Source organism: Lissotriton vulgaris, chromosome 7, assembly GCF_964263255.1.
Source record: "Lissotriton vulgaris chromosome 7, aLisVul1.2, whole genome shotgun sequence".
In the NCBI taxonomy this organism is placed as follows: domain Eukaryota; kingdom Metazoa; phylum Chordata; class Amphibia; order Caudata; family Salamandridae; genus Lissotriton; species Lissotriton vulgaris.
Window position 1 is genome coordinate 273688647 of NC_141695.1, and position 72089 is coordinate 273760735.

Here is a 72089-nt window from a genome sequence, read left to right on the forward strand (position 1 = left end):
TAGGTGAGTTCATTAGTTACCAGAAAGAATTCCCTCATCTGTTTAGCAGGTCTAACTTTGTTAAGACTATGTACAACTTTCAGATTTGCAAAAATGTCATCAAAGTCTGAGTAATAGTACTCCAGACGACCTGTCTGATAGAAGAAGCTAGCTATAACACTGCATGTTATTCCATAAGTAAGGGGAAGCATGTTATATTTGACCCCTTCTGAAACTGAAGTAGGAAGCTTAACACAAACATAACAATCCTTGACATCCATGACTCTTACATACTCTGAGAAGAGTCTTGAAAAAGAATTAGTAGAAAAATCACCAATAGATCTGTGGAACTCTGGCTTGTGCTCAATAACCCTGTTAGTTTTGCCTGCAACATCATGAGCAGCTTGTTTAGATTCAGCTTTGCTAGTCATGTTTACCTTATAATCCTCCTTGTCTGTACCAAGAGGAAAAATGACTGCTAAAATTAACCAAACTAAATGATTAAAATCACACAAATAGAAGACATTTTACAACATCTCCTGAGGATAGCACACCTTGAATTGTCAGTATTAGGCGTTCTTTTTTTTTTTACTCAAACACAAATTTAAAAATAGTAGTAGTAATACTATAAACACCTCCCCTTTTTAATTTTTTTTTTAGTAACCCTCTAACAGCTTTTCTTCGACCTTGCGTCTTACATAAAATTGTTTCCAGCTAACACAATTTCTTCGACCTTGTGTCACCTAACACAATTTCTTCAGCCTTATGCCAAAAATAAACCTCAACTTAAAGAAAATTATTTCTAATCATTGTCACTATTTTCTTCCAAATCTTCCTGACTACTACTACTTATCTCTACTACTGGTGGGATTATAATGTAGGCCCACTCAGGAGACTTGTACTTCTGATTTGGCCTCAATGGTCTTTTGCCCCTTCTGCTAATAACTTCAATTTTCCTTTCTGCTTGATCTTTTTTGTCTGATTCATTTTTCTGACGTGATATCTCATTAATCTGCTCCTTTGATTTGTTCACCAATTTGAACTTTAGATTCTCCTTCGGCCAGATATCACCTTTTCTCAAGAGTTTCTTCTTAGGCTCAGTTTCATTACATTCAGCTTTCCAAGCCCTTTATCTGAATTTTCTTATTTCAGACTCTTCATCACTCTCGTCTGAGTCAGTTTCAGAGATTTCAATTCTGTATCTAGGAACCTCTTTACTCGGCAGCTTCACTCCGTTAGGAACAACATCTCTGTAGCTGGTACTTGGTAATTCGTCCTCCTCTTCTTCTGGAATTACTTCTAACTTCCCAGTTTCAGAATTTTCGTTCCTGCTTTCAGAGCTTTTAATCTGCTTTTCAATACTCTCCTGAACTTGATTCTCTTCTGACACAGTTTCTTTTTCAGTTCTTTTTTCTAGAACATTTCCATCATTCTCTGAATCTACAATCACAATTTCTAGATCTTTTTCATTCGATGCTTGATCCGCGTCAGAATCTTCCAGATGTCGACTTTCTTGTCGATCTTCAGAATCTGGATTTTCAGGTTCTTCTTCAGAGTCTGAATCAGTTGTTTTGTCATCACTATCCTCATTAGGATTATCAGGAGGTGGTACACGAATGGTATGACTTGCATGCACCCACCTCTTCAGACCCTTACATTTAACAGCATTTGTTGTGACTAGTATCACCTATCTTGCCTTTTGCCACCTGGGTACAAAACAGTTTCTTCTCCGATGAACCTTTGTTCTGACCCAGTCTCCTGGCAACAGATCATAAGCCTGCTCCTTTTCTTTTGAAATCACATCTGTTCCCACCTGATGGAATACAGAAGTTACCACGTCAGATAACTGCTTGCACTTTCATTTATTGGTAATAATTTTCCAACTGGTATAAAAGCCTGTCTCATTACTCTTCCCATGAGTATATCATGAGGGCTAAGACCTGTTCTTTTATCTGGTGTGCTCCTCAAAGACATCAAAACAAGTGGAAGTGCATCTGTCCACTTCATCCCTGTAGCTAGGAACATTTTTCCACTTCTATTTTTAATTGTGCCATTAATTTGTTCAACCACCCCTGATCCTTCAGGTCTGTATGCACAATGTAACTTTTGTTTTATACTGAAAGCCTCACAAATTAATTTTAGCAATCTGTTTTCAAAGTGAGTGCCACAATCACTTTCAATGGTTACTGGAAATCCGTACGTAGGTATGATCTCCCTTAAAAGCAATTTTGCCACAGTAACTGAGTCATTGTAACGAGTTGGGAACACTTCCACCCTTCTTGAAAACAGACAGACAATAACAAGGACATATCTTAGCTTGTTATGGGGCGGCATGGGAATGAAATCCATTTGCAACCTGGTAAAAGGACCACCCTCCTGTCCTATGGTTCCCATGCTCACAACTGTTTTTCTGTTTGGATGAATTGCTGGCAGATCAAACATCTCTGGCAAAGTGACTCTGCAATAATCCTAAATTTTGGATTATACCAAGTTTCCCTGAACAATCGAATCATTGAATCCCTTCCTAAATGACCTGGACCATGGTACATCCGTGCCATGTCAGCAATCATGCAATTGGGCATAACTGGTCTGCCATCTTTGTAAAACCAAATTTCATCTTCCTCCCTCTGTCTGCACCCTTCTTTGAGCCATGTGTTTTTCTGCTCATCATTTGCCTCATCTTGTAAATCCTTTACTCCTTGCCATGTTTCAACTACAGATATTAGCATGAGAGAGTTCATAATATGATCATTGTCTTTTTCTCGATTAATTGAAAGATTGTTTTTCGCACAGTAACATGCAGTTTCATCTGCAAAGGTATTTCCTTTAGTTATATAATCCTCTCCCTTCTTGTGCGCTCCACATTTGACAACAGCTATTTTCTCAGGTAATTGAATGCCATTGATCAGTCTCTTGATCGATTTTGAATTTCTGATTGGTGTCAGATAACCTCTTTTAGACCAAAGCTGGCCGTAGTCATGGACTACGCCATATCCTATTTTGACTCTCAGTCACTATGGTAACCTTTTTCCCTTTTGCTCTTTCACATGCACAAATTAAACCAATTAATTCTGCCACTTGAGCTGAACGAATTCCTTCAAGAGTTGAACCTTCAACTATTTCTGAAACTGTACAAACTGAATATGCTGCTCTCAGAATGCCTTTGTCTGTTCTTAGACAGGAGTCATCAACAAAGTAAACAATGTCTGACTCTGGTAAAGGCACATCTTTAATGTCTCCTCTAGGTTTAGTACAGTATTCCAAAACATTCATGATCAACATCATCAGCTTCATTACCAATTTCAGAAACCACACCATCCGGCAAAAGTGTAGAGGGATTAAGATTAACACACCTCACAATAGATACATTATCTGATCCCAGAATAACTTTTTCATATTTGGTCAATCTGTTACTCGACAGGTGCTGTGTTTTACTTCTGGTAAGAAGTGTTTCAACTGAATGAGGTACATATATTTCTACAGGAAACCCCATTATGATTCCTTCACTTTGCTCAAGGCTGTTGCAGCCACTGCTTTTAAGCAACCTGGCAATGCTTTTGCAACAGGATCAAGAACAGCTGAAAAGTAAGCTATTGGCTTTCTCATTTTTCCATGTTTCTGAATTAGAACTGACAATGCACAACCTTCCCTTTCACTGCACTACAGCTCAAACTCCTTGTCATAATCTGGCACCCCCAAAGCTGGAGCTTCACACAGACTTCTCTTTAGCTTTTCAAAAGCCTCTAATTCTGTTTTTGTCAAAGCAATTGGGTCTTTAATGTCTGCTTTCGTCAGCCTTTGTAGTGGTTTCGCAATTACTGAAAACCCACAAATTCATTGGCGACAATAACCAACCATTCCTAAAAACATTCTGATCTGTCTCTGTGTTGTTGGAGGTTGTATTGCTCAAATCATTTTTATTCTTTCAATTGTCACTTGTCTGATTCCCTTTGCAATTCTGTGACCAAGGTATTTAACCTCTTGTTTGCAAAACTGTAGTTTCGCTGGTGACACTTTATGTTCCTCATCTGCTAATCGATTCAAAAGTGTAATGGGGTCTGTTTCACAATTTTCTCGAGTTTTTCCAGCCACAAGGAGGTCATCAATGTACTGGAACAATGTTGATTTTCCAGGCAATTCTAAATCTTCCAGAGATTTCTTTAACAACTGATTAAAGATAGATGGACTCTCAGGATACCCTTGAGGGATACGACACAAAGCTAAAATGCGATCCTGGAATCTGAATGCAAACATTTGTTGGCTTTCTGGATGCAGTGGAACTGTAAAGAAGGCATTACATAGGTCAATGACCGTATACCATTCTGCATCATGCGGAATCTGATATAGAATTACCGCTGGGTTTGGTACAACTGGAGAGCAAGGAACAACGATTTTGTTAACTTTTCTCAGGTCCTGAACTATTCTCTAAGTTCCGTTTGGCTTTTTGATTCCCATAATCGGAAAATTACATGGGCTGCTCTCAATCTCTTTTAAAACACCTTGCCTAATGAATTTTTCAATCACAGGAATGACAGCTTTCATTTTGTACTGGGGAATGTTTGGAAAATCTATCCCTTGCTTTACAGTAATTTTTACTGGGTCCACATGTTTCATTAAACCCATTTCATCACCAGTTAAATCCCAAATTTTCGGATTAATTGCCTCTTTCAATTCTTCTGGTAAATTGTTTTTTATCAAAAGCAGGAAATATTTTGTTTTCTTCTTCAACCATTAGCATTGTTAATTTATACAGACCATCTTCTTCTAAGGTCTGAAGCTCAATACCATCCGGTGAGCAATATATTTTACAATTCATTGTACACCACAAATCCTGACCTAATAGGTTAACGGGACTGCTGTTACAGACAACAAATCTGTCTTTGTCTTTGTAATTTCCAATTTCTACATTAACTGGTTTTGTCAAATCTGTCTTTATTTGTTATTTTGCTACACCAACCACCTGGATTGTCTCACCCGAGAGAGGAAGATTTTCAAGCACCGTCATGAGTAATCTTCTGAATCACTGCTCTCATTTTCTTTTAGCCAAAATTGTTGAGAGACATTCGACACATTCACTTTTTGTGATCTGTTTACCTGTTCAGCTCCGCAGAATCCCGTCTCAGGACTGAATCTCTGTGCATTCATTCAATTTGGTAGAGGTGGCTGTGGAATTTGGCTCTGCTGATTCAATTGGCTCTGCTGATTCACTAACTGTCGCTGTAGCTGTTGCTTCTGACTTATTTCATTTAACTGTTGCTGTAGCTGTTGCTGCTGATTTATCTCACTCTGGATCTGTGGATTTAATGATGAATTTTTAAAATTTCTGGGCGGATTCTTCTGGCTCTCGCTTCCAGTGTCCAATCTCACAGCAATTAAAACATGGGAGCTTTTGATTTAGCTCTTCAATATTTATATTAAACTAGCAGCCCGTTCCGACCTTGTCCGGGAGCAATCAGGCTTCCCCGACATTGTCCAGAAGCCCGGGCCCCTTCCCGGCCCATCTCCCGCCTGCCCCGACCTCCGCCTGCCCCAACATTGTCCATGGGTCCCCTTTCCTCAGCCGCCGCTCCTCCCCTGTGCTCCTCAGTTTACCGCTCCTCGCTCCTCACCGCCGCTGGTAACCTCTCCTCCCGCCTGTCCGCTGCTCGTCACCTCACCGCCGTTGGTCACCGCTCCTCCGGCCTGTCCGCTGCTCCTCACATCACCGCTCCTCCCCTGCGTCATGTCCGCCACTCCTCGTTGCGCTCCTGGACGCCCCTCCTCCCGGCGCTCCTGACGTGAGCACGCACGTCGCGGCCGGCGCTACTTCGGAGGGACTAGTTTTTTTTATGTACATTTTTTAAATAACGTTTTTTTTACATTTACATATCCTATAACCATCTGCACACCCTGACGATTACAACGGTGTATTGCGTGTGTGGATTGGCACTGTGGTTCCCGAGTTTACCCGCCTCAAAGCCTCAAAGTTCATCCTTTATTATAGTAGTATAGATTTGGGCTTATTCACAAAGTTTCCCTTGAACTTTCCTTGATTCTGCTGGACATTTTTATTTTCTAAGGTTGCTATTTGCTGTTCAGCCACCTTCACTTCTGTCCACATTGCCTTTTCTTTAAGCTTCTTTTGCTTTGCATCTATCTCATCACTGCAGTATTTTGCTTTCCTCAGGATATCATCAACTGAAAGTGATTGCCAGCCGACAATTCCATTTCTAATCATTTCTCCAATTTCAGGTCTCAAGCCATAAACAAATCTATAAATGAAGTGGCTCATGTCCTTTTCACTTATTTTTTCATAGCCACTGTATTGTTTAAATACCAGGAGTAATCTTTCATAAAAGGAATGAACTGATTCTTTTGGTTCTTGGTTTGTTCTGTCTATTTTAACCCAATCTACTTCTTTTGCAGGAATCTTGTTTTTCGGCCACACAATTACTTTGTCATAGAAATCCATGACATCGGCTGAAGGGGCACCTGTTATTTTATGTTGAGCTGGTTCTTCTCTGGGCCAACCAACAGAAATCTTACATTCTGTCCAAAGATCTGATGGGACAACAATGTGAAAGAAACCATCAAGATCAATCCTCAGAACTTTTGAAACGTTTATAAATCTGTCTACGTGACGATACCATTCTGGTTTTTATCTCAGCCGAGGGAAATCATTTGTAAAAAGCAGAATGTCCTGTCTTGTCCATGGAACATGAACATAACCTCCACCAGCTATTTCCCTCATTGGAAATTCATTTATGACTTCTCCTCTTTCTCTCTTTTCTTTCTCTCTTTTCTTTGTCCATTTAACTTTCCATTTACCTTATTCACCTAATCTTTTTAAAAACACAATTAACTCTTTTACATGGGTTATCCTACCTGTGTTATTCAGGTTCTCAATGTCTTTCTCAGAAAAATCCACTCTGTAATGTTTTTGCAATTGTTTCTGTCGACTTGAATCTATTTCTAATTCAGCAGCCACTTCTTCAAATTGATCATATTTATTTTTCGTTTTCCATTCAATACTTTTGCAAATAAACAAAAGTTCATCATCCTGATATTGCTTCAAACAGTCAGTTCCAATTGTGCCAATAATGAATTTTTCGAAATCTGCTTTTAACTTTGCAACATCAAGTTGTTTAGACTCAGGAACTTGTGGAATTAGTGGAATCTGTGTTAAATCTGTTTTATTTGTAGTCTTTTCTAAATACCCAGAATCAGAACCTGCAGCTGATGGTGTGACACCATTTGATGAACTTTGATTAAAAGTTAAATTTGGCATTGTTTTATGTCGATGGATTTCTGTAAATTCAGAATAAAAATTTTCAGCCACTTTCTGAATTTCCGCATTTAATGGATTTGTCAAAACTGAATGTCTGTTTTCACCTTGTTCAAAAACTGGTACAACAGGACCAATTGTTACTGGTACCGTTACTTCTTCCATCCCTTTTGTTAATTGCTGAATTAATTCTCCCTTCGCTCTTAAATATTCTGATATGTTTGTTATATATATTTTCAGGTACCTCTGCTCTTTTATCATTTTTTGGGAAATTATTTCTCAAATCTGGAATTTCTGGATAGTTTCTGCTTTCTTTTGGGGTATTTGATTTACTTCTTGACCTTGCTCTTTCAGGTAATCTTAAAAATCTGGGTGAATTTTCATCACCTCTCTAGGAGGTGCACTAGGACAAATTCCTGAAGAACCTCTCGGGGTAGACTGTGAACAATTTGGTTGATAAGGTGGTGGATTAGTAAGAATTTCTTCTAAAACTGCATCAACTAATTCTTCATCAAGATGACCTTTTTTCCGGGAATTCTTTTGACCTGATTTTTCAACAACTATTTCTCTAACTGGATGCAAACCATCATGCATGTCTGCTCTTCTCCAAGGACGCACTCAATCGTGATGAGTTTCCCTATTTATATCTAATTTTGGACCTCTTGATATTCCCCAGCTTTCTCGTTCAAGTTCCATCATCTCAATTTCCCATTCAACTAAAGCTTCAAATTGAGTGGGTCTGGGCTTTGGCGTGAGAGCCATCATTTTATCTCTTAAGTTTCTCAAAACTTTAACATTAAACGATCCGTCTTCCGGCCATGCTAAAACACCATCATTCTTGGTATATTGCATCCAAGTTTCAAACCAGAGAACAGTATGATAACCATATTCTCCTTCCATGTATGCTGCGGGTGTTTATGAAGTAACTTTCCACCACGCACTTCAATTTCTGAAACCATGAAGGCTTCTTTTCCTCTTTACTGTACTAATAACTCATGATTTAAAACTATTCCGTTTAATTTAGAAAAGATCGTAAGTATTTCCTTGTTGTTCCGCTACGCTAGCCAATCCGTGCGCATAACTCACCAACAAAACAATCAGGTTAAGCCACGTCACTACCTTGCTCAACCAATGAAAGTTTATCACAGCCCCCTCTGGTTCATAACTGCCACCCTCTCATTAGCCACTGCCACCATCTGGATCATCACTGTCCCCCTCTGGTTTATCACAGCACTTTCTGGTTCATCACTGCCACCCTCTGGTTAATCACTGCCACCCTCTGGATCATCAATGCCACCCTCTGGTTGATCGCTGCCATCCTCTGGTTCCTCCTTGCCACCCTTTGGTTCATCACTGCCACCCTCTGGTTTGCCACTGCCACCCTCTGGATCATCACTGTCCCCCTCTGGTTCAAGGCTGCCACCCTCTGGTTCATCATTGCAATCCTCTGGTTCATCCCGGCCACCCTCTGGTTCATCACTGCCACCCTCTGGTTTGCCACTGCCATCCTCTGGTTCATCCATGCCACCCTCTGGTTCATCCATACCACCCTCTGGTTCAAGGCTGCCACCCTCTGGTTCATCACTGCCACCCTCTGGTTTGCCACTGCCACCCTCTGGATCCTCACTGTCCCCCTCTGGTTTATCACAGCACCCTCTGGTTCACCACTACCACCCTCTTGTTCACCACTGTAGATTATGGGGGGAAAGCAAAGCACACCTTCCCATCCTCAATTGAGATGAATTAATTTGGGGCTGGTTAATGTGTCACTGAATTTGTTCTTCAAGTCTGGCACCTGCTTCCTTAGCTGTAAGACCTTAGAGTTATTTTTTTTACAGGAGCATTGTGCCATACTTGTAACTATTCTCTGACCCTGCTTTGAGGGTCAGAGCAGGGTCAGAGAATAGTTGAAAGTAGGCAACTGAACTCTGGAGGGGCCCCTCAGGTCGCACTACAGGGAATGGTTACAAATTAGTTTGAACTTTTGCACCTGCTAAGTGCTTTCAGTTTTCCAAAATGTGTTTTCTTCCATTTCGCGAGATTTGCGGGACGCGAATGAACTTGCAATCCGTAAATTTGTGCGAATTTGCTGATTTCTCTTTTTTTTGCATGTTCGGGCAGTTTTTCTTTTTTTTGGCGTGTTCGGGCGGTTTTTCGCTTATTCGCGGGCCGCTTTCCGTGCACCGACCCTGAGGTTGCACTTAAGGTCATGTACGGGCACGGCCATCTTGTTTGCGTGACGTGTTTTTCCGTCTACGGGCGCTCGTTGCAAGTTTGTGTCATATGCGGCGCGCAATTACGTATTCGTGGGCGTTTTTGCGTGCTCGCGGCGGAAATATCGGGCAAACTTACCCACGCGGTCCTCTATGGGCGCGGCCATCATGATTTTCATTCACTGCTATGGTTTTGGGCATGCTACCTTTCTATCCACCTTACATCTTTGCAATCCTATGTTTTTCTGAACTTTTTTGTTTTTTTTGCTTATTATCTCTCTCTTCAATTTCCTACATCTATATTTTGTGTTTTTTTAAAACTTTTTGTTACTTTATTACCTACTTTATTTCTTTTGCTCTCTCTTATTTTTTTTCACACCTATTCTTCTTTCCTTCTTCTTGTGCCCAGGACCATGGCTAAGCGAGGCGACAAGGGCAAGGGGAAGGGCCCAGCCCCACGTACCCGGCTCCCTTGTGGGCATTGGAGGGGGGAGGAAGTGCAGCCCAGGGAGATCTTTTCTGCGGTGGAGGTGGCCGCCTTGCTGGTTTTTGTCCAGGTCCACCTCCCTAAGACCGTGGCAGCAGGTGGGCGGATTGCTTCCGGTTACGGCCTCCGGGAGCGTCGCCAGCTGTGGGGCAAGGTGTGCCTGCGCATGTATAAGGAGTAAGGGGTCCGGCGCACCTGCCACCAAGTGACGCACCGGTGGACTGACATCTTGGACCGGGAGCATGACATGCTCGACCTGCTTGGTGTGGAGATCCCTGGGCTTGGTAAGTAGCTATTTAATAACTACTTTTTTCCTTCTGCTCTGTTACATTGCTAATCTATTTTTTTCCTGAAGAGTACGAATGCTGCTGATTAGATTACATTGCAGGTAAATGAATGTTTAAATAGCTTCTGTCATTGCAGGTGCTCGCCTGGTTATTGGCGTTGCTACTATGCTTACTTGTTTGCAACTTTTTAGTCATTTGAGAGCATTACTACATAATGCTAGAGACAGTAGACTCAAATCTAGTCCTTTTGAAGAGATAGTGGTGGATTGATACATTGAGTATACTATTTATTACTTGTTCTTTTAGATTGAGTACAAAGAAATCAAATATTTCCCAAAAAACAATCATCCATGTTGTGTTTCTTTATTTCATGATCACCAGCAACTACCAGGGGCAAGGCGAAGGTGGCAACAGAGACTCCGGTGGCAGAAGTTGGACAGGAGCAGTCCCTTCCAGGCTCTTCTGCTGGCCCCAATAAGTTGTCTTATTGTTATCTTAATACTTATACTTCCCTAACTTTTACAGCTCCTATTTATTATAAACTGGTTCCTAATAATTCTATGTTTTACAAAATAGTCTTGGATCTTCTTCTAATGTAGACTTCTTTCTACATTCTTATCCTGCCTCTACCATCACTCTCTGTGCTACTACTATTTACAATTATGAGTCGGTCTGTGTAGGTAGCTAAGCTTGCCCATTCGGCAAACGGTGTGAAACAAAACTCTGATACAGCAATAGCTCTAGGCACTGTGTGTAGTCCTCTGGGTTGCCCTTGCTGTCTATTCCAGTCTTCTTAATGTAAGTGCTTTGACAATTTGCAACAACAAAATGTAATTGTTTACACCAAGTAAAATGTAGCAGTGTCCTTTTTGATTTGAGAGGAGCACATCACATACCGCTAGTGTTTCAGGGACTATTCTGGACACAAAGAAGTATGGACAAGATGATAGGTGCAGTTTGTCTTTCCTCAGTCCGAACAGATGTTGAACCCCCAATCCCCTGACCGACTATCTAGAATGTCTGACCAATGATTTTTACGACCCAGAAGAACAGAAGAAGTTGTTCAAACCTTTCCGCTCACTCACTCGTAAACAAAAACCACACAGTGTTTGTTAGTTTTAAAGTTTGATTTTCAATTAAGAAATGAAAACACTATTTCTTTATTTTTAATAGCGTAATATTCTGATGGATGAAGATGACTTTAAAGTTGCAACAACATCCCCATGAATGAAATTAGTATGACTCAAAATTAATAATAGTTAACAGACACATGAAATTATTAGAATAACTGTGCGGGAGCTGTAGGAGAGTAGGGTCTGCTATCCTATGGTCACCCCAAATTTTTGCTTTTTGCTTCACTGGTTTCTGACTTAATGTGGCTGTGGGCCTGCTAAACAGACCCACAGCCTGCTGTTCTCTCTCTAAATTGATGCCAATGCACTTTAGGTGCATTACGAATTGGAACTGGTTCACCTTATGAGCCCCTGTATTAGTGCACCCTAGGTGCCCAGGGCATAGGTGTATCCAAGGCCTACCAGGGGCTGCAGCATGTATTATGCCACCCCTGGCCTGGCCTCCATATTTGACACAACTGGCTGATCACTCAGCTGGGGTAAGTCGGTGTAACCACCTCTTACTTAGGTACAGTATGTCTGTGCCTAACCCTAAACTGGACACATATGTTCCTATCAGCCACTCCTATGGAAGGCCTCATCAATCCTGGAGGCAGAGTGCTTGGAAATATGTGAGATGGTGCTCTAGCATGAGCTGAGCCTGTCTGCAGCTGTCGGGAACAACTCCCTAAGCTGTTCCGGGATATTGCCATACCATATACTCTTAAGTGCATTATAATCCTCGCGGTTATTTGCTATCTTTGGTTTGGCTTTATCAAAACATGTCGAGTAAGGTGTCATACGAATTGGAATACTATCCCCTCGCCAATTCTGGCGACGGGGATAGCATTCCACCCTTCTAGAGGGACACGACATGTGTGTAGCCTTAACCCCAGTTAAAGTTAAACAGAGCCTCAGCATCACAAAATGGATGCTGCCACCACAGACACGAGTCTGGCCTCCTGCTGCTGACCGAAACTTGGCAGATGGTGGCCTGGACAAAGGGTTTCCTGCCTGGGGAGGTGCGAGCACCACCCCGGACAGGATTTTGTGTATTGGGTAGGACAGGGCTGAATAGAATCAGACATGCCCGGGGCACACAAGGTGTCCCCGTGCATAGGCCAGTCCAAACCGGTTCTGGGGCCTTCCAGCCCCAGTCCTGGTGCGGAGCTGGACAAAGGAAAGGGGGTGTAACCGCCCCCCTTCCTGGTTCCTCCCAGAGGAGGGACCTAGTAGGTGATCCACCCCCCAGATTGGGAATAAGAGGGGGAGCAGTGCCATTGCACAGCAGATCATCCTGAATCAACTTTACACGAAGAAGAAGACTGGACTTCGACATTCTGCTGCACAGAAGACTGAAGAGAATCTCCCTTGTGGCCTAGGAGTGGCCACCCTGTGAACACAGGTACCAACCAGCAACTCGACGTCTGCTTTGCCGCCGCCTCCCGCCGGAGACCGAGCCCAGAGCCCGACAAGAACCAGACTCCCAGACCTCTCAGAGCCCGATCCACAGTCCCTGCAAAGAAGGGACCCGTGGAGGCACCGAGTGACGTGGGACCGGACCTCTTGGAAGACACTCGAAAAGCTGACTGCGCAGCTTCTGAGGCATCCTCGACGTTGTGCTTTGGGGATTGAGAACCCCCACCACCGAGCAGCCTTTGCACCGAAGATCAGCCCTCCAGCATCTCCACGATCTGCGTGGGGCCCTTTTGCATTGTGCCACTCGACGCGCCATCCCGGCCACTAGCCACGTGGTCAGCGGCCATCTTGGCGACGAACCCGAAGATTTACACAGCAGGTCTGGTTGCTCCAGACCTACCCAAGCTCCTGTGAAAAGGAGCACCCGCTCTGACCTTGCTGGTCCGAGTGTACAGCATCTTTCAACTTCTGCGTGGCTTGCATTTGCCAAGGCCTGTTTGCTCCGATCAGGTCGCCGACACCGCCAACAGCGAGAAGCCTACGTGGGACAGCTCGTGACCGACTCCTTGACGTCCTCGACCCCGGGTATCCACGTGGCTGCAGAAAGAAGCTACCCGACAACGCCTGTTTGCACCCGACATCGCCTGGTTCCAATCTGGTTCCACGGTAGTCACTGGCTAGTGACTTTGAACATTGTCCCCTCTGCTTTCAGGTCTTCACATCTTCAGATCCACCCTTGGATCCACCGGAACACTTCTCATCGAGCCGCCTGCAGCATCTTCAGCTCCAAGCACCATCGACCAGCGTGACGAAACCCGACACGACTTCGACCCTGTGCACCCACTTCCTGTGGGTGAGGTAACTCAGCTCCGCCGGTGCTCCTGCACTGGTACACATCCCAAGGGCCTGTGTTTTAAGTTTCAGCTCCGTAGGTCACTCGGAAGGTTCCTAACTTTCTAACTTTGTACTTTTTACGCACCATAGACTTTGTATTGGAAAGTGCGTGCACTTTGAACACTGCACCCGAGTCCCGTGGGCCTCTCCCGACTTAGTCACAACTAGTCTCGAATAGCTCCAGCGATTCCCAAGGCCCTAGGCCTCTTCACTTTCCTCCTGGTATCTCTTATACCACTTTCTTAGTATATGGTTTAGGTGGCCCCTAGGGCTCATCCATATTGTGCAACTTTTGTGTATTTTAAACTGTCTTGTGATTTAATGCTTGTGCTTCTGTGCTCATAAAGAGTTCAGGGGATTTTAATAGTTAATAAATCAATATATATATTTTCAATATATATCTGTGTGGTGTCCCTTTCATTTGGTATTCAAGGGGGTTGTGTATGGTATAACAGCTGGCTTCACATGCCTTTCAGAGTTTAGCCTAAGATTGCTTTGTCCACGTTACCACTAGGATAACTGGTCTACAAGGTTGAATTACAACCATCATCATAAGGGTTGCTTGGCATGGTACAAAGTGATCACTAGAATTAGTGAGCATTATATACCAGGCCAACTTCTCACATTGGTGAGCAGCGGATTGGGATCTGAGCTTGCTGTTGTTTTACCATTACAATCTTTGAGATTATCATTTGAAAGATCATACAGGTACCTGCTAGGTACATATAAAACAAGACTAGTATACATAAGTTCTACTGAACTTAGTTGTTGTAGAGCAAAGGGAGTAGCACACCCTAGCTACAACTACTAGATAGGTTTAGTAGGTAAACACCAGTGTAGGTAGATTGCAACACATCCACCCACACTAGAGCAATGTCTGGGACAGAGGGGTCCAGTGGACTTACTCCTGTTGAGAGTGACCCTCCAAGGGCACCATCCAAATTTGCTATTTTTCCCTTTAAGGAATTAAGACAGCTTTGTGTCTTAAGGGGTCTGAAGACAGGGCCTTCCCCTACTACAGACCACCTAAGAGAGCTCTTGGATCAGTCTGAGGCTCTAAAGACCTCTAAAGCAAACCCCACAGGAGATGCTGAAGGAGGCCATCCTTCAGAGGATGACACTGTAGACACCCCTGCCCCTATCATTCTGGTAGATGAGGAAGCCTCCACCACTGGAGCTCCTCAGGTAGATGTAGAGGAAGAAGAAGAGGAGGAGGAGGTGGAAAGCAGTGAGTCAGATGATGACAGAGATAGTCAGGTGCTGGTCAGTAGACTGAACCAGGCTAACTTAAGTCAACTTGGGAATGAATCAGGTAACAACCCATTCAGACCCCCAGGTGGACTTAACCAGGAGCCTAGGAGGAGAAGGATTCACTCAGGTGACTCTGACAACTCCTATGCTTCTAGAGGTTCTCATGGTCACTCCAGAAGGAGGATGACTAGCCCTCAGAGAAGGGAACATGAGACCAAATTGAGAGAATCTCAAATTAGAGAGGCTGAATTGAGAGTCCAGAGACAAGAGTTAGAGATTGCCCTGGCCCAAGAGAAACTTTCTAGAGCAAGACAGCCTAGAGAGAGTGGGGTAATAGAACCCACTGGTGGCAGCAATATCCACAAGGATAAAGACAGGTCTTTTGATAATAGAAACCTGAGTAAGATTGTGCCCCCCTACAAAGCTGGGGATGATATCCATAAATGGATTACTGCAATGGAGAGAGCCTGCAGAGTACAGCAGATCCCTCAGGAGCAGTGGGCAGCAATCTTGTGGCTCTCCTTTGAAGGTAGAGGCCGAGACAGACTCCTCACAGTTAGTGATGGGGATTCTAGAAACTACCTGGTCCTGAAGAGTGCTCTGATTGATGGGTTAGGCTTAACCACTGAACAGTACAGGTTAATGTTCAGAGATACCCAGAAGACACAGACTCAGGACTGGTCTGAATTTGTTGAGTGTGCCACTAAGGCTCTGGAGGGATGGTTGCTGGGAAGCAAGGTTACAGACTATGAAGGATTGTATAATTTGCTGATGAGAGAACAAATTTTAAATAATTGTCAGAACCAGCAGTTGCATCAACATTTGGTTGACTCAGATTTGACCTCTCCCCAAGAATTGGGAAAGAGGGCAGATAAATGGGTAAGAACCAGAGTTAAGCAAAAGAACCAGAACCAGAACCAGGGTGGTGACCAGAAGAAAACAGACCAGAAGGGTGGGGAGCAGAAAGCTAAAGACCAGAAGTCTTCAACAGGGCCCCAAACTGAGACAGAGGGTGGGTCCCAAACTTCCAAGAAGAAGAAGAAAGAAGGTCAGAAGAAACCCTGGTGTAAAACTTGTAAGAACACCTCTCACTGGACAAGTGAGTGTAAAAAGGGTGGAGCCCCCAGCACTGCAGCCCCTAAGGCACCTGCACCCACTAGTACAGTTAGCAGTGCTGGTCCTCAAGCCAAGGGATTAGTGGGAATCACTTTGGGAACTGAAGGAGATTCTGACTTAGTCAGAACCCTTACACAGGCTGTTCTGGTTTGTGAAGGGGACATAGATTTGACCCCTGACATAAGTCCCAGTAACTTGGGCAAATACAGACAGACACCTTTGATCAACAATAAAGTGGCTCAAGCTTACAGGGACACATGTGCCAGTGTCACTATGGTGACACCTAACTTTGTGGACCCTGGACAATACATGCCAGGCGATGATTACCTGGTGACCAATGCCAGCAATGTCACTACTACACATAGTGTGGCACTTGTTAACTTTTCCTGGGGAGGGGTAACTGGCCTAAAGAAAGTTGTGGTTAGTGCTGATCTCCCAGTAGAATGTTTGTTGGGCAATGACCTGGAGAACTCTCTATGGTCAGAAGTTGAGTACAGGACTCATGCAGAGATGTTAGGGATATCATCACATGTCCTTGCTGTGACCAGGTCACAGGCCAAAAAGTGCCTCTCTGAACCTCAGGTCTTGGATCCTGGAACAATGGACCAAGTACCTCCCAAGAAGAAGAACAGGAGGGTTAAGGCTGCGCCTTCCCAACTGCCTACAAGTGAGGATCAGGCTTCACAGGAAACTGATCTTGAGACCCCTGAAGGAACTGTCCCTGAAGAACTTGAACCTGATCAGGTTGAGTTTCTGGGGACAGGGGGACCTTCTAGGGCAGACTTGGGGCAGGCTCAGTTAACCTGTCCTTCTCTTGAACCCCTCAGACAGCAGGCTGCTGCTGAGGCTGCTGGGAATGCTCAAGGTGCCCATAAAGTATATTGGGATGATGGACTCTTTTATTCAGAGGCTAGAGACCCCAAGCCTGGTGCTACCAGGAGGTTGGTTATACCTCTGCAATTTAGGGGCTTCCTACTCACCTTGGCCCATGATATTCCTTTAGCAGGACACCTAGGCCAGAACAAGACTTGGGACAGGCTTGTCCCTCACTTTCACTGGCCTCACATGTCTGAAGACACCAAGGAGTTTTGTCGCTCCTGTGAAACCTGCCAAGCCAGTGGTAAAGCAGGTGGAACAACAAAGGCCCCCCTGATACCACTACCTGTGGTGGGGGTTCCCTTTGAAAGAGTGGGGATTGATATTGTTGGTCCAATGGATCCCCCTACAGCATCTGGGCACAGATTCATACTGGTGGTAGTGGATCATGCCACCAGGTACCCAGCGGCAATTCCCCTTAGGACCACAACAGCTCCTGTTGTGGCCAGGGCCTTACTTGGAGTTTTCTCCAGAGTGGGGTTTCCTAAGGAGGTAATATCAGATAGAGGTGCCAACTTCATGTCTGGATATTTGACAGCTATGTGGAAGGAATGTGGTGTCAACTACAAGTTCACCACTCCTTATCACCCACAATGCAATGGGCTTGTTGAGAGATTTAACAAGACCCTAAAGGGCATGATTAAAGGATTACCTGAAAAGCTCAGGCGAAGATGGGACATCCTTCTGCCCTGCCTTTTGTTCGCTTACAGAGAGGTCCCTCAAAAGGGGGTTGGCTTCAGCCCCTTTGAATTGTTGTTTGGGCACCCTGTAAGAGGACCCCTGTGTCTAGTGAAGGAAGGATGGGAGTTACCTCTCAAAAAGCCTAAACAGGACATAGTGGACTATGTACTTGGTCTCCGCTCCAGGATGGCAGAGTACATGGAGAAGGCATCAAAAAACCTTGAGGCTAGCCAAGAATTACAAAAAGCTTGGCATGACCAAAAGGCTGTCCTTGTTGAGTTTCAGCCTGGACAGAAGGTATGGGTGTTGGAGCCAGTGGCCCCAGCAGCACTCCAAGACAAATGGTCTGGACCCCATACAATTCTGGAGAAGAAGGGAGAGGTTACCTACTTGGTGGACCTAGGAACTCCCAGGAGCCCCCACAGGGTGCTCCATGTGAACAGATTGAAGGCATATGTCAGCAGGGCAGACATGGGCTTGCTCATGGCTACAGATGAGGGACAGGAGGAAGAGAGTGACCCTCTCCCAGACCTGCTCACTCAGAACCCTGAGGATGGCTCAGTTGATGGTGTGGCCTTAGGTGGCAGCCTCACTGAACATCAGCAACATGACTGCAGACAAGTTCTACAGGCATACAGGCATATGTTCTCATTGACACCCAGTCAGACTAACTGGTGTACACATGTGGTGGACACTGGTGACAGTCTTCCTGTAAAGAGCAAAATTTACAGGCAACCTGACCACGTCAGGGACTGTATAAAGACTGAGGTGCAAAAGATGCTGGAATTAGGTGTCATTGAGCCTTCAGAGAGCCCCTGGGCTAGCCCAGTGGTTCTGGTCCCCAAACCTCACACCAAAGATGGCAAGAGAGAGATGAGGTTCTGTGTGGATTACAGAGGACTCAATGCTGTCACCAGGACAGATGCACACCCTATTCCAAGGGCAGATGAGCTCATTGACAAGTTGGCTTCTGCCAAATATTTGAGCACATTTGACTTGACAGCTGGCTACTGGCAAATCAGGTTAGCTGAGGAGTCTAAAGCCAAGACAGCATTTTCTACCCCTAGTGGGCATTATCAGTTTGTGGTGATGCCCTTTGGTTTGAAAAATGCACCTGCCACCTTCCAAAGGTTGGTGAATCAAGTCCTCACTGGGTTGGATGACTTTTGTGCAGCTTATCTGGACGATATTGCTGTCTTTAGCTCCACCTGGGAGGATCACCTGGTCCACCTGAAGGAAGTGCTTGAGGCTCTGCAGAAGGCAGGCCTCACTATCAAGGCAACAAAGTGCCAGATAGGGCAGAGTAAGGTTGTATACCTGGGCCACCTTGTAGGTGGAGGCCAAGTTCAACCACTGGAGAGTAAGATCCAGACCATCAAGGACTGGTCCCCTCCAACTACCCAGACTCAGGTCAGAGCTTTCTTGGGCCTGACTGGGTACTACAGGAAGTTTGTTAAGAACTATGGGTCCATTGTGACTCCTCTTAATGATCTGACATCCAAGAAGATGCCCAAAAAGGTTCAGTGGACAGAAATCTGTCAAAAGGCATTTGATGACCTGAAGAAGGCCATGTGCTCTGCACCTATCCTGAAGAGTCCTGACTACTCAAGAGAGTTCATTGTCCAAACAGATGCTTCTGAGTTGGGAGTGGGAGCAGTGCTTTCACAGCTTAATGTAGATGGCCAGGACCAGCCCATTGCTTTCATTCGCAGAAGGCTGACCCCCAGAGAGAAACGTTGGTCAGCTATAGAGAGGGAGGCCTTTGCTGTGGTGTGGGCCCTGAAGAAGTTGAGACCATACTTATTTGGCACTCACTTCAAGATACAGACCGACCATAAGCCCCTCCTATGGCTTAATCAGATGAAGGGTGAAAACCCCAAACTACTCAGGTGGTCCATTTCCCTACAGGGGATGGACTTTACAGTGGAGCACCGCCCAGGGACTGACCATGGCAACGCAGATGGTCTCTCCAGGTACTTCCACTTAGAACATGAAGACACAACTGGTCAAGGTTAGTCTAATGTCCCTGCGTTTGGGGGGGGGGGGTTATGTAGGAGAGTAGGGTCTGCTATCCTATGGTCACCCCAAATTTTTGCTTTTTGCTTCACTGGTTTCTGACTTAATGTGGCTGTGGGCCTGCTAAACAGACCCACAGCCTGCTGTTCTCTCTCTAAATTGATGCCAATGCACTTTAGGTGCATTACGAATTGGAACTGGTTCACCTTATGAGCCCCTGTATTAGTGCACCCTAGGTGCCCAGGGCATAGGTGTATCCAAGGCCTACCAGGGGCTGCAGCATGTATTATGCCACCCCTGGCCTGGCCTCCATATTTGACACAACTGGCTGATCACTCAGCTGGGGTAAGTCGGTGTAACCACCTCTTACTTAGGTACAGTATGTCTGTGCCTAACCCTAAACTGGACACATATGTTCCTATCAGCCACTCCTATGGAAGGCCTCATCAATCCTGGGGGCAGAGTGCTTGGAAATATGTGAGATGGTGCTCTAGCATGAGCTGTGCCTGTCTGCAGCTGTCGGGAACAACTCCCTAAGCTGTTCCGGGATATTGCCATACCATATACTCTTAAGTGCATTATAATCCTCGCGGTTATTTGCTATCTTTGGTTTGGCTTTATCAAAACATGTCGAGTAAGGTGTCATACGAATTGGAATACTATCCCCTCGCCAATTCTGGCGACGGGGATAGCATTCCACCCTTCTAGAGCGACACGACATGTGTGTAGCCTTAACCCCGGTTAAAGTTAAACAGAGCCTCAGCATCACAAAATGGATGCTGCCACCACAGACACGAGTCTGGCCTCCTGCTGCTGACCGAAACTCGGCAGATGGTGGCCTGGACAAAGGGTTTCCTGCCTTGGGAGGTGCGAGCACCACCCCAGACAGGATTTTGTGTATTGGGTAGGACAGGGCTGAATAGAATCAGACATGCCCGGGGCACACAAGGTGTCCCCGTGCATAGGCCAGTCCAAACCGGTTCTGGGGCCTTCCAGCCCCAGTCCTGGCGCGGAGCTGGACAAAGGAAAGGGGGTGTAACCGCCCCCCTTCCTGGTTCCTCCCAGAGGAGGGACCTAGTAGGTGATCCACCCCCCAGATTGGGAATAAGAGGGGGAGCAGTGCCATTGCACAGCAGATCATCCTGAATCAACTTTACACGAAGAAGAAGACTGGACTTCGACATTCTGCTGCACAGAAGACTCAAGAGAATCTCCCTTGTGGCCTAGGAGTGGCCACCCTGTGAACACAGGTACCAACCAGCAACTCGACGTCTGCTTTGCCGCCGCCTCCCGCCGGAGACCGAGCCCAGAGCCCGACAAGAACCAGACTCCCAGACCTCTCAGAGCCCGATCCACAGTCCCTGCAAAGAAGGGACCCGTGGAGGCACCGAGTGACGTGGGACCGGACCTCTTGGAAGACACTCGAAAAGCTGACTGCGCAGCTTCTGAGGCATCCTCGACGTTGTGCTTTGGGGATTGAGAACCCCCACCACCGAGCAGCCTTTGCACCGAAGATCAGCCCTCCAGCATCTCCACGATCTGTGTGGGGCCCTTTTGCATTGTGCCACTCGACGCGCCATCCCGGCCACTAGCCACGTGGTCAGCGGCCATCTTGTGAAAAGGAGCACCCGCTCTGACCTTGCTGGTCCGAGTGTACAGCATCTTTCAACTTCTGCGTGGCTTGCATTTGCCAAGGCCTGTTTGCTCCGATCAGGTCGCCGACACCGCCAACAGCGAGAAGCCTACGTGGGACAGCTCGTGACCGACTCCTTGACGTCCTCGACCCCGGGTATCCACGTGGCTGCAGCAAGAAGCTACCCGACAACGCCTGTTTGCACCCGACATCGCCTGGTTCCAATCTGGTTCCACGGTAGTCACTGGCTAGTGACTTTGAACATTGTCCCCTCTGCTTTCAGGTCTTCACATCTTCAGATCCACCCTTGGATCCACCGGAACACTTCTCATCGAGCCGCCTGCAGCATCTTCAGCTCCAAGCACCATCGACCAGCGTGACGAAACCCGACACGACTTCGACCCTGTGCACCCGCTTCCTGTGGGTGAGGTAACTCAGCTCCGCCGGTGCTCCTGCACTGGTACACATCCCAAGGGCCTGTGTTTTAAGTTTCAGCTCCGTAGGTCACTCGGAAGGTTCCTAACTTTCTAACTTTGTACTTTTTACGCACCATAGACTTTGTATTGGAAAGTGCGTGCACTTTGAACACTGCACCCGAGTCCCGTGGGCCTCTCCCGACTTAGTCACAACTAGTCTCGAATAGCTCCAGCGATTCCCAAGGCCCTAGGCCTCTTCACTTTCCTCCTGGTATCTCTTATACCACTTTCTTAGTATATGGTTTAGGTGGCCCCTAGGGCTCATCCATATTGTGCAACTTTTGTGTATTTTAAACTGTCTTGTGATTTAACGCTTGTGCTTCTGTGCTCATAAAGAGTTCAGGGGATTTTAATAGTTAATAAATCAATATATATTTTCAATATATATCTGTGTGGTGTCCCTTTTATTTGGTATTCAAGGGGGTTGTGTATGGTATAACAGCTGGCTTCACATGCCTTTCAGAGTTTAGCCTAAGACTGCTTTGTCCACGTTACCACTAGGATAACTGGTCTACAAGGTTGAATTACAACCATCATCATAAGGGTTGCTTGGCATGGTACAAAGTGATCACTAGAATTAGTGAGCATTATATACCAGGCCAACTTCTCACAGGAGCCCCCACCTTCTTTAAAGTACTTAAAGTACTGCTGGTGATGACTTACTAGTAGTTGGAGAATTGTCTGGCAGAAGGGGAATGGAATCTTCTTTCTGTAATGAGAAAAATGGTGCCCTTTAAGCAAGCATTCATCAGTTGTCATAAGAACAAGTGTAGCATTTAATGGAATAAGCATATAAAAGGTTAACACCCTCCCCAAAACCGTTACTTTTTTTCAATCCCAGCAATAAAAAAAATGTGTTATGTAACATTTTCTTGGGTTACGAGACAAAATAGGGGGTTGTGTATGGCATCTGAAAATATGACATGTTTTTCCTAGACGTCGCAACATCCGACGCCGCACAGATGACAACCAGTGCTGGGGCCAGCAGTGCGGAGAGGTCCACTCAGGATGCGGCGGCGCCAACAGGAGGAGCTGGGGGGAAGACTCAGCGGCGGCGGACGGTGGTAAGTTATTATACTCCTTACTTATTGACATTTTTTGGGGTAGCCTCGCAAAAGAGTGTATGATGTACTGTACAGTAGTACACAGTACACTAGTATATGTACACTGTACTGTCAAGAACATTTACTAATTTAGAACTACTTTTTGGGCTATCACGGAGGAGACAGTCAACCTTTACTTTTAATAGCATTAGCTGCTGTACTTCTCTGGTAACCAATGGCCCCCTCTATTTCACTTCAACTCAGCTGGCACATTTTTATTGTGATTTGTGAAGCCAAGTCATATGAGATGAAGTTTAGGGATGTGAAGAACGAAAAGTTAAAGAAGGGTGAAATGAAGGACGAGCGAGTCTTAATATTTATGACTGTAAAGAATGGTTTTGTTGAATGCAATTCAACATAGGAAGACAGCTCTTTCCAAAATATAATGAAAAGGGTGTTAGTTGGTTTTTGACAAAAATAAATGTTGGTACATTTGAGACATCAAGAAGAATCATAGACGTACTTTCGAAGCCTGGATGTTATCTTCTTTATCCTCCTCGTCGATAGCAGAGGTGTCTGATGTAGTAGAGCACATGCTGAGTGGAAGAAGTATGGCCAGTGGCAGTGCCACCCCTATAGAAAAGTAAGACATTCAGATCCCCACTTGCATGTACTGCTTAAAGGACTGTGAGTCAGCATCATCATGTCCTGTGTCTGTTTTTTTTTGGGTGAAAGCAGAGTGAGCTGCCATTATGGAGGCGAGCACAAGTTCACGTACCAGTGATTTCTTTTGCAACCCAAAAGAAAAAAAGTAAAAAAAGGCCTTTTTTTAGTAGTCTCTGACTATGTATGTAGTAGTGCGTCCACCCATAGTGCTGCTAGTGGAATTCCTGAAACTCCCAGTAATGTCACTGGCTTACAGAGACAGCGGAAAGATACTTGCCAAAATGTTATACTGCAATAGCTTTGGTACCGCTGCCCGCGGGAGCCCTGATGAAGTCGCACACGTGTTGGCTGGGCGTGGTAGATAAAATCTGAATTGAAGAAAAACTTCTATCAAGACTACTTCCACATTCTTTGTCTATTGGTTGTGTTGTTTGATTACCAACAGCATTTACTCTGTAAAAGGCGACGTGTGCACAGATACCTGCTGTATCAATTTTGTTTGGATCTTGGTCCTAATTGGAGGTTTAGGTTGTTCCTCCTATCTGGGGCACCATCAAAATAGTGGTTAGAAATTATAAATAACGTCACATACGGGAGGCGCCAGTTGTGGATCAACAATCAAAAAAAACCTGGTCCGTTATCTTCATATTGTTATACTGTGTTTGCTACTTGCTGGTGTTACTGATGCTGGTGTTAATGTGTGTCAACTTTCTGTTGAATTATTTTGACTTTATGTTAAAGACTATTTGCTGCAGTATTTTTCTCCTTTTTTCATAGATGCTACTCCCAAAAAGCTCACCCATAAGGAGATGGCTGTCCAGGCCAGGGCCCGAAAGCTGGAGGCTATTTGTGTCGAGTATCGACGGTTGTGGGCTCGGGAGCATGAGGAGGAAACTACAACAACCTCCAGTACACCCTCCTCCACTGCCCCTGGGTCCACCAGCCACAAGCCTCCAGCCAAACGGAGCCGTGGCCCGACAGCCTCCCGCCGCCGCCGCACAGCAGCAAAAACAAGAGCCCCCCCCCAGAGCCTGGATGGTACACCAGCGCCGCCTTCGAAAGCGAGTGGACTACCTGGAGTGGTTGGCCGAAAAACATCAGCGCCAGCTCCGGGACCTGAAATGAAATGAAATGAAGAGATTCTTACAATGAGCGACTTAGCCCGAAGGCGTCAAGGCGCCTAACAGAAAAAATATATGAACTAATAAAGAGTATCTACGGGTACGCCTTTGCGAACAACCAAGTTTTTAATGCTTTACGAAAAGAGGGAACAGAAGCCTGTGATTTGATGTCACAAGGAAGAGTATTCCATAGCTTAGGGGCAATTAAAGAGAAAGCCCTCCCACCCCATAGACTCTTTCGAAAACGGGGGACCACCAGCAGGTCCTTAGAGGAGGAATGTAACGATCTGCTTGAAGCATAAGGCAGCAACAATTTCCTAACCCCACCCGCACCCTTCCCAGAGAGGGCACTGTGGGTTAGGCAGAGCGTCTAGCCTCAATCAGAAGCCAGTGTAAGGTTTTCCTGGCTGCCGTTGATGACCCCAATCTAGGGGCGTCAAGAATGAGTTTGGCTGCCACATTTTGAGCAGTCTGAAGACGTTGGATTAAGCTTTTATTCATACCGATGTAAAGGGCGTTACAATAATCAAGACGCGAAGCGACAAGTGCTACTACCACCTGCTTCCGCGCCTGGAGGGACAAGTAATGTTTTATTTTACGGAGAATTTTGATGATTCCCCAACAGGTGGTAACAGTTGTATTAACCTGCACGTCCCTCCGCAAAGAGCTGTGGGACGTGCAGCACCAGCTGTCCAAACGCCACCGGAGGAAGTGACTGTCCCTTGTCCCTTTTTTAAAGACTGTTGGGGGGGTGGGAATTGGGTTTTTGGGAAAGGGTACTTTTTGATTTTTGGACATTGGTTTGGTTAGGGAGGGGGGTGAGTTGGGGTATTCTATTTTTGTGACGACAACAACATCCATAATTTATATTTCTTAATAATTATATTTTTCATTCAAAAACACAGTATACGCGCTCATATTATTTTGTGTGGAGGTTGGCGGTGGTTACTGGACGTTTGGATTTTCAAACTTACCAGCATGAATGAAACATCTTGTCCTGAAATGTACCAAAATGCAAGTAACCCGTCAATTCAGTGGTCCTACTACTGTACTTTACTAGTAGTACTGTTAGTCTCTGCTCTCCTCCAAACTTAGTCCTAGCCCATTATTCTACTACCTCCCGAATATGCTTATCTTACCTGTGATTTGCGAATCACGGTTGGTGAATAAGGTTGGTTGTTGACTTGAATCCTCGACGGATGCAATATCATTGTTGTGCTGATAGCAGTAGTGGTACACACTGGCAGTATCACCATATGAAAAAAAGAGGAAATTAAACATTGAGTGGCCTGAGCCTAGCATTAGAAACAGTACAATAGATAGTACGGTACAGAACAGTGGCCTAGCCTAAGAAGTGCCAACGTAAGGTAAGCATTAATCATTTCATTGTTGTTAACATCGTGTAGGAGGAGGATGTTCTTATTAATCCACGATGGCGCACATGAACTTCTGGTTGCTTTGACCTTAACCTCCCCAGCAAGTGTGTGGAATTTATTGTTGTTGTCAGTCACACCTCAATGAAATACCACACAGCCCGGGGGAAGAGGGTTAGGGTTTGAAAATTGGATGGGAATGGTTTTTTTTGGGAAAGTTTGGTAGAGAGGAAAAAAACCACAGCATGGACAGTCAAACAACAAATGAAGAGAAACAAATCTTTGGATTAAAAGATATTGATAAATCTTGAAAGGGACATAAAGGAAGTGCACTACTGCATTCCATAAGTAGTAAATGGATGGTTAGGTTACTGAAAAGTAGTACTACTACTTACTGCAACTTACTAGTAACTACGAAGAAACACGTTGACAATACAGGGATGCAGTCATTATGCAATTTCACTTGCCTCTTTGCCCTCAGAGAGAATAAACACTTTGAACATTAAATTATTGTTAAACATAGCAAAGATGTATCTAATTGCTGGAGGGAGGGATGAATTTGAAGCAGAGATCAAACAAACGCACAGAGTCACACTCATAGAAGTAAGTTCAAGTTCACAACAATATCATTTAAAAGATAAGGAGAATTTTGGATACTGTTACTGTTTTTTGTAGTTGTCCCGTTGAATTTGTGAAGTCGATGCATCCAGCCATTCCTCTTATTCGCAGTACTCCTTCATTCCATCGGATTCTCCGTCGATCAATCTTGGTGACCAGACACACTGTCCACTGCCTGCCTGATGTGGATTTGCGGATCGCTAATTGTAAGCCTGAGTAGTACATCAATGGCACAGGGTAAAAGCCTGGCTGTAATTGATGATGGAAAAATACAACAGTAAGTGTTAAAGACACCTCAGAGAAAAAAATATGTAAGGCACGCTGTGTAGTGCAAAAATTATACTGTCACTTTCAGAGATGACAATCCCCAAAATCTAGAACACCCTACATTACCCTCCCAAAAACGTGCAGAACACTGCTGCTACTTTACAGAGGCCTAATTTCAAATCGTGTCCAAACGCACTCAGAAAGTATGCCCAAAACCCCCCTTTCCCACTATGGATTATGTTTAAACGACTTACAATCAAAATTAGACATTACAACAAGTTTTCCAAGACCCCACCCAGTCGTAAAAATCTATAACCCCCGCCAGAAACATGCAATACAATACTGCTAACCCTAACGAGCCCTAAGTTAAGAATAGTGGCAAACGCTTTCTTTAACTAGGCCAAATCCCCCCTTTCCCACCATGGATTTTCTTCAAACCACTTGCAACCAAGATTACAAATTCCCACGAGTGCTGTAAGACCCCAGAACCCAGTTGCAAAAATCTAGAACACCCCCAAACACATGGAATACTGCTGCTAGTGCTAACCCTAACGAACCCTAAGTTAAGAATAGTGGCAAACGCTTACTTTAACTAGGCCAAATCCCCCCTTTCCCACCATGGATTTTCTTCAAACCACTTGCAACCAAGATTACACATTCCCACGAGTGCTGTAAGACCCCAAAACCCAGTTTCAAAAATCTAGAACACCCCCAAACACATGGAATACTGCTGCTAGTGCTAACCCTAACAAACCCTAAGTTACAAACAATGTCAAAAGGCTTTTCAGCATGGATTTTGTCCAAACCACTTTTATCCGGTATTAGACCTTCCCAGCAATGCCCCAAGACTCGCCAACCCACCCACAAAAAAGCACAACACCCCCAAACAGCCAAAAAGCAAAAATGGAAAATATCATACAATATTTTTCGGCCTTCTTTCAATTCTGTCCAAACGCGCTGTGCAGCTAGGCCATAACTCCAGTTTTCCACCATGGATTGCCTGAAAAACAAATGTAATCAAAATTAGACTGTGCCAGCAGTGCTCCCAGACCCCAAAACCCACCCACAAACACCCGGAACCCCCCCAAAGAGCACCTCAAAGACAAGCAAGTCAGCAAAAACGCACAAAAAAATGTTGCCTCCGATTTTGTCCAAACCACTTTTATCCGGTATTAGACCTTCCCAGCAATGGCCCCAGAGCCTTCAACTCAGGAGAAAACAAGTAGAAGACCCCCAAACAGCCAAAAAGCAAAAGTACAAAAATGGGGACTTAGTCATTTTCAGGCCAATTTCCAAAATCACTCCGCACGCGCTCTGCAGCTAGGCCCTAACTCCCCTTTGCCACCATGGACTTTCTTCAAACCTCTTGCAATCAAAAGTATCCATACCCAGCAGTGCTCCCAGACCCCGAAACCCACCCACAAACACCAGGAAGCCCCCCAAACAGGCCCCCGAAAATGCTAAATTGAGCGAAATGTCAGAAAAAGCAAAAACTTTTTCCTCATGGATTTTGTCCAAACCACTTTTATCCGGTATTAGACCTTCCCAGCAATGGCCCCAGAGCCGTCAACCCAGGCGAAAACAAGTAGAAGACCCTCAAACAGCCAAAAAGCAAAAGTACAAAAATGGGGACTTAGTCATTTTCAGGCCAATTTCCAAAATCACTCTGTACGCGCTCTGCAGCTAGGCCCTAACTCCCCTTTGCCACCATGGATTTTCTTCAAACCTCTTTCAATCAAAAGTATCCATACCCAGTAGTGCTCCCAGACCCCGAAACCCACCCACAAACACCAGGCAATCCCCCAAACAGGCCCCCAAAAACATGATAGTGAGCAAAAAGGCAAAAACGTTTTCAAGTCTGATTTTGTCCAAACCACTTTTATCCGGTATTAGACCTTCCCAGCAATGCCCCAAGACCCGCCAACTCACCCGCAAAAAAGCACAACACCCCCAAACAGGCAAAAAGCAAAAATGGAAAATCTCATACTTACAATACTTTTCGGCCTTTTGTCCAAATGCGCTATGCAGCTAGGTCATGACTCCACTTTTCCACCATGGATGTCCTAGAAAACAATTGCAATCAACATTAGACTGTGCCAGCAGTGCTCCCAGACCCCGAAACCCATCCACAAACACCAGGAAGCCCCCCAAACAGGCCCACAAAAACATGATAGTGAGCAAAAAGGCAAAAACTTTTTCAAGTCTGTTTTCACCAAACCACTTTTATCCGGTATTAGACCTTCCCAGCAATGGCCCCAGAGCCGTCAACTCACCGGCAAACAAGTAGAACACCCCCACAAGTGCAGAGTCTTTCTTCATTGGGCGTAACCCAGCCCTCTGCTTTGAGGGAAATAGGAGTCTGGAGGAGGAGGATAGAGGAGCATGTTCTTGTGAACTTGTGAACCTGAGGAATGCAGACTGCGGCACCTTCAAATCAATAAGCAAATAAGTGAAGACAGTTCTGCTGATGGGCTTGTTTTTGTGATTAGGTGATTAAAGTTTTTATTTATATTGACTTTGCAAAACAAAGAAAGACATACACACAGGAATAAAAGTGAATAAGGACGAAAAAGAAAGTTATTGATTCATTGGCTCATTTTCAGGGCTCGGTGTCAGGGAAGAAGAGTTCGTCCTCATACTCTGCAAATTCAGGCAGGAGTAGGTCACCTAACAGAGAAGAAATTCCCTCATCTAAGTTGGTGTCCTCCTCGTCTTCTTCTGGCGTGTATTCTCATACTTTGTAATCTGGTGGTATGAGGTGCTGATTCATCTTGACCATTGTTAACCTCTCCACAGTTTTGGGCGAGAGGCGGGTCCTTTTGCAAGTTACAATGCCACCAGCAGCACTGAAAACACATTCAGAAGACACGCTTGCGAGTGGGCAAGACAAGTAATTTATAGCCAGGTCGGTGATCTCTGGCCACAATTCTCTTTTCCCATGCCAATACGCCAATGGGTCATCATGAACATAGACCTCTGTTGAGTCATTCAGATAGTCCTGCACCATCGACTCAAGGTTCTCCACTGTTCCTCCACTTTGCTTACTTTTTGCTGGGACCTTTTGAGAAGCAACCCCAAGCCGAGTTAGCCAATCCTCTTCTTCACACAATGTTACTGTTGTGTCTGGTGCAGATGATCCAGTTGCTGGTGTCTTTAATGGCTGAGAGGTCACTTCTGCCACAGCCACAGGTGCAGAAGTGGATTCTTTTGACTCCGGATGGCCTGCTGATGCTGATGTACTGCCTTTTCCTTCAATTTCCTGCCGGTCTCTTTCAAACCTCATGCCTGACACAGCTAGCCAACGTTTGTACTTTAAAACTTTAGTGTCACCAAAAGGAAAGAATGCTCTGCCTGCCAGAGCCTTTTTGTAGCATGGATCCAGAATAGTAGCACAAATGTAATGCTGTTCTGAGTGGATCTTTTGAAGAAGTTCATCGCAAAGTAGGTGCTGTAATAATTTCTCTGCCAAATCAAAAGCTTCTCGCTTTTCTTCATCTTTTTGAAACATAGAAGACACCGCCTTCAGTTGGTGCTCTAGCATGCGCAACAATGGGATAGCTTTTCCCACATTACAGTCCTCCCTGCTGACTGCACGCGTGAAGACCTCAAAAGGACGAAGCACGTCTGTCAGCCTTTTACCTAGCTCCCATTGCTCCGCATCTAGCCTCAGGTCCTTCATAGCTGTACCCAGTGTAAAGAAATACTGATCGACTACGATAAACTGCTCATACAGACGCTCAAGCATGTAGAAGGTCGAGTTCCAACGTGTTGCCACCTCCTGGATGAGTGCTTTCACTGGCAGTCGACGTTCATGTAGCAGGGCCCTCAGAAGCTTTCTGGCCTTAAAAGAATGGCTGAAATGTGTGCACATTGTTCGGCAGGTGGTCAGTAACTCGCACACTGGACTTTCTTCACTCAAGAATTTTTTAACAACCAGGTTTATACAGTGCGCCAAACACTCTGAAATATTTACCCATATCCATGGCCTTAACTACATTGGCGCCATTATCCGTGGAAACATAACCAATCTTGCGTTTTTTTTGGGACAGCCATTGAAAGACCTTTGTGTTAAACTCCTGCAAAATGTTTTCTCCTGTATTACTTGTCTCCATGCCAAACACGGCTAGTGTTGCATGTTTCAGAGCAGCTTTAAAAACGTTGTCCGGGTCAACACCTGCCCTTAGCTTTGCTGTAACTCCTGAAAAACAGACCCAGTGTGCCGTGATGCACATGTAATCAGTGCCTGCACCACTGGTCCACATGTCTGTTGTCAGATGTATAGTGTGAACAGCACTCTACTGCAAAGCTGCCCAAATCACCTCTAGCACATCTGCATGTAGTGCTGGAACCGCAACTCTGGCAAAATAGAACCGGTTAGGAACCTTCCATTTAGGGCTGAGCGTTGCCACTAATTCAAGAAAACCAACCACTTCCACAAAAGAAAAAGGGAGAAGGTCCAGAGCTATCATTTTAGCCAGCTTAGTGTTATACAGACGCGTCATTGGGTGGTTGCATTCAAATGGCGCTTCTGAAAACAACATGCTTCTAATGGTGGGCTGGACCATGATTTTACGGGATGATGATGATGACTTCTTCGACCCAGTTACGCTTGGTGATGATGAACTTTTTCGCATTGGTGTCTCACTCTCTCCCACACTCTTAATGTGGCTCACAGGGGGAGTGCTGCTGACAGGGGTACTGGGTGTAAGTGAAGAAATGGTTGACGCTTCTTCCTCCTCGTCATCATCAACTGATACAGTTTGTTGACTTCCAATTCGGCCTTCCTTGATCTCCCTTAGGTGTGCATGCCATTGGACAGTGTGCTGTCTCTCAAGATGACCTCTCTGGCCTCCGGTACCATAGTTGGTACCAAGCTTACCACGACTAACTGCAAGCTTACAAATGCTACAAAGGCTATGTTTTCCCTTGTTGTGCAAACACTAAAGAAGTCCAAAACTGCGGACTTCAAATGTCTGTGGGGGGCGGAGGAGGCGATACTGGTCATGCTGCTAATGCCAGATGAAGTGGAGGATGTGTGTTGCCGAATTTTACTACGTTGTGCACTTGCACCACCACTAATTGAGGTCGAGGTGGATGGAGGTCCCTTCTGGCGAGAAACAAATATGGAAGCGATAGGTGGTGGTGTACTAGTTAACTCCAATGATGGTGATACCATTGCCTCCTCGTCGACAACATCACGCTCAGCAGATTTTCGGGCTAGGGTCAAAATGTCTGTTTGCTGCATGCCCGCTGAGGGTGGAGTGGCGTGTATGATGACTGCGTCGTCGTCCTGAGAGTCTTCATCAGCAGGAGTAGTATACGCCACTTCTTCAGCGTCATCATCACACCCCATAACTATGAGTCTTTCTGGGACCTTCCTTTTACGCTTAGCTACCTTTGTCAGATAATGGTGTGCCTCACTCTCAGACGGCAGTGGTGGTTCCCAAGTTAGATCCATATCAGAAGGAAGGGGGCTTGAAGAAGATGTAGACACCATCCTTGATCTTTTCCTTGCTAGGGATGTGGAAGACAATGAATGATCAGGAGGAGTGGCTTCCTCAAATGATAGCTCGGCTTGAATGTCGATTTCCTGATGTGGAGGAACAACTATTGTGGGAACTTGTGCCCCTCCATGCACCTCTGCTTGCGCATCTCCTTGCGCTGCCTCTCCTCCACATGTACTTGGGCTTGTACTTGCACATATGGTTGTTGTTGCGGCTGTGGTTTTTGAACACTCGTCAGATGAGTTACAATAACCTGTGTTTATTGAGGGACATTGCTGCTACTTTCTTGCGATGAGCCAACATCACTGGTCGATGGTGATTGAACAACTAGACTAAGTGTCTCTGCAGCACTCAAGGGCTTGGACTTAAATTGGCGTGGTGGTGGTGGCACTGAGCCCAATGGAGTGGGGGTGCTGCTCCCAGCTTGGTCCCCAGCAGATCCCGCTGCTGCAGCAGACGTACTTTTTTTTATTCTAAAAAATGTGGCGGGCGGCACACCAGTCTCCTTGGTAACTTGCTTCTTCTGCTCCTTACTGGCAACTTTCTTGCTAGAGGAGCTACGGGCAACTTTTTTTGGGGCCATCTTCTTCAGATGTCAGAACAGCAGGACGCAGTTGCACGAGTTGCAGAGTTGTCTTGTCTGTGGCCACACGTGATGTCGCGTGACGTTATGCTGCACACACACCGCTGCAGGACTTCTTCCTGGCACTGGTGGTTCTCTTGTGCACCTAAAAGCAATGGAAGACAGAGTAACATCACTTATACACCCCAAAAAGTCGAAAAACACACACAAATCAGCACAATCCCATGCCATCCATGCCCTCAATGATGGTTAAATTCAAGATACCCCACAGAAAGACTAGGCCCATGCACCACTCACTACCCCTGGGCATAAAGGATGAAAGCTAGGCAAAAAGGGTGCAGGCCTGAGAACACTGCCTGCCTTCAAAATGGCCCGTTGCCCTCCAGCACATGGCCAGGGCCTGCCTGTACCAGCACTCAAAATGGCCCCCACCCACATGGCCAGTCCCACAACACCCCCAAAAAGTCGAAAAATACACAAAAATCAGCACAATCCCAAGCCATCCATGCCCTCAATGATGTTTAAATTCAAGACACCCCACAGAAAGACTAGGCCCATGCACCACTCACCACCCCTGGGAAAAAGGCCCCAACAGCAGCCAAATAAATCGAAAAACACACAAAAATCAGCACAATCCCATGCCATCCATGCCCTCAATGATGTTTAAATTCAAGACACCCCACAGAAAGACTAGGCCCATGCACCACTCACTACCCCCGGGCAAAAGGCCCCAACAGCAGCCAAAAAAATCGAAAAACACACAAAAATCAGCACAACCCCATGCCATCCATGCCCTCAATGATGTTTAAATTCCAGACACCCCACAGAAAGACTAGGCCCATACACCACTCACTACCCCTGGGCATAAAGGATGAAAGCTAGGCAAAATGGGTGCAGGCCTGAGAACACTGCCTGCCTTCAAAATGGCCCCTTGCCCCCCAAGCACATGGCCAGGGCCTGCATGTACCTGCACTCAAAATGGCCACCAACCACATGGCCAGTCCCAACAACACCTCCAAAAAGTCGAAAAACACATAAAAATCACCACAATCCCATGCCATCCATGCCCTCAATGATGTTTAAATTCAACACACCCCACAAAAAGACTAGGCCCATGCACCACTCACTACCCCTGGGCAAAAGGCCCCAACAGCAGCCAAAAAAATTGAAAAACACACAAAAATCAGCTCAATCCCATCCCATCCATGCTCTCAATGATGTTTACATTCAAGACACCCCACAGAAAGACTAGGCCCATGCACCACTCACTACCCCTGGGCAAAAGGCCCCAACAGCAGCCCAAAAAATCGAAAAGCACACAAACATCAGCACAATCCCATGCCATCCATGCCCTCCATGATGTTTAAATTCAAGACACCCCACTGAAAGACTAGGCCCAAGCTCCACGCACTACCCCTGGGCAAAAAGGATAAAAGCTAGGCAAAATGGGTGCAGGCCTGAGAACACTGCCTGCCTTCAAAATGGCCCCTTGCCCCCCAGCACATGGCCAGGGCCTGCCTGTACCAGCACTCAAAATAGCCCCCACCCACATGGCCAGTCCCAACAACACCCCCAAAAAGTTGAGAAACACATAAAAATCACCACAATCCCATGCCATACATGCCCTCAATGATGTTTAAATTCAAGACACCCCACAGAAAGACTAGGCCCATGCAAAAGGCTGCAACAGCAGCCAAAAAAATAAAAAAACACACAAAAACCAGCACAATCCCATGGCATCCATGCCCTCAATGATGTTTACATTCAAGACACCCCACAGAAAGACTAGGCCCATGCACCACTCACTACCCCTGGGCATAAAGGATGAAAGCTAGGCAAAATGGGTGCAGGCCTGAGAACAATGTCTGCCTTCAAAATGGCCCCTTGCCCCCCAGCACATGGCCAGGGCCTGCCTTACCAGCACTCAAAATGGCTCCCACCCACATGGCCGGTCCCAACAACACCCCCAAAAAGTTGAAAAACACATAAAAATCACCACAATTCCATGCCATCCATGCCCTTAATGATGTTTAAATTCAAGACACCCCACAGAAAGACTAGGCCCATGCACCACTCACTACCCCTGGGCAAAAGGCCCCAACAGCAGCCCAAAAAATCGAAAAACACACAAAAATCAGCACAATCCCATGCCATCCATGCCCTCAATGATGTTTAAATTCAAGACACCACACAGAAAGACTAGGCCTATGCCCCACTCACTACCCCTGGGCATAAAGGATGAAAGCTAGGCAAAATGGGTGCAGGCCTGAGAACACTGCCTGCCTTCAAAATGGCCCCTTTCCCTCCAGCACATGGCCAGGGCCTGCCTGTACCAGCACTCAATATCGCCCCCACCCAAATGGCCAGTCCCAACAACACCCCCAAAAAGTCGAAAAACACATAAAAATCACCACAATCCCATGCCATCCATGCCTTCAATGATGTTTAAATGCAAGACATCCCACAGAAAGACTAGGCACATGCACCACTCACTACCCCTGGGCAAAAGGCCCTAACAGCAGCCAAAAAATCGAAAAAAACCCCAAAAAAAGCACAATCCCATGCCATCAATGCCCTCAATGGTGTTTAAATTCAAGACACCCCACAGAAAGACTAGGCCCATGCACCACTCACTACCCCTGGGCAAAAGGCCCAAACAGCAGCCAAACAAATCGAAAAGCACACAAAAATCAGCACAATCCCATGCCATCCATTCCCTCAATGATGTTTAAATTCAAGACACCCCACAGAAAGACTAGGCCCATGCACCACTCACTACCCCTGGGCATAAAGGATGAAAGCTAGGCAAAATGGGTGCAGGCCTGAGAACACTGCCTGCCTTCAAAATGGCCCCTTGCCCCCCAGCACATGGCCAGGGCCTGCCTGTACCAGCACTCAAAATGGCCCCCACCCACATGGCCAGTCCCAACAACACCCCCAAAAAGTCGAAAAACACATAAAAATCACCACTATCCCATGCCATCCATGCCCTCAATGATGTTTAAATTCAAGACACCCCACAGAAAGACTAGGCCCATGCACCACTCACTACCCCTGGGCAAAAGGCCCCAACAGCAGCCAAAAAAAACGAAAAACACACAAAAATCACCACTATCCCATGCCATCCATGCCCTCAATGATGTTTAAATTCAAGACACCCCACAGAAAGACTAGGCCCATGCACCACTCACTACCCCTGGGCAAAAGGCCCTAACAGCAGCCACACAAATAAAAAAACACACAAAAATCAGCACAATCCCATGCCATCCATGCCCTCCATGATGTTTACATTAAAGAGACCCCACAGAAAGACTCAGTCCATGCACCACTCACTACCCCTGGGCAAAAGGCCCCAACAACAGCCCAAAAATCGAAAATTCTAAAACTGTAGTTGCAGCAACTGTAATGCCCCAAACAAACTTACTTGTGAAATTTCTAATCCAAAACTGATCCAAAGAAAGTCAAAAAGGGCTCAAATCCAAATATCCAGCAGCATCCACAAAAAGTAATCCTTCCAGGTCAAGATCCGAATGAAAGTGACCAGCACATGAATAAAGCACTGGGAGGAGCCTGCTGGACAGGAACAGGAAGTTGGAGACAGTGGGGCACTTCCTTCCTCCCACCACCCCCCCAAAATGGACTCCTTGCAAAAAAAAGTGCAGGCAAATGTCAACCTGAGGAGTTATTCTGATAAAAATCATCATTTTCAGAAGGTTTATGCTGCTTGCTGTTGGATTTCTTGTGCACAATTGCAAATTTTGCAATTTCGCCAGTGCGAGATTGTTGCTGCCCGCTGCATCTACGTGTTCGCAATTGCGAACTCCCGCGATGCGTGATCACGGCGTACTCGCGTTGACAAACTCTCGCTGTGCAAAGTGGCAAGCCGCGATTACGTAATCGCGGTCGCAAAACTCCCGCGGGATCCCGCAGCAAGATTCAAAATGGCGCAGCACACGCAAAATATTGAGAAAAACAACTCTGCAAATACTGAATGACGGTAAGTGAACGCCGCGTGCCGCAATATTGTATCACCAAGCAAAAAAATCCGCTGCGTGCAAATTTGCGGATTGCGAATTTACCGAAAATCCGCAAATTCCGCAAGCGGAACGGATTTTACGCCCGTGCTTATTTAGTAAGGCACATTAGACTGTCAGTTTAAATCAAATCAGCACGAGAAATGTTTAAGCAAATTGAGTCTCATTCCCTAAACCCTGTTTCCCTGACTTAACTAAAGAAACATAAGGGGTAAAATCTAAAGTTCAAAGTTATCTTACGTGAGTCAAAGCCCGACAGCATCTCACGAGAACAGGAACAAGCCAACAAAGCTCCTCCCAAGGGACCAAGTTTTATACCTTTTCTCTATCTAAGACTAGCTAAAAGAATACAAATTACAGGCCAACTCGCAAAATGATTGGTCGTCAAGTGGCAGTCCATGAAGTCATCGCCTTCTCATTCAATACCATATTCTTTAAAAGCGGCATTGTCCTTTGTCTACGTGTGACACAAGCTCTTCCGAAGAGCTCGCAACATTTTATTAAATAACAGTTCATTGCTTCCTCAGCTCGAGCTTTTCCGCTGTTATGTCCTGTCCTTGGCAATGAAAGTTATACAATGCTAGGCACATCCTGCACAGTTCTGTTTCCACGTATTTGTTTTTCAAAGATTATGAACAAAACGCTTTTCTTTCATTTTTTGCTGTGCATGGCCGTCTTGACAGGACTTCGGACATCTATTTTAGGATAGGCTACAGGCCTCTTTTACCGAGACTCTAGTATGCAAGGAAACACAAGACATCAATTAATTTGAGTAATGATAATTATTCTGTTACCCACCCCCTTCACTAATGTTAACCCATTAGTCTATGTTACCTGGCTTTAAGCACAAGAAATGAACAAAACTCTGTCACATAAAAGATACGCCATAAACGAGAGCACATTTAAAAATAAGCACATGCTATTATTAAAATCAGCCGCAGTTAATGTTGAAAAACAGTAAAACAAAGTTAATATATTATTCAAACATACTGACAAATGCAACAAGAACACATATTATTAATCCCGTGTGTTTATGAAGGTGCACATTATTCTAGGTTGAATTAATACAAAAACATGCAACACTCGTTAATATTTTTATTAATTATGGGAGTTCAAATCTGCGAACAAAAACACAATACATTTTAAAAGTTTGCTTCATCAACTCCATGGAGCACCTGGCCAATCGCTGCATGGCTTTATTATCAGCTATGCAGTGATTGGCCAGTCTGTCCCGTGCCATCTTCCCTCCTTCCGTTGCATGATGTGTTCAGCAGCTAACAGCATTGCACAAGCGGGAGTGGTTGAGAGGAGTTGTTGTGTTGTGGCTCCAGCCAAGTTCTTTCCTTGCCAGCCCTCTGCGACGTAGCGACGCCACCATGGTGTAAAATTCATGACTGAGGCTTTTTTAGTGAATATTTTGAAGATGAAAATGTTTTTCGCAAGCAAAGGTGTGCATTGTTAAGACTCCCCTTGGTCACGACGATGTGAAGCACAATAATAGTGTCTGTCGATGTAGCAGCAGTCTGACATGCCCGAGTAAGTGCTCAGGCCCTTTTAAAAGCCGAGGGCAATTTCATAGTCACACTACGAAAGCCGAGCGAGATGCAGAACTGCAGACTGCACACATTAAAACAATCAGTTCTGAGTCACTGTGACTCACGCAACCAGTATGTGTGTGCTTGTTTGAGGTTAACGCTCGCTCTGGGCATACAGAATCAATCTGACATCCTCCAAGCATCAGTCAATCTGATCAGAAAAAGCGTGGTATTATGGCAAGGCAAGTGGCAATATTCGATTTGTTTGTGGGACCAGTCAGCAGAGTGTATATTAAAATCAATTGAATTGTGTGACATCCCGGGAGCTTAACCGATTCCCGCTTGTTTAAAAAATATGAACACCACCCTTAACTTACTGCATCTCAAAAATGGCGGCACTGCACGTACACTGCAGTGCCCCAAGTGTTCTTTCAGTTTTTGTAAGTTTGACACTGTTTGTCCCGCCCAAATGTAGCAGTGTAAAAAACAAGCAGTGGCCTTGGCTCTGGCAGTGGTCTAGTCCTTATTATAAATTATTAATAGTATATGATTTTTATGAGATGCAAAAGTAGTGTGTAATAAAAAACAGCAGATGTTTTAGATTTTATAAACTAAAACTTTATTAACACAGCAAACATTTTATTGTATTTTTACATTTACAATATATATATATTTTTTGTTATTACTGTAATAAAATTCTGACAGCATTGTGTAATAAAATACTTCAATGTATGTGGAAGAATAAGGGCTTTTTTAGGATCAAGGTAGAGCATACAGGTTTTTAAACTTGGAAAGGAAGTGAATAGATATGCAATTTATAGGTAAGGGAATAATAGGCTTAAGGGTGTGTGGGAGATCATGTAAGAGAAAGATTAAGGAAGGCTTTGAGCAAATATTGCAAACCATTTTTTTAGTAACATTTAAAACAATGTAATCCCAAAAAATTGTAATTGTACAGTTTTGTTTTGGCATAGTAGCATTTCAAGTGTGTAAAAATATTATGTACACATATATAGTGCTATATACAGGTAGTGACATTTCCACAAAGTTAAAATGTTCTATAGCATGTATGCCTCTAAATAGATTTTTTAAAAGTATTTTTTAATGTCACAATATTTGCATTGGTTTTAGCTATGTTTTGAAGCCGCTGTTAATCCAGCTATATATTGTAAAGTCAGGTTGAAAACTACACGATGAACACAACAGTAAGAAATGAAGACATGTGGACGAGAGAAGTAAGGTGGGATCCACAAATAATAGAGGAAGGGTATAAAAAAGACTGAAAAATGTAATTACTGATGGAAAATAAAAAGTATGAAAAGAATGGAAAAAACCAAAAACATTGTAGTTGTCTGTCAGTCATAATAGCTTTATTCGACAAATAGTCATGAAAGCTGAATCAATACAAAATATATGACCAAAGTATACAAAGCTGTTAAAAGGGTAATTTCCCACCATAAAAATTAATAAAACAACAGTAAGAATGTATATGCTCCTCTCAAGAATATATACCAATATTCAAGGAAAACCTTTTACATTTAAATGTTAAAATATTAAAATATGAGGAAGACAACAACCCCGACCTCATTTTAGCAGCCAAGAAAATAGAGAATACAGCATACAATATACATTAAATATAAAGCCGCAATCGCTTTAGATCTAATAATCCATGCCCACCCTAGAAATTTAGCTAGGGCTATAACAAGTGGTGGCCATGTTTCGGTATGGATTAGTCTGAGTGCTACCTCGCCTTTCCCAGTACCGGAACTCTACAGATTGGGGCCAGCCAAGTATGCCGGACACACAAATAGCAGATGTGCAAGAGACTCCAAGTTTGCTTTACAAATAGGGCAGGAAGTGTCATCTGCTGTGCCCCAACTTGCAGTGAAAGCCTTGACAGGTTACGTGCCTACGCTCATCTGGAAAAAGAGCTTTCTATTGTGAGGCTTCGTAATGATGTCCCAGTAAGATTCTAGCTTTTGTGTTTTTTTAGCCACTAAGAATTGGCCCGTTAATGTTGAGGGATCACTATTCCTGAAAAGGGTGGCGTTCACCGATCCCTAGTATCGTTCCTTTAGTTGTGCTTTAGAGGGAAATGGAGTGTTTTTGGGCAGCCATACCAATGTTTACTAGTTTAGACCTAACACTCTGTAACCATTGGATCGTCTTATAACTATCTGCTCATAGTAGATCTTTTTGGCCCTCAACATAGGGTGTCAGTTCAGGAGTTGACCAAATTATCCGCCAGTACAGCAAGGGGCGTAATCTGGCACTGTCAGCCAGTGTCATCCTGTCTAGACCATAAAGTAATGGCCGCGCTGGAGTGCTTTGGGGAAGGCAAGTCATTTTTTGTAGGAAAGTATTTTCATCTGCAGTCAGTTTAGAAAGATTTTTAATTCCCCAGAGCTCTGCCCCGTATAATACTGCACTAACTACTTTCATGTTATAAATGGTCAAGACAGGGCTGACTGGTTTTGTGAATGATCAACTGGCGATGTTTCAATGCGGCCATATGTAGTTACTTACCCCACCTCATGTCGCCCTGCATGAGGACCACTAGATATATAAAATCTTTTACCTGCCCCAGAGGGCGCTCATTCAGCACCATCACTTCTCTAAAGGATCTAAGCGGGTTAAACGTCAATAATTTTGTTTTGGTTACATTTATCTCCAAAACCCGGAGGTGGCAAAATTCCTCGAAGAGCATTAGGGCTCGCAGTAAGCCCCTAGGTGTTTTTGCGAATAACAGAGTATCGTCAGCGAACATAAGAACAGGAATTTTTACGCCCACCAGTATAGGCGGGTCCGTTGCATTAGCTTTTAATAATTTTACAACCCCATTAATAAAAATTGAAAACAAAGGTGGGGCCATCACACAACCTTGTCTCATCCCCTTTCCACTCTAAAAGCGTGGGGGTGACCTGACCCTGGCTACCCCACCTGATTTTTGCATAATTGTCCTCATGGAGTCTCACTATGAGAGTTAATAATTCTTGGGGCATTTTAAGGTCTTGCAATACCCTCCACAGCCTATTATGAAAAACAAGGTCAAAAGCTGACTTTAAATCTTCAAAGGCAGCATATAGGCTGCCTTTTTCCAAAACCACAGTTTTCCAATAAAGTAGGGTGAAGCGAAAGGTTTGGTCAATAGTACTCATACACAAGATTTGTTGTCTACATTATCGAATGTGCATGTGGCAAACAGTATGTAGGCAGTATTATTAGGGCATAGAAAGAAAGAATTGCCGAACATGTGAGGGCTCTACACCAGCACGACGTGAGATACCGTGTAGCCACCCATGCCACACTGTGTACTGCCCAGGATTCACGCAAGTCCTTTACCTTCATTGGGATTGAAGCCATTAATCACAGCCCATGAAGTAGGAACAGGGAGTTACATCTGAGGCGAAGAGAAGCCATGTGGATTATGAGGTTACACACAGTAGAACATGGTCTTAGCTGTGATTCTGAGATGCAATACTTCTTGGGTGACTGAGTTCTCTGATGATAATTATACAGGTATGAGTGCTCCACTACTGCTGTCCTAATATGTATGCAGTGGTTGCACTTGTTGCCTCAACTAGGGGAGTACATGTTGTAAACTCCTTCACTTTTACACGTTTATTTGATTATGTTCATGATCGCCTTGTGGTGGATCACTATGAGTTTTTTGTATAATATATGACAGGTATATTCTGTAAAACTGTATGTGTAATTGTAAATAGGCAAAATGCTTATTGACACCCTTTTTTGAGAAATAGACAACAAACAGTCTGCTCATTTTGAGCCTCTTGGCCAACTCATTTCATCATCATGCAAATCAAGGTTGGATGTCTTCTTCTAATATGATGATCACTAGTCTGTGTACTTCCCTTGTCTTGTTACTTTGTCTCAATCCTAGCCGAATGATATTCAATCGACTAGCCGTAATCTCTCCTTACATGTAACAAACCCCCCTCCCTTCTCTGTTCCTAGCGTCACTGTTCGCAAATTCCAACCGTCCTCTAGACATATAATGGCCTGACCAAATTTCATTATAGAGGACTACTAACGAGTAGTCACGCCATACCAATCTTTGCTCACCGATATGTTATTATATATTTTGTAAACGGGCTTCCGTATTGATTCCTTTTTCGCTTGGACTTTTCCACAAATGGAGTTTTTTTAATAAGTATTCCTATAAACAGTACTCCTTTAAGTTGGAGTACTTCTACTATGTCTGGTCGGGTCTTTTGCATCAATTTTTCTCCCCTTTATTCCTTGTTACAACATACATTTTACCTAAATAAGTTTAACATGCAGTTTGATACCAGAACTGCAATCTCAATGTGTTTTTTTAATGGCCAGCAACTGTGCTCACCTTCACCGCCTTATACTTCCCACACAGGACTGGGACGCAACCGTGTTTGACGCGCTCTAGTCTTTTCACCATGGTGAGAATTTAGTCACTTCCAGCGAGCTCCTTCCTCACTCCACGGATTGAAGTGGAGACACCAGGATACGATCTCTGCATACCTCAAAAGTAGGTTCTTGGGCTGCCTTCAATTGCGAACTTCTTTTTGTATTGCCTACCTCCATTTATTACTTTGGAGTTGGGATTCTGATGCCCCTTTTTCATTCTGTTTGGCTCCATAGATTGGCAGACACACCACCCGTGTCTCGCCCCGATATTTGCCGCACCATTTGGACGTATACCCTCATGTAAGTGTCTCCCGTTTGCGCACATAAGGTTTTCAGGACTCAAGTTGATATTGGATTCAGTCGTCATTGATATGGTTTTTTAACTTTTTTCTTTCCGCGCTCCAGATTAGGACCTACATCATTTCCATGGACATGTCCTGCGGTATGATCGTACTGGCGTTATCGACCCATAAGCAAAACTCGTTAGAAGAGATTTCTTTAAGTTTTTATCAGGTCACGTTACTTTTTTTTGCACAGGAGAACCTAGCATACTGCAAATTCCTGTACATAATATGTACCTGTTTTGACAATCCTTAGGTTGCCGTAGCCATTACCTTTTAAGACAAGTGAGCACCCGTGATTCGGTTGGGAACTTTCACAGTTTTCACGGTGAGAATCTTTTTTGCATGCAAGCATTTGACCTCATTAGCACACAATCACTTTCGTTTTACAACCTATGGCTCACTCTGTCGTTTCCTTGTTATTTTTCAGTTTCCTGCCATCTGTGGCCCTATTCAGGTATTATGCATACTTCATTATACTTTTTACTATGGCCTAACTATTACATGCAATATTGACTCTATTGCTATTAATTTTCCGTTGGACATATTTTCTCCTTAGCTCACAGCAATTCTATGACAGTTAATTAAATTGTCCTCTGATGCACTTATACCCCACAGGTTTGGAATTATCACCGGCTGGGGGGAAGAATAAATTTAGTCCCTTTCAGTTGTATTTCTCATGATCATCGTGTATCTTCACGGTCTCCGGGACGCGTGTATTAACTCCCGTCTTCGTCTCTTTTTTCTCCTTTTCAGTAGACTACACACAGCTTGGAATTTTCCAGACAGGTACCTATGGTCATTATACTCTGGCCCAGTATTTCGATTTACATTATATGTAAATTCCTTCACAGTCTCATAACCAGTAGGAGTACTTACCGTAGTTCACAAATGATGCTCCTTTGAGCTTTATTTCCAAAATGACAAATTTTAATGATGAGGATACTGACGCTTTTTCAATTCCGTCACAGTGATTGTCATATCTGTAATAGTCATGTGGCCTGTCTTGCCCTATTCACAGCACAACAATTGGTTTTTTAGACTAGTATTCATACTCACATGATTTTAATAGATTAGAATATTCCCAAATTGCAATGATGTCACCAAGGCTCTGAGCTCCTGATCAGTTCAACAGTGTGTTGTTTTTTATCAGTAGTGGCAGTAAGCACAGGGTTACGCCTGTCACCTCATGTTATGGGTCTTTTACCTTTCTTTTTTTCCAATGTGGTCTCCACGTGTGTCGGGTGATGTATATCTTCGCATGTGTGCAGACAATTGTTTTCCTTTTATTTGTGTCATCCATCAAGTGTCCTCAGTTCATGTTTTGTATCATTCCCAGCCCTGAAGATTCAGAGATCACTGTTTCTCTGATGAAACACGTGATGGCTGGCTGCGTTGTGTAGAACTATCAACTAAAAGAAAAACAAGATACCATTGTTGGATTTGCACTAATTTTGTTGTCCTTCAACTAACTGCATTGTCTATTTTTAAGTTGTAAGTGCGCTCGGGATTGTCTCAATATTACTTATACATGACCGGAAACCTGCCTGGAAAGGTGAAAATATTTCCTGCTCACTAATCCATCCCTGAATTTTGGTTAGCACGAGGTGTCCCATAGTCTTTTGTAATGAGTAAATTAAGTCTATGGGTCTGTAATTCCCAGGCAAAGACTTATCCCCCTTTTTAAAAATTGGGATTATCTCCGCTTCTTTCCATGAGTGGGGAACTGGCTTACCTTTAGTGATTTCATTCTTTAAAATCAGAATATATCTGTTCCATTTAGATTTATTGGGTAGGAATATATCAGCTGGGATTCCATCAGGGCATGGAGCTTAACCTCCCAGCACAATGCCCAGAGCAATATCATCATCAACTTCATTAAAAGCTGGGCCATCATAGTAAGTATGTGAGAGCTCAGACATATCCCTATCATCTGTACTGCAAGCGTATTGTGATTGAAAAAGGTTTACCCACTGATCTTGGCTTACATGATGTGTTGGCTCTACAGGGCGTCCATCTCTGCCCCATTTTACTACATCCCAGAATTGTTTATGGTTTTTATTTTCACACGCACAATTGAGATCCTGCCATCTATTATTGTCCTACAGTTTCTAAGTTATCTCCAGGGCTTTCTTGTATTTCTGCCTGGCAGGCTGAACCTTGATTATATCACCTTCCATAAATGCTTTCCCTAGGGAACCACGAGCCTCCTTACAGTACTTATTGAACCACTTGCTTCCTTTTTATGTTGTGTACCTGTATTGTTACTGTTTTTATAAAAATAGGTGTGTAGCTGGTTGAAAAACTCTGCATGAAATCCGATAACCATCTCAGGTGGTGCTAAGTAGGGCTGGGCATAGTTTGTGAAGTATCGCTAAGTGAAACTACGCAAATTGCACTTCGCACTACATGGGCTACTCGTAGCACTACGCGAACTGCGTAGTAGCCTGTTCGCACTGAGAAAGATGCTGTTTTCAAAGATGCGGACAAGCATCCGGCACTGTGCAATCACAATGAAAAACCTGACCTCCCCACGTTGAGAATCTCGCTGAGAGATTTATTTTCCACCCTCACGATCGGCAACTTGATGTTGCTGATCGCGAACGAGTATGTCATTTTGCTTGCTCGTGGTCACCAACTTGACAGTGAAGACCGCGAGCAAGCAAAAAATGACCGCGGCACTACGCTAGTCTACGCGTGTTTGCATTGTGCTACGTGCAGTTCGCGTAATGCGAAGTAGTGGAAACTTCGCAAGATTGTTAATTTGTATAGTGATTTTATTTATCATTTTATGGTTTAAACTTTATGAATAGTAGTAACAGTTTTGAAAAAAAATACAATTATTATTAATAGTGATGAATTGCTTTCTATATATTTAACAACTTACTTACGTACTCATGGGTTTGTAGTTTTAGTTAGAGTGTTTTTAGATACAATTTTATGTAATTCTATAGTAAAAAAAAGTGCATGAGTACCAAGCATTGACCGTGTATTTTGAGAGCCCAATTACAATCTCGCTAAGAAAACCCTCCACACGACTCGGATCCGGAGGGCTTTCCAAGTGAATCGTGCTGTGCTAGTCTGATCGAAAGAGTATGATGCGGCCGTATGCTGACGGATTTGGTACGCTTTGACTCCCATTGAACTCTATGAGAGCTCATGTACTGACGCATACACAGGCTCCCATAGCAAAAAGGAGTGGGTGGGGAAAAGTGTACACCCTGTGGCGGGCACCCCATGTTGCCCACCACACGGTGCATGCTTGGATTGGGGGGACCAGTGGGCAACCCAAGTGACCGATTAGATGGTCTCCGGGTGAAGGGGGGCCTGTTAGGGCCCCCTGAAGTCCGATTCCAACATCCTTTTTGTCTCACTAAGCAAGAGGCAATACAGCTGACTGAATTGTCCATCGTACTCACTCGGTAAGAATCTGGCTCCATTACGCGGCACGATTCGTCTTCTAACGAGTCAGACGGACAGGATTGAGTTCCGGAAATGATATAGTCAATGCGAACGAAATCTTTGCATCGTACTAGATCGTTCAGAGCGGATGATGACGGAAACATAGGCTCCGAATCGGATTCACACATTCCGGTACCCATCTAGATGCCCTAAATGTTTAGTTAGTATTATTTGTGTAAAATGGTCTGGTTTGAAGTAGATATTGTAAATTTTACTTGTTTACAGTCCAATGCCTTCTTTGATTGAGAGTGGGAATAGTAAATGTCACCCCTTCAGTGTCCAACATCTTCCTGAAATAGGTTTTGATTGGAGTGGGAATAGTAAATGTCCAGTGTCCAACACCATTCACAAATTTGTTTAGATTGGAGTGACAATAGTAAATGTCACCCTTTCAGTGTCCAACACCTTCCCCAAAATTGCATAGATCAGAGTGGAAATAGTAAATGTCACCCCTTTAGTCTCCAGCAACTCCTCCAAATTTTTTCAAAATTGGAGTGGGAATTATAAATGTCACCTCGTCAGTGTACAACACCTTTCCCAAATTAGTTTAGTTTGGAGTGGGGATATTATATGTCACCCCTTTAGGTTCCAGAGCCTTCTCAAAATTTGTTTCGATTGGAGTGGGAATAGTAAATATCCCCCCCCTTAGTGTCCAATGCCTTTCCCAAATTTGCATTGATCAGAGTGGAAATAGTAAACATCACCCCTTATATTGAGTGGGAATAGTAAATGTCATCCCTTCACTGTCCAACACCTTCCCCTAATTAATTTTGATTGGAATGGGAATAGTACCTGCTAACCCTTTAGTGTCCAACACCTTTCTGAAATAGGTTTTACCCTGATGATGATGTCCATACCAATAAGTGGGATCAAAACATTGTTTATATATATAGTACCATGATTATTAAAAATGTTTTTGTTCTATGAGTTGATGGTATTGGTATTTCCAGAAATTGGGACTGAATTTGTTCACTATTGTTATAGTCACCTTAAAAATGGCTGAGCTCAGTACAAATTAAAATTAAGGGACCACCTGTTCCTTTACAAAGGATGTATACCCACGACCCCTTCTATACATCTGCGTTTCCTTGTCCTTGAAAACACCCATTAGTATGTGATGACAAAACCATACAGCTGATGTCAATTTAAAGAGTAGACACGCCTACCAATCCAACTATGAAAACACACTGTACCAGACCATGATCCTTTGCTACAATCTTTCAGCAGAGCAGGACTGACCGTGTTGCTTTTCTTTAGTGTCACAGCATCCAGCCCTTACACACATTCATTCTCTTTCATATCACCATTCAAAACACATATTAGTTGTAATTAGTTTCCTGTACACCACTTTTTATTTCTTTCTCTCACCCACCAAATCATACAATGTCAAAAAAAAGACACAACCACCTTTCCCAAATTGGTTAACATCACGGTGTGGATAGAAAATTTCACCTCTATAGTGTCCTCACCTTCCCCAAGATGGTTTAGATTGGAGCAGGAATAGTAAATGTCATCCCTTTAGTGTCCAACGCCTTCCCCAAATGGGTTTTTAAATTGGAGTGGAAATAGTAAATGTTACCCCTTTAGTGTCTAGTGCCTTCCCCCAATAAGGTTAGATTGGAGTGGGAATAGCAAATGTCACCCCTTTAGTGTCTACAAATGTTCGATAATATTTTATATTAGAGTATGATTCTTTAAGTTTAGAATTTTTATTCTGAAATGTTATATTAAAATTGTATTAGTATGTGGCAGAAACAATTTGTGTTATTTTAGTAGCATAGTTGGTGATTGGAAATATTAGAAAACAAATGCTGTATGTTTGTAACTAATATATTTTTTATAAAAAGGACACATGACACATTTTCCCAATTTTATTTATGTTCGTAAAGTAGTTTTTATTTTATTTTTACATTTTGAATCATATACACTTCAAGTTAAAAAATTAATATTTATATAGTATTAAGTAAATAAAGCATATTTAAAAACTTTTTAAGAATAACAAAACATGTAAAGTATATTCCAATACTATTGCATCCTACATAGTTTCAACTTTTTTTCCTTTGTTTAACATATTTTTTAAAATGTTTTACTTATTTTATATACATTTTTGTAACCTTGTACCATATGTTTTTCCAGTATATATTAAGTAATTTACATATTTAATCAGTTATTTAATTTACACTTTGCAATTTGTTTGCATTTAATCACAACAATTTTTGACATGTAATACATGTTCAATCATATTTTTCATTTTTGTATACATCCATTAAGCACATTCACAATATGTATTCCAAATTAAATTTCTAAGGGAGGATACTCTTTTGTTCAGATTTATTTAGCAGACACTTTTATGTACCACTACCTTCTGTTTTGTAATCGAGCTGTGTTATATTTTGTCTAATTTTCTGAAACCAGTCGCAGGAAGGTCCTGCTGTTCGTCGTAGCAGGTAAGTCCTTTTTTGAAGTTTTGTTATGGATTTAGGAGTGAGATGTACAAACTAGTTATAATGTTGTTTGTGGGGTTTATGTATGTTTTATTGTATTAGTGTTTCACTTATTTACTAGTTTACTATTTACTAGTTTGTGGTTTTTGCTTTTCATACAACATTTTTGTAATGTATTGCTTTGTTTTAAATTCAGTTATGTTTGATATATTTTGATGACTAACTGTTATGTATATGTATTTATGAAAATGTAAATGTTTTGCAGGTAGATTTTTTAATTTACTTAACATGATTGTTAATAATTGTTTTGTAAGACATTTGTGAGTGTATGCAAGTTTTTTCTTAAGGAAACAATTTTGGTTCCTGGAGTGTTTCCTTCATTTAAACACTTTTTCAGGTTTTGTATGGTTCCTAGATAATTTGCATTGCTTCGAGGGATTTCTAGTGTATTTGTTTAGATTTTTCGTTTTTTTAGTCTTTTTGTAAACTATTTTGCCATTGGATTATACTTTTTATTAAGTGGATACATAGAAAGATCTGCAGCTACATAACAGCATGTTTCATTTAATTATTTTTTTTTGTGTGGGAAATATGATAATATATTGGTTGTTTAAACATTATGGGCCTCATCACGTCTGTCGGATTGACTGTCCGTGAGGTCCAACCACCGAGTCTGCTGTGTCTTCTCCCACCGAATTATGATGCATACAGGCCTATTCTCCGACAGCGGCAGTCAGAGTTAGTTTTGAATTGACCGCGTGGGTTGGAAAGGCTGTCGATAGGGATTCCGACTGCGCTAATGCATCTGTTGTACCACCAAGCAGATTATGATACTTCAGATGTCTTGATGGTTACATGGCGGTTTGTAGGCCTCATGTTAAGTGTGCCTCTGAGCAACTTACGCTAAGCATCACAACAACACCCTTAGTATGTGATGACAAAACCATACAGCTGATGTCAATTTAAAGAGTAGACACACCTACCAATCCAACTATGAAAACACACTGTACCAGACCATGATCCTTTGCTACAATCTTTCAGCAGAGCAGGACTGACCGTGTTGCTTTTCTTTAGTGTCACAGCATCCAGCCCTTACACACATTCATTCTCTTTCATATCACCATTCAAAACACATATTAGTTGTAATTAGTTTCCTGTACACCACTTTTTATTTCTTTCTCTCACCCACCAAATCATACAATGTCAAAAAAAAGACACAACCACACAGAGTTTTCAGTGCTGGTGCATTAAATCATCAGAGTTGAGCCATAGTTATTTGGAACCCAAGTCCAACAAACTTCTGTCATTTAGAAGAATCAGATGTGGGACAGGATAGTCAACAAAGTGATCTCTGTAGCTAGCACCCTGCGCACAAAGGATGATATCAGAAAGAGGTGGACACCATTAAGAAGAGTGTCAAGGCCTTAGCCAACAGGAATCCCCTGACCACACAGAAGACTGTTGGTGGCCCTCCCTGGGCCACCATTACAACGCACTGCCTGGGAGGAGAAGGTGCATGCTTGCTTGGAATACCTGATGGAATTGAGTCTGGTAAGTTATCTATTTCACCTTAGCACACATTACAGTATTCACCAAAAGCGTGTTAATCCATTTGTAAAATATACAGTAGCCAAAGTATATAAAATGTGTAAGTAATGCTGGCAATGTGTATACGGCACATAAGAAGACAAATATAAATTTCACATGTGTATATGTAGGCTGTAACTTTATACCCATTACGTCGTCATCCCAGCAACAATAATATTTGTAAACATTTTAAGCTATGCCCCATAAATAGAGTAAATAGAGTAAGTAGTTACCAGGCATGTAATGCTAACCAGTTAACCCCTTCCGTGCTCAGGCCGGACGGGAGCTACCCCGCGCCATGTTGGGGGTGAGCCCAGGACGGTTCCCGGCCGTCCTCGCCCATGAGAATTGATATCCCTCTGGTGCAGGCACCAGAGGGATTTCTTTTTGCCCCCCAAATCCTTGGGAGCTGGGGAAGAACTTCCCTATCTCCCAAGGCTGTGTAGATGCTTTCCCTGAAATGACGATTAGTGAGCACGTCGCACTGATGTAATTTCAGTGAAACCTAACTTTTCAGTTACACTCTCAATGTGCTCAGGGGGCTATCTCAGTCCCCTGAGCACATGGAAAGTCAGGAGACGTATCATTGGAAAGGAAATAATCTCCCCTCCCTAATTGTACCCATATGTAATGGATCTCTGTTTGGGGGTCACCCCAGGAGGGCGATCTCCAAGCAGGGATCTACCCACAAGACACCAGGGAGGGCCTTTGCTGCCCCTCATCAGAAAAAGCAGTAACCAGTCTTTCTATCACCCGTGCAGGCAGATGGGCGCAGTAACCCCCAATCAGCCTCCCGGGGGGACAGAAAACCCACTGGATTCCAGGAATATTTTTCCATTGCAATTAGGGGTGAAGGTTCCACAAGAAGGGGAGCTAATGCCCCCACCCCCACAAAATTACAGTCTTTCTGTCCCCCTAGGGGGCAGATGGGGGAAGTAGCCCCGGGAGGCCCCAGTGTGGCAGAAGGACCACTAGATACCTGGGAAGTTTTTTCATTGTAATTAGGTGGTGGGGCTGCCCAAGATGGGCATGCCTATGCCCCCACCCTCTAAACAAATTCCAGTCTTTCCGCCCCCCCCTGGGAGACAGATGGTGGCAGAGAGCCCACTAGATGTCAGGGATAATTTGTTTATGGTTTTTAGGGGTGGGGTCTGCCCACAATGGGTATGCCAATGCCCCCAGTTTCCCAAAATAATTCCACAGTCTTTCTGTTGCCCCCCGAGAGGCAGATGGGCCAATAGCCCCTGATCTGTCCCCCGGAGGGGCAGAAAGCCCACTAGGCACCAGGGACTGTATTGTTTTATATGTAGAGCGGACGGCAGCCCAAAACGGGCATGCCACTACTTCCACCACCCCCCAAAAATTGTCTCAGTCTTTCTGACTACCTAGGGAGACATATGGGGTGATAGTCCCTAATCTGCGCTTACCCAAGGGGAAGAAAGCACACTAGGCACCAGGGAAATATTTTTGGGCATGTCAGTGAGAATCCCAACAGGCAAGGGTTGCTCCCATTTTGGCTGTTTTTTTCTCATCTACACCCAAGCAGGGGCAGAGAACCACTAGAAACCAGGGCGAGATAGTGTGTATGTAAACTGGAGTTTGACTGAAGGTCTGAATGTACTGACCTTTGGCTGACATTTTGCTGGTGGTGTGCCTGTACCTGCACTTGGCTGATGGTGTGGGTGGAATCACGCTTGATGATGGTGTATGTAGATTGGCGCTTTCCTGGTGGTGTGAGTGGAATGGTTCTTGGCTGGCAGTGTATGTGGACCAATGCTTTGCTTGCTGTGTGCATGGATGGTGCTTGGCTGCAGGGCTGGACTGGCCTAGTGGGCACTGGGCATTTCCCTGGTGGGCCGGAAGGGTGGGGCCAGTTTTCTGGCAATGGGTGGTGGTTTTGTCACTGGGGGCGTTTTTTGAAGCAATGCTGCAATATCCGGCCCCTGTAAACAAAAGTGGGAGCGGTGCTATTTACTAGAACCACCAGGGCCGGACAAGCAGAAATCTGCCAGGGCTGGTTGCTGTTCCCAGTCCGGCCCTGCTTGGTTGTAGTGTGTGGGTATGTTGCTTGGCTGGTGGAGTGCGTGGGTGGTGCTTGGCTGGCTGTGTGCGTAGACATTGCTTGGCTGACTGTGTGCATTGATAGCATTTGGCTGGTGGTGTGTATGGAAGGCGCTTGGATGGCAGTGTGTATGGATGGTGCTTGGCTGGCAGTGTGTGCGGATGCCGCTTTACTGGTGGTGTGTGTGGATGGTTGTGTGCATGTACTGACTCTTGGCTAGTGGTGTGGCTTCAAAGGGTCCCCCAGCATTTTCCTATCCAGAATCCCTGCAAGCCTCAAATGCACTTATTAAGTCACATTTACCTCACATTTCTGTGTGGATAACTTGTAGTATCACCATGCAGGTACATATTTCCTACTACCCAGCATTCCCCTTGGTCTCCAGAGAAAAATGATACCTTACTTGTGTGAATGCCCAAAGTAGCAACAGCCCAAATACGTATAAATAAACTGCATTTTAAGACCCTCTTTGGGCCCCCCTCAATTTCAACATATTTTTGGCCCTTTCATGTCATTGGCACTTGGCTCATCCACACAAGAATGGTGTAATGTTTTATCGGGATACTGAGGGGAACGCTGACTGGTAGGAAATGTGTGCCGTGCAGTGATCTCACTACTTTCCCACACAGATATAAGAGGAACATTTGACTTTTTCACTGAATGTGAGGTTTACAGCAAATTTTGGGAAGTAACATTTGGGGGGATCAACGCAAGCCAAACCTCCCTGGCCTCCCACAATTGTCTAGTTTTTAGCAATGTCTGGGGTTTTTAGGTTCCCACAGATGTTTGCCAACTTGGTATGAAAAACACAAGTGCCCACCTATCTACCACAAAACAACCTGGTTTTTCAAGGGGGTCTCCTGCATTTTTGGTCCTGGTCACAACGACCATCTAGGGAAACATACCAAACCCACACATTTCTGAAAACTAGACACCCTGGGAAATCTAAGAAGTTATGGTTTGCATGGACATCCCAATGTTTTCCTACCCAGAATCCCTTCCAAACCTCAAATATAGCTGACAAAGTCTAATTCTTCTCAAATTTCTGTGTGGGAAAGTTGTGGGATCACTGCGCTGACACAAATTTCCTACCACCCAGCATTCCCCCAGGTCTCTCAATTAAAATGGTACCTCACTCGTGTGGGTGGGCCAAGTACCCGCGACAGGAAAGGTCCCAAAACATATTCAAGAGACATCAAAATTACCTATCACAAAATTATCTAGTTTTGTAAGAGGGGCACCTGGGTCTTTGGCCCCGGGCTCGGCGGCCTTCTAGGTAAACCTACTAAACCCACACATTTATCAAAATTAGATGCTCAGTGGAGTCCATGGAGGTTTGGCTTAAGTGGATCTCCCAACATTTCCCTACCCAGAATCCCCTGCAAAACTCAAATTAAGCAATAAAATCAACTTTTCCACATATTTTAGCATAGGATAACCGTGTCGCCACAAATGTTATACCACAGAGCGTTACCCTCAGTCTCCTGGTATTGGAGGACTTTGGGAAATGCAGGGTGGGTGGAATTTTGTGGACCCATGCAGATTCTATAAATTTCCATCACAGAAATGTGAGGCAAACAATTTTTTTGACAAAGTTTGAGGTTTGCAAGGGATTCTGGTTAACAGAACTTGGCGAGAGCTACTCAGGTCACCCCATCCTTGATTCGTATGGGTGTCTAGATTTCAGAAATGTATAGGTTTGCTAGCTTTCCCTAGGTGCCGTCACAGCTAGGCACTTTGATCGAAAAGTCTTGGTTTTCTCTGTAAAAATGTGGTGTGACTACTTTGCTTTTTTGGGCTATTTCTTGTCACGGGCACTAGGCATACCCACACAAGTGATGCACTATTTTTATTGTAAAACTTTGGGGAATGCAGGGTGGGTGGAATGTTATGGATCAACTTAGATTCCAGAACTTTTCATCACAGAAATATTTGGAGCATTTGTTTTTTTTTTTACAAAGTTTGAGGTTTGCAAGGGATTCAGGGTAATGGAACCTGGTGAGAGCCACACAAGTCACCACCTCCTGAATTGCCCTTGGTGTCTAGTTTTAAGAAATGTATAGGTTTGCTAGGTTTCCCTACGTGCCAGCAGACCTAGGGTTCTCAATCTATTCCTAGGCAGTTTGCAAAAAAAGGGTCAGTTTTCACTGTAAAAACGTGGTGTGTCCAAGTTGCATTTTGAGCAGTTTCCTGTCGGTGCACTAGGCATACCCACACAAGTGAGATACCATTTTTATTGGAAGTCTTTGGGGAATACAGGGAGGGTGGAATTTTGTGGATCCACGCTGATTGGAGAACTTTCCATCACAGAAATGTGTAAAAAAAATTCTTTAATTTTACAAAGTTTGAGGTTTGCAAGGGATTCTGTGTAGCAGAACTTAATGAGACCCTGTCAAGTCACCTATTCCTGAATTCCGCTGAATGTATGTTTTTCACAAATGTATAGGTTAACAAGGTTTCCCTGTTTGCTGGCAGAGCTAGGGTTCAAAATACACATCTAGACAAGGGTCAATTTTCACAGTAAAAATGCCGTCTGTCCACGTGGCGTTTCTGGCCAGTTCCTTTGTTAAGTACTGGGCCTACCGACACACGTGAGGTACCATTTTTATTGGAAGACATTGGGCAATGCGGGGTGGAGTTTTGTGGACCCATGCAGATTTCAGAACTTCCCGTCACAGAAAAGTGAGAAAAATTAATTTTTTGAGAAAGTTTGAGGTTTGCAAGGGATTCTGGATAACAGAATTCTGGATTCCTCTGGATGTCTAGTTTTCAGAAATATATAGGTTTGCCAGGTTTCCCTAGGTGCCGGCTGAGCTAGGGTTTAAAATACACAGCTAGGCACTGTGCCAAAAAATTGTCTGGTTCCACAGTAAAAATGTTGTGGGTCTACGTTGCATTTTAGGCTGATTCCTGCTGTGGGAACAAGGCCTACATACACAAGTGAGGTACAATTTTTATCGGGAAACTTATTGGAACTCAGAATGTTAGAGCCACTATTATTACCTGTTGAATTTCTATGAATTTTTGCCTTCCAAATGTAAGACAATGTTTAAAAAATACATCATATTGCCCACAATTCAAATGCTAGTATGGGTACCCAAAATTTTGGAGATGTTCAAATAGCTACTGTTTCTAAACTCTATATTCTGTTCTTATTGCATAAAAAGATAGGTGTCCTTGATACCTATTTTTCTTTCTTTATATTTTACCAAATGAATTGCTATATACCCCGTACATAATGAAAAACCTCTGCAAGACGTTTCTCAGTAATTAGCTCTTGGTGCTTCGAGTTCTTTGTCGATCTAAAAGTCCTATATTGGAAAGGGGCGACCACTCGGTCCCCCCGAACGTATGGTGGAGTACCCCGATCCCCCCGGGAAGCCATCTTGGGCGGGAGGCGAGTCTCGGCTGGTATGCCCGAAGCGGCGTAGCCGGGGCGCGCTTTTTCCCGCCCTAGAGTGGGTTGTCCTAGACACTGAAGCCGCCAGCCACGCCCCCGGAGGCGGGCGGAGGCGGGTTTACGCCCGCCCGAAGAAGGATAAAAGGAGCGACAAGCCAAGGTAGCATCCTCTTGTTCCTGTGCTCTGAAGCTGCACCTCCCCGCTGCACGTGAGCTCGAGACGGAACGAAGAGCCATTTTTGAGCGTTGTAATTTTGTCTTTGTTCTTTCAGAGAATCATCGTTGGAGAATGCCGGGCAAGAAGGTCGGAAAGCGGGTCGGTACCGATCAGATGCTCCGCATGCTCGTAAAAGACATGGCCGAGATGAAGAAACAGATGGCGGCAATGAACGGTGTAGGGGGCCCTAAGCGAGTCGTCGGGCCAGCATTGCCGTGAGTAGTCCCTAGCAGGAGAGGTAGAAGGGCCAAGAAGGGGGCAACTGGGGGAGAGGCCCCGGTTCCTGAGGCGCCGCCGGCGCTCCCCGATACACCAACTGAGGCGCCGATCCCGGTCCCGAAGGAGGGGCAACCAATTCCTGTTGTAGTCACCCCTGTGAACGGGGAGGATATGCCTCCCGAGTTGGCTGCACAGCTGGCAGCGTGGTTGGGGAAGGATAGGGAGGGGACCACGGCAGATGACGCCAGGGCAGTAATGAGGCAGTTGCGGCAATCAAGAGAGGCTGCAAAGGCACCATGTCCTTTTGTTCCCCCGCAGGCTCCAGTGGGTCACACCGCAGCGGGCATGAGTTCGGCAGCGACTACGGTTACAGCTTCTAGTTCAGGTAAGCAGCTACTGCCGATTGTGGAGGAGGGGTCCGTACCCTCGAGAAGGGAGAAAGTGGCTCAGCATATTCCGATTGAAATCAAGGAGAGGATATGGGCTGAGAAGTATGTAAACATGTTTTCTTTGCTAACTGATCATTACGAGATTGAGCACGTGAAGGGTCAAAAAGAGTTTCTGCACCCGAGGGTTTGGCGCGCCAAGATGGCCGCTTTTAGAGTCGATGAGACCATAGGTAATTGGGGCGAAGCATTTGGCATATTCATTTCAATTATGGGGGAACGAAGGCCTGAACTGTTGGCCGAGTTACCCGTGTACCAGACACGTATTATGGAGTTTTCTCAGTCATATGAGGGCAATCAGTGGTTTTGTTATGATAATGTTTTTCGGAAGGCCAAGGAGTTCGACACATCTCTGACGTGGGATTGTTACGACTCCATTTCCTGGCAAAAGATGGAGAAATCAGGCATGTTAAAGGCACCATTGTTGGGGGGAAACGGGGGCGAGTTTTCCCGCCATTCATCTGAGGCGCCCTTTCGGGCGGGTTCAAGTAACGAGCATCACTCAAGGTCGAATGGCAATACAGGCAAAAAAGGGATCTGCTGGAATTTTAACAGGGGAAAGTGTACAAGACCTCAGGGGTCATGCAAGTTTAGGCACGACTGTGGGGGGTGTGGGCAGTCCTCGCATCCTGAGACCATGTGCAGAGCCAAAACGGGTGATAACGGAAGTAGGGGAAGCGCCAAACAGGTCTGAAATAGTCCGAGGGGCGCCTTTACCTACCCCGGTTGATACCATGGCAATGATTCCTTGGCTCAATGAATACCCGGATCATGTCTCCGCTGGGGTGTTGCGAGACGGTTTTTCGTATGGTTTCCGCATCCCAGTGGGGAATTTTCAGGGTAAGGCACATTGTAGGAACCAACTGTCGGTCCTGCAGAATACATCGGTGGTACAGGCGAAGATTGGGAAAGAGGTGACCCGGGGTCGGGTTGCCGGACCATTCGACATACCACCAGTTGCTAATTTTGTTTGTTCTCCCTTGGGAGTGGTCCCCAAGAAGGACCCGGGTGAGTTTAGATTGATACATAACTTGTCAGCCCCGAGAGGTCTTTCAGTGAACGATGCGATAGACCCGGAGGTGTGTTCGGTGCGGTACGCATCTTTCGATGAGGCCGTCGCCATGTTGAATCGCCTGGGGCCCGTAGCGCTGATGGCCAAATCAGACATCGAGTCAGCGTTCCGGTTGCTCCCGGTACACCCAGACGATCAGCGTCTCCTTGGTTTTATGTTTCAGGGTCGCTATTACATGGATAAATGTATGCCAATGGGATGCTCCATATCTTGTGCTTATTTTGAGAAATTCAGTTGTTTTCTGCAATGGGTATTCACAAGAATGACGGGGTTTCAGCATGTTATGCATTATCTTGATGATTTTCTGTTCCTGGGGGCAGCCGGGGATCCAGAATGTGCACAGGCTTTAAAAGAATTGTGTGGTCTGATGAGTCAGTTTGGTATGCCATTGGCACCAGGTAAGACTGTGGGGCCATCAACTTCGCTCGAGTTTCTTGGAATAGAGCTCGATTCAGAAGAAGGTTGCTTCCGGTTGCCCAAGGAAAAGGTGGTGAAATTCAGGGCCTCCCTTGAAACATGTATTCGGGAGACCAAGGTGAACTTGCATCAATTGCAGCAAACTGTGGGTCAGTTGAATTTTGCCCTTAGAGTAATGCCAATGGCCCGCCCTTTTTCCCGCTCGATTGCACAAGCCATGGTCGGTCTTAAAGAGGGGCACCACCGCACGAGGCTCTCGGCAGAGATTCGCCAGGACATGCGCATTTGGTTGGCATTCCTGGCGGATTTCAATGGTCGGGTTGTCTGGAACAAGCCTGCGGTGTCCTCCGAGGAGTTGGGGCTGTGGACAGATTCGGCGGGGAGTATAGGCTTTGGCGCCATATTCGGTAATCACTGGTCGGCTCAAAAGTGGCCGTCATGGTGGCACGAGTGTGGGCTGACGAGTAACATTGCTTTTCTCGAACTGTTCCCTATTCTGGTGGCCTTAAAAACATGGCCTGAGGGGTTCCGGGATCACTCTGTGGTGTTCTGGTCTGATAACATGACCGTGGTTGAGTGTATCAATAGTCAGGCAGCACGATGCAAATGGATTCTGAGATTGCTCAAGGAAATTGTTTTACTATGTATGCAATTGAACGTGCTCTTTAGGGTGAGACATGTGCCAGGAGTACTGAACCAGGCTGCTGATGCGCTTTCTCGTTTCCGTATGCAGGCCTTCTGGGGTTTTCTGCCCACAGCGGACCCGGTGGCGGCACCATTTCCCGAAGCTCTCTGGTCTCTCGGTGCCCCGAACTACAAAACCTCGTGGGAGAGAGTTTAGCACCCAGGACAAGGAAGGCATATGAAGGGGCGTTCCGTTCCTATTGGTCCTTTTTGGGTTCGGCTGGGGGGGAGCTTTGGGGCCAGGAAGAGTTTGTCGTAAAGTTTTTGCTGTCTTTACATCAGGCAGGCAAATCGGTAGCCACGGCCCAAAGGCATCGGGCCGCCATTTCCTTCATGGCACGGGCTCATGCTATGCAGGACCCTACAGCATCTTTCGTAGTACAGAAAGCGCTGCGTGGGTGGCAACGCCTTGAAGGTCGCAGAGTAGATGAAAGGCACCCGATAGGTCTGGAAAGGTTGGCCCTGCTATTGTCCGTACTCCCTGCGACATGTTCATCCCAGTCTGAAACAGTGTTATTCCGGGCCGCTTTTGCATTAGCCTTCCATGGGGCTATGCGGGTAAGCGAACTGGTGGCAAAGAACAAGCAGGATACGGGGGGGGGGACTGTGCCGAGAGCACATTCAAGTTAAGGGGGAGACGATGATTGTCTCGTTTGCCAGGTCCAAGACCGATCAGGGTGCGATCGGGGACAGCGTAGTAGTACATCGGATTCCCGGATCTCCCATGTGCCCCGTCGTATGCGTTGAGGAATATTTAGCGCAGAGGGTGGCATCATGGGGGGGGACCTTGTTGAGACACGCTGATGCCACCCCACGGACGAGGTTTCAGTTCCAGCGGGTGCTTGCAATGGCAATTTCGGCCGCGGGCTTGAACCCGGGCGAGTTTGGGACCCATTCCTTCCGGATAGGGGCTGCTACAGAGGCTACAGCCAAGGGTCTGAGTGTGGAAAAAGTGAAACAATTGGGGCGTTGGTCCTCGAATTGTTACAAAAGGTATGTGCGGTTGCACATGTTGTGAAGCTGTAATCATGTACTCACGCTTCTTGTTTTTGTTTGGTTTACAGTTTCGCAAGCTTACGAGGCGGGGCGGACTGTGCAGTCGACCCGACACCTGGGAACCAGCGGTCAAAGATCACCGGCTGAGGAAAAAGTGGTGTGGGTCGTGGGCCACTCATACGTGAGGCGTACCGCGGACGTATTCAAAGCAGGTGACATGATTCACATGGCTGGGGAATACGGGTACAGGGTGACCTTCTACGGAAGGGGCGGGCTTTGTATTGACCAGTTTCAACCTTTTTTCGAGGGTTTGTTAGGGCGGACAAGGTCACCGCCATATATAATCATAGTGCATCTTGGGGGCAATGATTTGGTGACCACTGGTAGACGACTACTTCTCAAGGCGATACTATCCACAGTAAGTTGGTTGGCGAGAAGGGTTCCAGGGTGCACGATTGCATGGTCCCATATGATTCCACGAAAGGTGTGGCGGGGGGCGAATTCTGTGTCTGCTATAAATCATTCGGTGAAGAAGGTAAATAACAAGTTGGGTAGACTGTTCCGTTCAAGTACATTGCATTCGATTCCTCATGGTTGTATCAGGGGGGACAGTATGTATCTAGAGGATGGGGTCCATTTGTCCCGGGTGGGGAATTCTTTACTCATAGGAGACCTCGTAGCCTGGCTAAAGAGTTTACAGCATGACCTTTAGGTAGGAGTTTTGTGGGGGGTCCGGATAGCCGGTCAACTATCCGGCCTGTGGCGGTAAGGTCATGATCGGTGAGCAGTAATTGGAAGATCCCTATGGGGGGGGCGTCACCCATTACGGATGGGAGCGCCCAGGGGGAGGTGGCCATTGGCCCCTCAACGGGGAGGCGGTCCCTTCTAAGGATGGGACGCCGAAAGAAAGGGAAGGCGGTCAAGGCCCCTCCCTGGATAGGAGGGGCTACGGCCCCTCCTGGGAATTTCCCGGGGCCAGGACATCTGCGACGGCAGATGTGGTAAGTTGTGTGGGGTGGGGAGGGGGGTCTACGCTACCTTCTAGACACCTCACACGAGTCCTCGGACGACCATAAAATGGCGTCGAGTTAATTGGGGCCCCCGTCAAGACAAGGGAAATTGGTATGTGCACATGAGGTACAGTCCTCTGTGCGGCCGCCCCTCACAAGTGAGGGGGTAGTTCTGGTTTAGGGATCTGACACCGGTTACGACCTTGCCGTTGGCCCTTAACGTTAGGATGTACAATTTCAATTTAAAAATGTATTTGTAGGATGTTAGTATCGGCTAGGAGAACCTTTGTATTAGAAATGTGTTAAGGTCAGCCAAAACATCGTAATGTGGAAATGAAATTGTACATGATATGAAACTGTTATTTTAATGTTTTGATTTTGTTTCATATTTTAATAAATACGGCCGGGAGGGTAACTTCCTCCCGCCTTCCAAAAGTTCAGAAATGTTTCCGTATTCCCATCCTTGGGGATTGTGTTGAGAGGGGGTGGCGGGTATCTCAGCCATATGGAAAGGGGCGACCACTCGGTCCCCCCGAACGTATGGTGGAGTACCCCGATCCCCCCGGGAAGCCATCTTGGGCGGGAGGCGAGTCTCGGCTGGTATGCCCGAAGCGGCGTAGCCGGGGCGCGCTTTTTCCCGCCCTAGAGTGGGTTGTGCTAGACACTGAAGCCGCCAGCCACGCCCCCGGAGGCGGGCGGAGGCGGGTTTACGCCCGCCCGAAGAAGGATAAAAGGAGCGACAAGCCAAGGTAGCATCCTCTTGTTCCTGTGCTCTGAAGCTGCACCTCCCCGCTGCACGTGAGCTCGAGACGGAACGAAGAGCCATTTTTGACCCACCCACCAGCCCCTGAAGACAGCAAGTGGTTTGAAATAAAGTTTTTGACGTGGTAACTCAATTTTCTTACAGGTTGCTCTGATTAAAGTTGTGATTCATTATGCAATAAAGTGGATAATTCTTTACAGTATATTTTATCGAATAAAGTATTTGCACCAGAGTTGATCAGTGATGTTTCGACAGTTCATACTTTGAGCATCTTTTGTCTTTTTTCCTCTTTAGTAATTAGTCTTTCTAGTTTAGTGTCGTATTTATTATTTGGTCGGGCGGTAAGGTCATGATCGGTGAGCAGTAATTGGAAGATCCCTATGGGGGGGGCGTCACCCATTACGGATGGGAGCGCCCGGGGGGAGGTGGCCATTGGCCCCTCAACGGGGAGGCGGTCCCTTCTAAGGATGGGACGCCGAAAGGAAAGGGAAGGCGGTCAAGGCCCCTCCCTGGATAGGAGGGGCTACGGGCCCCTCCTGGGAATTTCCCGGGGCCAGGACATCTGCGACGGCAGATGTGGTAAGTTGTGTGGGGTGGGGAGGGGGGTCTACGCTACCTTCTAGACACCTCACACGAGTCCTCGGACGACCATAAAATGGCGTCGAGTTAATTGGGGCCCCCGTCAAGACAAGGGAAATTGGTATGTGCACATGAGGTACAGTCCTCTGTGCGGCCGCCCCTCACAAGTGAGGGGGTAGTTCTGGTTTAGGGATCTGACACCGGTTACGACCTTGCCGTTGGCCCTTAACGTTAGGATGTACAATTTCAATTTAAAAATGTATTTGTAGGATGTTAGTATCGGCTAGGAGAACCTTTGTATTAGAAATTTGTTAAGGTCAGCCAAAACATCGTAATGTGGAAATGAAATTGTACATGATATGAAACTGTTATTTTAATGTTTTGATTTTGTTTCATATTTTAATAAATACGACCGGGAGGGTAACTCCCTCCCGCCTTCTAAAAGTTCAGAAATGTTTCCGTATTCCCATCCTTGGGGATTGTGTTGAGAGGGGGTGGCGGGTATCTCAGCCATAATCCCTACAACAAAAAGGGTACAGCAGATTTACCAGTATATTGCTTTAAAAAATCTGCCATACTTAGAAAAAGTTACAGGTGAGCCCAGAAAATGTAGGCACAAATGGCTACAACTCATTTTCAATTTTTCTTATTTTCAACTGTTAGTTTCTATTAAAAAAACCTTGGAAGATCCACACAAATGATCCCTCTCTAAATTCAGAATTTTGCCCACTTTTCAGAAATGCTTACGCAGTTAAAAGGTGCTTGAATATTTTCATCTTTGGATTTGCGTGCTGCATACCACCAGGTTAAGATTGATGAGGAGTCTATGAATTTAACAGCTTTCATAACTCCTTTTGGGACTTTTAAATTCACACAACTCCCTTTTGGCTTAATCTCTGCCGCTTCGGTCTTCCAAAGGGTTATGGAGGATGTATTGGCTGGTCTGGTTGAAGTTAAGATTTCCAGGATCCATTATTGCTTTCACACCCATTTCTACCACTAACTGGAAGGAGGTTGAAAGCACAAAAATAAGGAAAAATAGGCTATGTCCTAGTAAAATGCCAAAACTGTTTAAAAAGGTTTTGTTTTCTGAAGAAAGTCTGCATGTCCCTGAAAGATGGGAAGATGATGATTTCAGCACCACAACCCTTTGTTTATACCATTTGCGGGAAAAAATGTGACACTTTATTCAGTAGCACTGTCTCCCCATTTTTTCCTAAAAAAACAAAATCTAGCTGTATTTTGTCTAATTTCTGGGTCCCCTCTAGGGGAATCCCAAACCATGGGTACCCTTAAAATCGCCATGATGTTGGAAGAATAAGGTTCACAGTTGGCATGGATACCTTATGTGGACAAAAAGTTAAAGGGGCCTAAGAGCGAAGTACCCCAAACAGCCAAAAAAAGGCTTTGCGCCAGGAGGGGGGTGGAGGCCTAGCAGTGAAAGGGTTAATTAATTAGATCTGTCATAGGGAAAGGGATACACCTCCCATCAGCCACTCAATCTCCTCCTTAAAGCAACAGTCACCTGTGTTATCTCTCTAAACCCACTTGTCAGCCATGTCTCGATTGCACTTCCCCTCACAGGTAGAGAGAAATTGAACGACGGGGCAGGAGTAGGGGAAGGCATCTTTGCACAGACCACAACTGCCATCAGGCCTTGCACTCCGGTGTCAGTCATATTTCAATTGAACTTCCCCTCCCAGGCAGGAAGCTATTGGTTGAGGGGGTGAGTGGGAGGAGGAGTCTTTGCACTTGTCACAACTAGCATCAAGCCTTGTACTCCTAACTCCAAACTGCAGGTACCTGTGCCAGCCACGGGCAGGAAACTATTGGTCGAGGGGAAATGGGAGGATGGGTCTTTGCAATAACCACCACTATCATCAGGCCTTGTACTCCTAACTCTAAGCTAACAGGCGCTAGTGTCTGAAATCTTTCAACTGAGCTTCCCTTCCCAGGCAGGGCAGGGAGCTATTGGTAGGGGTTAGGAGAAGAAGTTTTTGCACTCACTATAACTACCATCAGGCCTTCTACTTCTAACTCAAAACTACAGGCAACCCTTTAAGTCATCTCTCAACTGAACTTCACCTCACAGACAGGGAGCTATTGGTAAGGAGGTGAGAAGGAGTATTTGCACTGACCACCACTACCATTAGGCCTTGTACTCCTAACTCCAAAGTTGTGTCAGCCATCTCTCAACTAAACCTCCCCTCACAGGCAGGGAGCTATTGTTTTAGGGGGTGGGATGAGGAGTTTTTGCTCTGACCATAACTGCCCTCAGGCCTTGCACTCTTAACTTCAAACTACATGCACCTCTGTCAGCCATCTCCCAACTGAACTTCCCCCTCATAGGCAGGGAGCTATTGGTGAGGGAGACGTGGTAGGAGGAGTCTTTTCACTGACCACGATTATCTACAGGCCTTGTACTCTCACCAACAGGCACCTGTGATATTCCTCAATAATCACTTGTCAACCTCCATTTCCCTATGGAGGGTAAGTTCAAATGTAATGAGCAGTACTTAGACTGAATTTACCATGGACTCCTGAGCAGGAAATAATGAGTCCATTATTGGCGCCATTCCAAATGTGAATGGATTGTGTTTTCATTAAATTTGTAATGTGGAACTACATTCTAACAAAGAATTGACGATTTGCACGATGTTTAGTTGATGTACTTTTACAAATAAATGGACTTAATGACACATGTGTTTGTCTTTTCGGACTCCTTTCCGATGTATAGTTTATGAATTCTGTATGAGCCATGTTTTTAGTATTTGTTCACTTGATGTTTTTGTGACAAAGAAATTTATCATTAAATTTTATTTATAAGTGTTTCGATATCCTGTCAATGTATGCACCTGCGACTTATGAATGTGTGTATGTAAATATATGTGGAGTGCTTTTTAAATTATGCACCTAAAGGGAACTATGTATTTGACATTGAATCAAATTAATGTTCCCATCTAAATCTGTTTTCTAATCCAGGCGTTCACTCATTGTGTTCATGTTTATGTACATAGTAGACTTACATAAATAACTATGTAATCTCTATATCAACAGGTCGATCTAGAACACATCAAAGTAGAATGAGGAAATCACCCAGCATCAGACTCCAGCCCAGAATCAACCCTCCAGTGATGATGACTCTCCTGCAAACTTGGACATGGAGGAGGAACCTGGCCCATCAGGTATGGCTGGGCAGACAGCACCAGTGAGTCTACCACCACAGCTGACCCCTACACCAACAACCACACAATCCAGCATGGGCCACAACATCTCCTGCTGAGGAGCCAAAACCTACTCAGTGAGGATAGAAGAGCTGGGGCAAGTGTGCAGGCACAAACAGTGCAAGCCTGTCAGTGTAGTGGTGGTGAGAGGGCAAATGTGGGCAAACAATGTCAACAGCTGGTGGTATGGATGTCCAGGCCAACCTTGCCTGAGTAATGGGTACCTATGAGGGGTACCAGCGAGCAATGGTCCAGGTATATCAGTAACTCTGGAACATTAAACAACCTAAGGTGTCTCTATACCTCCAAATTAAAAGGCATAATAAGCAAATGGATAAGGTCATTTGGGTGCTGAGTAACATTAGTACCATCCTCCACCAGGCTTTGGACAAAAAAACGACCCTTACCTGTGGTCCAACTACATCTGTCACTTCAGCATCTGAGACAGCCACAGGGAGTGATGGTGTGTCAGGTGGAGAATCCTCAGTAACCCCGGAGCCTGCAATTGTGGATCCCCCTACCGGACCTGGGATAGGGTGTCCAAGAAAACAACCAGGAGGGTCAGATAGCAATACACACACCACCACCAGTAAAAACTGGTGCCCCTGATTTCCTTCTTTGTGTGCTAACCCTTCAATTTGTTGACTATTCATCCACAATGACCACCTCTGATGGGATGAGTGTGTTAGACGTTGGACTCCAGTCAATGTGGCTTTGATCCCAAAGAATTCATCCACCAACACTGACAACTTCATTCCATTGTGTTTTTTCTTTATGTATCCTTATTTGTCATTTTAGTAAGCACCATAGCAACTGCAACAAATACACTTAACACAAAAATACTAGCTCATGTGGTATAATCTACATCTAGCAATATATGATTCAATTAGCATATGATATCGCTGGTGAAAGTTTAAACTGCTTAGGTCAACATGTACATGTTAATTGTAAATATAGTTCAACAAATTCTCTTAGACATTCCACCACAAGATAGACGAACAGATGTACTGTATCTGACTATCTTTATTCTATAGTGACTAACAATAGATTGTCATGTTTAGAAACAATCAGCAAAAGTAGATATCCCACTCAACAATCTGTGTCAGTGACCACATGTGTCATGTGCATATTTGTCTTTAACATGATAGGAAGAGACACATCTGAAAATGCCAAATAAAATAGGCAATAGAAAATGTGTGCACTTCACCATCTCGAGCAAAATCAAATACCTCACAAAAGGTATCCAGTATCACTAGACAAAGAAAACTAAACTGGGCAGTACTACTGATCTGTAAGCACAGGTCCCTTCCAATCCATTCATGCTGCATCTGGTGGGATGTCACATTCATATGTCAGTGGTGTGGCATTAGCACTGTGTTAAAAATTATGTTACACATGTTCTGCTACATCCAGTTCTCACAAATTGTGGATATAGGTAATGTGAAAGAAAACTAGCATGGTCTGTCGTCACCACCACATTGTGTTGGAGCACATGATGCCACACATATTGGAAAAGAACAACAACAAAATAGGAAATAAGTCCATTGGAGTTGTAGCAACTTTCATCATCTGTGCATGCGGGCTTTGTTATAGATTTGTAGGCTCAAATTCTGACAGACTTTCCCAGAAGCAATCCATGGCCACTTCGGACTTAGACACAGCCTGATGATGTCACCACATTGAAATTTCCAAATGAGGAATATATGGGGAAGTTCACTAAAAAGTATGATAATAAAATAGATCAGCTAGGAAAACATATTTCTCACAAGTATCTGTCAACTTTTACTTCAGACAGATCATTGGTTAATTTCAATCTCGTAAAGCTAAAACAATTCTGTGTGAATATGACATTATCAATTTACATCAACAGTCTAGCACGTATTTGTAAATGTAAATGTAAATGTATTGCGATTTATATAGCGCACGTATCACCCGAAGGCATCAAGGCGCTTGCCTTGGGAACCCGTCCTGGTATTCCCCTGTGAGATAACCCCAGCAGGGTATCCACAAGGTGAAAGTCAGGCATCCCGCCGCGAGGGGCCATAGTGGAGATTAAGCAAGCTATTGCCCAGAGTCGCAGAGTGTGAACCCGTGAGTCGAGTAGGCACCGGAACGAGAATTATCAAGTCCGTGGAATTTTTTGAGTCCAAGACCCGCCGAGGCGGGGAATTGAACCCTGGTCCAGGCCCAATCTCAGCTTCCGGGTCTGCCGCCTTTAACCCCTGAGCCACACTTCTCCACGTATTTTAACACACATGTCCAGTACTAAAATGTATCCATACACATAGTACTCACAGATACATAACATTAATCACTGTAACATTGGGGGCGTGGATGAGCCAGTCAAGATGACAGATGTGGTTCCTTGAACTCCATGTGCACGCTTGCCTATCGGTATCCATCCTGCTGCTGGTACACTATTAAGGTGAGATAAACCTGCAAAGAGCACCAGAGGACCTGCTGCCCCCGTGCTGGGTTCCTTGTACCATTGTTTTTGGTACTGCAGGATGCTGGCACAGTGTGGTATCGCACAACATGGTGGCTACCAAGCTCCCTTCATCCTGCTTGGCTGTGGTGTAATTCTTCCCTGGAGATCAGCAGGAAGCCGTGATTCCAGACCCTTGAAGGTGGCCATGTGGAGCACTGTGGGAAACGGCCCTCTACGGCGAGGTCCATATAGAGCAGAAGAGCTTAGCATGACGGCCATGTCTCCTGCCACAGGGTCCACCCTGTAGACCTGCCACGGGGAAATGCCACTACACCCAGTACCACACTATCTGCTCTCTGCTGAGGTAGCAGTAAACGTGGGGGCTGACATACTTCGGAGTCCCGATGGAGAGGAAGTGGGAACTCCCGATCGGCTGCTGCAGTGGCAGCCTCAGCTCTGGCCTACCCTGTTTGATTACCTCAGTATTTCCTATCTGCCTGCTGAGCCGAAACCCTCTGATGCTCCATGGTGCAGAGAGCAGTGCTGGAAGCACCTGCCAGAACATTGACACCAGTACACATTGTACAACTGCAGGTGAGAGGTGCCACGATGGGGCGGAGAGTCAGAGGCTCAGACCCCAGGCCCAGCCCCTGAAATTGTGCCATAATTGAGGTACAGTGGTAGGGGTTACTCCCGGGAGAGCTGGGGCCCTGCCTTTCGCTGCCCTTCCACAGACTCTACCACACACCACGAAGTTGACTCTGGATCTGCTAGCGAGCTGACCTCTGCTGGCCTGCTAGAGGGGGCACGCTGCAGCGCTGGGCCCCTGAGAGGAGACAGCTGTTGGGAGACCTGTGCAGGGCCGGACTGGCCATGGTGGGCACCGGGTAATCCCCTGGTGTGGTGCACGGGTGGGAGGTGGTTTTGGGCCCCTGGGGGCCATTTTTGTTACAGGGCCGTTTTTGCAGCATAGCGGACAAATCGTCCGAAAACCGGCCAGGCAAAGAGTTTGGTGGCACCTCCAACCCCCCCCCCCCCCCCCAAGTGGGGGGGGGGTTGGCCGAGCACTTTGTCAGGGCTGGTAGTGGTTCCCAGTCCGGCACTGGACCTGTGGTCCTGGCTTCCAACAACCTTCCTGCCTCTTTCTGTGCATTCCCGGGCCCAAGAAGAGGAAGCCCCTGCTGCAGTTTGCCCCTTACTTTGCCACAAGCATTGAGGCACAGGCCTGTTCCCACCAGCTTCTATCCTGCACCCTCGTTCTTCTCAATCTACCAGCACCTGAAAACCAGGACATGGGGGTTCCTGCTTGGCTGCTGGTAGGGGCCCTGACTCTTCCTATCTCTTACTGGTGCCTACCATGGCCCCAAGGAGAGGGGTCCCCCGCTGTATCACTAGGAGGGCTAGACCCCTGAATCAGTGCCAGCATGAAGGTGCGGTACAAAAGGGGGTGGTGATGGACGGAGCATCAGAACCAATCAAACACTCACACCCAGTCAACAGATCTGTGTTAAATCCATCACTGTGCCTCATGGTAACAGACCAGCCCAAACTGCCAAGCCATGCCTTCCCTGGACCGGAAACAAGCTTCAAAGGACCGATTTCTGGCATTTCAGCCGTCTTCAGTCCGGCTTGCTTGAATTGAGTGGCAAAGTGAGCAAGGGACAAACGTCTGAGCATACCCTGCCAACTGATGACGAACAAAGCGGTACAAAAGGGGGTGGTGATGGACGGAGCATCTCAACCAATCAAACACTCATACCCAGTCAACAGATCTGGGTTTAATCCATCACTGTTCTTTAGCCCACTCAGCCCCCCCAGTTCAGACATGGCCATATGCAAATCAGTCTGACCCTGTGCCTCATGGGAACAGTCCAGCCCGAACTGCCAAGCCATGCCTTCCCTGGACCGGAAACAAGCTTCCGAGGACCGGTTTCTGGCATTTCAGCCGTCTTCAGCCCGGCTTGCTTGAATCCAGTGGCAAAGTGAGCAAGGGGTCACGTCTGAGCATACCCTGCCAACTGATTGCGAACAAAGCGGTACAAAAGGGGGTGGTGATGGACGGAGCATCTGAACCAATCAAACACTCACACGCAGTCAACAGATCTGGGTTTAATCCATCACCGTTCTGTAGCCCAATCAGCCACCCCATTTCAGACATGGCCATATGCAAATCAGTCTGACCCTGTGCCTCAAGGGAACAGTCCAACTCGAACTGCCAAGCAATGCCTTCCCTGGACCGAAAACAAGCTTCCAAGGACCAGTTTCTGGCATTTCAGCCGTCTTCAGCCCGGCTTGCTTGAATCCAGTGGCAAAGTGAGCAAGGGACTCACGTCTAAGCATACCCTGCAAACTTATGGCAAACAAAGCGGTTCAAAAGGGGGTGGTGATGGACGGAGCATCTGAACCAATCAAACACTCACACCCAGTCAACAGATCTGGGTTTAATCCATCACCGTTCTTTAGCCCAGTCAGCCACCCCAGTTCAGACATGGCCATATGCAAATCAGTCTGACCCTGTGCCTCATGGGAACAGTCCAGCCCGAACTGCCAAGCCATGCCTTCCCTGGACCGGAAACAAGCTTCTGAGGACCGGTTTCTGGCATTTCAGCCGTCTTCAGCCCGGCTTGCTTGAATCCAGTGGCGAAGTGAGCAAGGGGTCACGTCTGAGCATACCCTGCCAACTGATTGCGAACAAAGCGGTACAAAAGGGGGTGGTGAAGGATGTAGCATCTGAACCAATCAAACACTCACACCCAGTCAACAGATCTGGGTTTAATCCATCACCGTTCTTTAGCCCACACAGCCACCCCAGTTCAGACATGGCCTTATGCAAATGAGTCTGACCCTGTGCCTCATGGGAACAGTCCAGCCCGAACTGCGAAGCCATGCCTTCCCTGGACCGCAAACAAGTTTCAGAGGACAGGTTTCCGGCATTTCAGCCATCTTCAACCCGGCTTGCTTGAATCCAGTGGCAACGTGAGCAAGGGACTCACATCTGAGCATACCCTGACAACTGATGGCGAACAAAGCGGTACAAAAGGGGGTGGTGATGGACGGAGTATCTGAACCAATCAAACACTCACACCCAGTCAACAGATCTGGGTTTAATCCATCACCGTTCTTTAGCCCAGTCAGCCACCCCAGTTCAGACATGGCCATATGCAAATCAGTCTGACCCTGTGCCTTATGGGAAAAGTACAGCCCAAACTGCCAAGCCATGCCTTCCCTGGACCAGAAACAAGCTTCCTAGGACCGGTTTCTGGCATTTCAGCCGTCTTCAGCCCAGCTTGCTTGAATCCAGTGGCAAAGTGAGCAAGGGACTCACGTCTGAGCATACCCTACCAACTGATGGCGAACAAAGTGGTACAAAAGGGGGTGGTGATGGACAGAGCATCTGAACCAATCAAACACTCACACCCAGTCAACAGATCTGGGTTTAATCCATCACCGTTCTTTAGCCCACTCAGCCACCCCAGTTCAGACATGGCCATATGCAAATCAGTCTGACCCTGTGCCTCATGGGAACAGTCCAGCACAAACTGCGAAGCCATGCCTTCCCTGGACCTGAAACAAGCTTCCGAGGACAGCGCACTCCTTGGGGGGCTGAGACCATGCGTCCCTTGGCTGCTGCAATTTCGCCCCGTGACTTCCCTCACCCAGGCCTGGGTCCCAAGATACCAGGTTTCCTACTGGGCTGCAGGTGGGGTCAGCTCGTGGACCTCTTCTGCTGAGCCCCAATCGGAGCGGTCTCTGAGGGCCGGCTGGACACACCGCCATTTACGGAGAGCCCTGGGTGGTAGTGCACATCGGCCCTCAAAGCAGAGGAACCTGACATTTCACTTGAATCACATGCATTGCGTCAACCTGGATGGAGCCTTTGACCTCGGTC